The sequence below is a fragment of the Pituophis catenifer genome, unplaced genomic scaffold (genome assembly GCF_029215685.1).
Source record: "Pituophis catenifer annectens isolate HBS135680 unplaced genomic scaffold, rPitCat1.0.hap2 SCAF_1, whole genome shotgun sequence".
In the NCBI taxonomy this organism is placed as follows: Eukaryota; Metazoa; Chordata; class Lepidosauria; order Squamata; family Colubridae; genus Pituophis; species Pituophis catenifer.
The window spans coordinates 106181842-106253930 of record NW_027256881.1 but is presented as its reverse complement, the minus strand read 5'-3'; the positions used below and the strand labels follow the sequence as shown (position 1 = coordinate 106253930).

At 39.7% G+C, this 72089-nt stretch overlaps 1 protein-coding gene across 1 annotated transcript; it reads right to left on the bottom strand.

The window, feature by feature from the left end:
- Positions 1–25256: 25256 nt before the first annotated feature.
- On the bottom strand, positions 25257–49670 carry FBXL4 (F-box and leucine rich repeat protein 4). Its single transcript, XM_070953798.1, has 7 exons — positions 49155–49670; positions 47602–47950; positions 43159–43403; positions 38138–38351; positions 32550–32621; positions 30968–31280; positions 25257–25575 (listed from the first exon to the last, which is right to left on the bottom strand). Exons 1-7 carry the CDS (start codon positions 49661–49663, stop codon positions 25412–25414), a joined length of 1866 nt encoding a protein of 621 aa, XP_070809899.1. The 5' UTR covers positions 49664–49670; the 3' UTR covers positions 25257–25411.
- Between the last annotated feature and the right edge of the window lie 22419 nt (positions 49671–72089).

Below are 72089 nucleotides of genomic sequence, written 5' to 3'. Positions count from 1 at the left end.
GATTACAACTGGGAGCAGCAATTCCATTGCTAAGTGACACAGTCATTAACGAGGCATCATATGACCAAGACTTGCAATTTTGCTGCAGTTTCTCCATTTGACTCTGCTTGGTGGAAAAAGCCAGCTGTGAAGCGTGCAAACAGTGATCACATGACCATAGGATCTGGTGATGTTTGTAAATGCAAGGACTGGCTGTAAATGACTTTTTCATAACTTCAAACAGCCACTAAACAGGGCACTTGTTAAGTGAGGTCTACATATAATCAATTTAAAAATGCTGGGAAAAGACTGCTAGGGAAAGGATGATATGTACTGTATAAAGCCTCATTCTTCAGTTCCACCCCAAGGGAATAGTTTGCTCTTGAGCTAATAACAGCAAATACCTAATTCTAAGCTTCCTGCACAAAAGGTAAGATGGCTGTCAGCTTTTTAAAATTTCAGACCGAAAGTAATAAGAAGCCAGCTTCCCCCCCGCCCAATTTTTTTTACTACCATTTCTGTGGGCTTGGCTTGGTGGGCATGGTGTGGCTTGGTGGGCATGGCTTGGTGGGCATGGCAGGAGAAGGATACTGCAAAATCTCCATTCCCACCCCACTCCAGGGGAAGGATACTGCAAAATCTCCATTCCCTAGCCACTCCAGGGAAGCATACTGCAAAATCCCCATTCCCTCTCCACTCCTGCAGGAAGGATACTGCAAAATCTCCATTCCTACCCCACTCCAGGGGAAGGATTCTGCAAAATCCCCATTTCTTCCACACTCCTGCAGGAAGGATATTGCAAAATCTCCATTCCCACCCACTCTGGGGCCAGCCAGAGGTGGTATTTGCCGGTTCTCCGAACTACTCAAAATTTCCGCTACCGGTTCTCCAGAACCTGTCAGAACCTGCTGGATTTCACTCCTGCCCCCACCCCCCAGGTAAGGTAGAACACAACATTTCTGCTGCATGCCCATTGCTACACATGCATGTTTATCTCCCTAATTTAAGAAGACAAGATTACAGGGAACACAACAAACTTAGCAAGTGCATCTTTAAAAAGGTCAACACAAGCAAAACTCAGACAATGAAAACAACTCAGTCAAAGAAATTGTTGACAGAACTTGCTGTTGGTGGTGGCCGCTGTTCTAAATATCTTTTGGTTTATGAAGACTGGGCTTTTCTTGCACTGTCAATTCTTCAATCCAAGCTGCAGCCCCCTCACACCTTTCTGTGCTGCTTATGCTTTCAAGGAACTAGACAGAGTCCTGTTCCCCCTCCTGTCTATCAAACAGAAATGATGCTAGAATCACCTAGGTAAATCAGTTGCTGCTAGCTTTCCTAATCAAGGCACAGAGACAATGGATTCTGAACCGTGTGGGCTTTTCCAGCGTCAATGGAACTGCATCAGTGAAGTAGCTTTACTTTTACCTCAGCATTAAAGTGCCTATGGAGATTTTCAGTCATCCAGGTGATGGTTGTCCCAAAGGTGCTTTTTCAAGAGGGAACTGGACTTTCTGGTTTTTCTTTGAAGACGTTTCGCTTCTCATCCAAGAAGCTTCTTCAGCTCTGACTGGATGGTGGGGAATGGAAGGATCATAAATCTTTCCATTTCCCCACTATCCAGTCAGAGCACTTGTTCCAGTCCCACACCTTTGGGAAAACCCTTTAAAAAAAAACAAACAGATGGAAACATTTTAGATGATTCTTCTGAGTTCTATGTGAATCAACCACTTTGGACATCTTTGACAAGAAACAGATCGTACATGTATATTCCTTTTTTCTTCCATATACAGGTAAATGTAACTAAGGTATAATTTTTAATATACCTTTCCAATAAATATGTTTGCAAGATTTCAAAAACTTACACACCTAAGGAAGTAGATTTTAGATGCAGGTATATTTTAGGAACAAATGGTGTGCCTGTGGGTATGTGTGTGAAGGGGTATTGCTTGAAAATAATATTAATATTCCTATATCACCCTGATAAGATACAAGCAATACAGTCTAGCTTTGAAACAAGAACAGTTTTCTGTCATAAATACTTAGGTTTGTTTGTTGTATCAGACATTCAGACAAGTTCTAGATGATCGTTGGGAAAATATTGGACTGAGGACAAGTTACGAGAGAAAAAAAACACACACACATACAAATTACCTCAACACGATTACAGCATGTTAGCTTTTAAGATCCTGTTTTAAAATCTTTCCTTTGAAACCCAAGAAAACGGTGCAAAGCAATCAGTTGAATAATTAAAGGAATAATTAAAGGAAGTGATTCAGTAGTTTAGATCAGGGGTGTCAAACTCGCTGCCCACAGGCCGGATGTGTCACGCACTGGCCACGCCCACACCCAGTTTAACGAAGGGGGAACACATGATGACACTGTGACAACACGAGTTGGGCACCCCTAGTTTAGATCTTATTAGAGACTTGTAAAACATATTGGATTTCCTTAGTACAATATATACCATGAGAACTTGGGAGGGGACATTAAAAGTTATTTTTCAACTATGCAGTGGGAGCTGTGACTGTCAACAACTATTGATATTTTTTGGAAAACAACAGCATTTAACATGGGTCACAGCATCTATAGTGCTGATGATCCTATAGAGCAGGGTCCCTGAACTCCTTAGCTCATCAATGCTTGACTGTTTCATCTGAATGTTCATCTGAACATTTATTATAGTAAAATAATTTACTAATTACTACTGTAACCAATAGCGTTACAAATAATAATGACAGCATCAACCCCTTGGTAGAGTGAATTAGCTGGCTAGATCTAGTTATTTACTGTAATTTGACTAGCACAGTGCATGCTTATGGGACTCTATCTGAAGAACCTACAGAAAGGTGTCATTAACAAATTAGAAATAAATTATTATTTCATCCTTTGCTTTCATTCTAGTAAATAAAGTTACACAAGTAACTTTGGTTCTCCAATCCATGCACCACCATTAGCTAGGTATTGTTCAAAGGTTGCTGAATAACAACTCTTAAGCATTGCTCCCATTGCCTTATTTTCTGAGACTCTCAGATTTGTTCAAGAATTGGAGAAGCAGGGGTGAAATGTTCCCGGTTCGGACTGGATCGCCTGATCTGGTAGCGATGGCGGCAAGTGGTTCAGAGAACTGGTAGCAAAAATCTCTGCAACTCTCCCCCCATGCCCAGCTGAGCCGCACGATCTTCAGAGGCTTTTTTTTTTACTTTTCAAAGCATTTTTTCTACAACCTCTTCTGCTGAAAAAATACTTTTAAAAGTAAAAAAAAAGCCTCTGATGATCACGCAGGTCAGCTGGGATCATCAGAGGCTTTTCAAAGCATTTTTTTCTGCAACCTCTTCGGCCAAAGCAGCTGTAGGAAAAAAAATGCCTTTAAAAGCCTCTCTGACGATTCCAGCTGAGTTGCCTGATTGTCAGAGAAGTTTTTCAAAGCATTTTTTTCTGCAACCTCTTCGGGTGAAGAGATGGTTTAAAAAATGCTTTGAAAAGCCTCTGACAATCCCAGTTGTGTTGCCCGATCGGCAGAGGCTTTTCAAAGCATTTTTTTGCAACCTCTTCGGCCGAAGAGGTTGTAGAAAAAATCCTTTGAAAAGTTAAAAAAAAAAGTTGGCCACACCCACCCAGTCACATTACTCCCCCGAAGCCACGCCCACAGAACCGGTAGTAACAAATTTTACATTTCCCACTTGTGGAGAAGCATTGATGTTCAGAAAAAAAAATCAGGTTTCAAGATCTAATGTGGATATTTGGTATTTTTCTTACAAATAATAGTCCCCTTTTCTATCATCTGGGTGATATAATAGCTCAGTGTTAAAACACTTGGCTTGTCAACTGGACAGCCAGCAGCCCAGGTTCAACACCTAAGTGCTATGTAATGAGGTAAGCTCCCATCCTTGTCCCAGCTCCGCCCACCTAGCAGTTTGAAAGCATGCAAATGCAAGTAGATAAATAGGTATCACTTCTATGGGAAAGTACAGTAACAGTGCTCTGCGACATCATGCTGGCTACATGACTGCAGAAATGTCTTTGGACAGCACTGGCTCAATAATCTTGAAACAGAAATGAATACCACCCGCTATAATTGGCAACAACTAGTGGAGTAAAATCCGCAAGGATTCCTTTATCTTTTACTTTTTCTATCATCCTGTCCCTCTTGCATTGTTTATCTCATCTATGTAAGACTGGGATGGATGGATGGATGGATGGATGGATGGATGGATGGACGGAAAGATTGATGGACAGACTCTTTCCAACCAATGGAATATATAATACTGGAAATAAAATATATAAAAGTGATTGGGACTCTGTCAACAAGACAACTCTCTGAAAACATGTCAGAACAAGTTCAAATTTGATGTGGGAGAAGAAGCCAGCAACAGAAAAAGAAAGTTTGAAAATGGGTCTGGCGAAACAGTTACAGGGGAAAAAAATGATCCAGAAAATCAAACCATAACTCATTTATTCCTATCAATCTAGCCTCAATACAGATTCAGAATATAGACTGAATAAATCAGAAAAGAGTATACAATCTTGTTTCACTCATTTTACCTGGATGCTATCTTTTTTAGGCTGTGCTGCAGAGGTGGGTTTCAGCAGGTTCTGACCAGTTCTGGAGAACCGGTAGCGGAAATTTTGAGTAGTTCGGAGAACGAGTAGTAAAAATTCTGACTGGCCCTGTCCCCATCTATTCTCTGCCTCTCAAGTCCCAACTGATTGGGAGGAAATGAGGATTTTGCAGTAACCTTCCCCTGGAGTGGGGTGGGAATGGATTTTACAGTATCCTTCCCCTACCACGCCCACCAAGCCATGCCACACCCACCAAGCCACACCCACAGAACCAATAGTAAAAAATTGTTGAAAGCACCATTGCTGTGCTGTTATGTTATGTTATGTTATGTTATGTTATGTTATGTTATGTTATGTTATGTTATGTTATGTTATGTTATGTTTTATGTGTTGTGTTGTGTTGTGTTGTGTTGTGTTGTGTTGTGTTGTATTGTGTTGTGGTGTGGTGTGGTGTGGTGTGGTGTGATTTATTGTTTGTTTGTTTGTTTGTTTGTTTGTTTGTTTGTTTGTTTGTTTATATCCCTCCTTTATTGTTTTTACAAAAAGACTCAAGGGGCAAAGATATCCCTCACACCTTCCTCCTCCTATTTTCCTCACAACAACAGCCCTATGAGGTGAGTTGGGCTGAGAGAAAGTAACTGGCCCAAGGTCACCCAGTTGATTTTTACGCCTAAAGGGGGACAAGAGCTCACAGTCTTCTGGTTTCTAATCTAGTACCTTAACCATTAGATCAAACTGAATCTCTATTTGTGAATTACTCAGAGTCAGTTGGAGTTGAGTGGTGTCTAAGTTCAATTAATCATTTCCTATAGCCTTTTTTATTTGGTGATGATCAAAGTGCTAATCTCACTTCATTGTCTAATACTAGAAATTCTTGTAAATAGGAAATATCTTCTAAGCTATCTTGGATGTAACATTTCTTTATATAGAATCTCAATATTTGTCCACACTTGTTTAATATCTGTGAATCAGTTAATATATCTCCATTGGCATCTTTTAGCATACCAGTTCAAAATTGAAACCACCTCCTGAATTTACTAATCTCTTGGAAGGTTTTCCTTGTTTTTTCCTTGTTCATTTCCACCTCCAATATTTTCTTGTTCCTTCTAATAGATCTTTGAAATTCTTTGTTAACTTCCTTCTTTTCAAAATTTTTTATCTTTCTTGGCTTTAGCTTTTCTTCTTTCAGTTTGGTGCAATTTCTACCGTCTGTTACAACATCCAGTTTGCTTTCTTCTCTTTCTTGTTCTTTGGCAGTCTCTTTTCATATTTATCCACAACAATTTCTTTGATTTTATTCCATAGTTCCTCTGGTTCCCTTTTAATAAGATTCCAGATCTTAGAGTAATTCCCCAAGTTCTTGAAAATGATGGCTTTGTGTTCAGGATTATATCATGAAAACTGGTTAGACTTGTTCTTCCTCTTTGGAAATTGAATTTGGAACTTGCACATAAACAGTTTGTGATCTCTTCCACAGTTAGCCGTGGCATTCTTTGCTGTTATAGTGGATGTCTTACATCTCCTTCTACCAACATAGATAGTTTGATTTTTAGAACTTAGAATTTAGAATAACTTTATTGTCACTTTGAATGTACACTAATCGGCATACATTAAAATGAAATTTCATTGCATACAGCTCTCAAAGGGTCTCCACCTCTAATATACACTACATAAACATGATAAAATAAATAAATACAAAATTATGCATATACCCACATATATTATATGACACAGCGAAACAACACAGTTTAGTTTGGATGTATACATATACATGGCGAGAGAAACGAATCTTGCGAGTTTGCCAGATGGATGGCATAGAGAACAAAGCTGTTACAGAACCTGGAAGTCCTGCTAAACATACTTTGAAACCTCCTCCCAGAGGGGAGCCACAGGAACAGACCGTGAAGAGGGTGTGTGGACTAAAGGGTGCTCTAAACACATAGTGCTTATAAGCAGCATCCTCAATGACAGGAAGTGAGATTCCTATAATCACTATACCAGAGTGAATTAGGGATCTGAGTTTCTTTGTCATACGTTCACTGTAGCCTAGACTTAAATTATGTAAGTGTAATCATTGCTACCTCTGCTTAGCTTCTCCAAGGTCATCTCCATGGCTGTCTATAGTGGCTCAACAGCTGCCCTATCTCTAGGCCTGGGAGTAAAGCCAGAAATGATTCTGGAACACCATGAGGTTGGAATCTCTGGAGGAAAGCTATTCCAGAGGGCAGGCACTGCAACAGAGAAGGCATAGCATCAATCATTTCATATAATCTATCCAAACAGCTTTCATGGTAATAATGAAAAAGAGTACTTTACCATTGCTTTTTCTCATGCCATATGAAATTATGTTTCTGGACATTGTCACTAAAGTGACAATCTTCCTTTCCAATACCTTCTCTCTTGACTGATGTGGGTATCTACTTGCTTTATCTGAGCAGCTCAGATAACCTTAATGCTATGGAATATATACCCTTTGGCATAAAGTCCTATCATTTTTTGCTCAGCCCTCCCAGGAACACACCTCATCCCCACCACTGTGAAACATGTATAATAGGATTTGAGAAAGTACTATTAGTAGAGTGATAGGATTTCCTATGGAAGGAACAAATAACATCTGATCTGGGTCACTGTGGGTTTTCTCTCCAGTACTTATTTGTGCTAAGCTTAAAAAAATAGCCTGGAGTGAGAATTTTTGATCTTGATGTTCAGAGAAATAGATTTAATATTTACATCCTTTTGCCCTAAGTAATACTGACTAGGAAGTTCAATAATGTTCCCTATCCACAATGCTCGGCATGGTTAGGCATGTACTTTTGAAATGGCACATCTATCACCATTGCAGGACAAAATTTATACAACTGGTAATTACAAATTATTTGGACCAGTCTCAACAGGCAATTGTGTTCTTCCTATTAAAGAATCTGTGCCACAAAGTCTGTAAGATGGAGGCAGAATTCAGCCTCTATCCTTCACACTTTGTGGCATAGATTGCTTAATAGGACATAATACAGGCATGCTTAGTAACTGCTGTGGATAGGCTTTTAGTCTAGTTATCTTGTACTTTAACATAGTTTTCTTCCTCTTCTTTTTTCTACTTCTTTTCATTTATGACTATGAATTCTTTAATAAAACAAATAAACAGTGTATATGACTAAACTTGCTTTGAATTAATTTGGGGGATTAGTTTATTTATTTATTTATTTATTTTGTCACATTTCTATGCTGCCCAACTCCCAAGTGACTCTGGGCGGCTTACAACAGAGAATAAAACAATGCAACAATATCTCATACAAAAGTTAAAAGAAGACATTAAAACTTTAAAACATTAAAACGTTAAAACACATACACTCCAATTTGTGGCCGGGTATCGCAAGATCACTATAACGAGATCAACGGCCCCAGGCCTGCCGGAAGAGCCAGGTCTTCACCACTTTCCGGAAGGCCAATAGGATGGGGGCGGTCCGGACTTCAGGAGGTAATTGGTTTCAGAGAGCCGGGGCAGCCACAGAGAAGGCCCTCCCCTGTGGGCCCGCCAGCCGACATTGTTTAGCTGACGGGACCCGGAGGAGACCGACTCTGTGGGATCTTACCAGTTGCTGGGAGCTATGTGGTAGAAGGCGGTATCGAAGATAGCCTGGCCCTGAGCCATGTAGGGCTTTAAAGGTAATAACCAACACCTTGAATTGCGCCCGGAGACCGATAGGGAGACAGTGCAGCTCGCGGAGAATTGGTGTAATGTGGGTGTATCTAGGTGCACCCACTATAACTTGCGCGGCTGCATTCTGGACCAACTGTAGTCTCCGAACACTTTTCAAGGGTAGCCCCATGTAGAGTGCGTTGCAATAGTCCAACCGTGAGGTGACAAGGGCATGAGTGACTGTGAGGAGAGCCTCCTCATCCAAGTAGAGTCGCAATTGGTGCACCAGATGAACCTGTGCAAAGGTTCCCCTAGCTACAGCTGTCAGATGTTGTTCCAATCTCAGCTGTGAGTCTAGAAGGACACCCAAATTGCGAGCCCATTCTGAGGGGGGCTCTTTCTCTCCCCCCCAGAACCAAGGATGGACAATCGACATAGTCTTTAGGGGGCAATACCCAGAGCCATTCGGTCTTGTCTGGGTTAAGTCTGAACCTGTTGACTCCCATTCAGATCCTCACAGCTTCCAGGCACTGGCACATCACATCTACCACCTCACTGAACTGACGAGGGGTGGAGATATACAGCTGGGTATCATCAGCATATTGCTGATATCCCACCCCATGTCATCGGATGATTTCACCCAGTGGTTTCATGTAGATGTTAAATAGAAGGGGAGAGAGGACCGAGCCTGAGGTACCCCACAGACAAGGGGCCTAGGGGACGACTGTGATCAACCAGAGAGATAGGAGGTGAACCACCGCAACATGGTGCCTCCCACTCCCACCTCTCTTAGTTGCCCCAGAAGGATACCATGGTCAATGGTATTGAAAGCCACTGAGAGGTCAAGTAGCACCAAGATAGAGGAATGACCCCTGTCTCAGGCTCGCCAGAAATCATCCATCAGCGTGACCAAGGCAGTTTCCGTGCTGTAACCAGGTCTGAAGCCGGATTGAAAAGGGTCCAGACAATGCTAGTTGACTAGATCAATTAGCAATCGAGAATACGTAAATCTATAAATATATTTCTGTATTCTTCTTGGGGAATCTTATCTTGACTCCATTATTGGCATTTTTACAAGTTTAATTATTCAACTAATTAATTTAATTTTTTAACATAGCTGTTATTCTGATCTCAATAATCAAAACTTTTGGGAGAAAAAATTCTTGATCAACTAAGGTCTCAATGACATTAATTACACTAATATAGCATCATCAAAAGTTAATACAATTGATTCTTCCTGAATGTCTTCCTGTTGGCTCCATTAAGGAGAAAGAACAGTGCCTATATCTGGTAGGACTGCAGTGAGGAAAGGGAATTGTAAAGAACAGAAATTTTACACAAATAGATCTTATTTTGCCCTATTGGGGGAAATTTCTTTCTTTACTGTGACCTGATAAGATTCAATGCAGATTTGTTAGGTTCCCCCTGACTTCCAAAGGAGAATAGAGGAGACGGGAAAGAAGGAGAGACCTATCTAAAGCATGCAGAAAATTTGATTTCATACAACAGCTCTATCAAGACATTTTAGTAATATTTCTAAGATTTGATGAATGATAGAAAAGGCAAGGGAATTCCAAAACAATGTTTGTTTTTTGCTTTTTTGTTTACACTAATGCTTGCTGACAAATTGTGGATAGCCCATAAAACATGGGTGTACTGGGTCATCTCGTCTCTATATTGAAGAATGTGTGTGATTATCAGAAAGCAACAGTTAGAATGGACTATGGAGCAACCAAGTAGATCAAAACTGAAAAGGAATAGCCCAAGCACGTATATTGTTGTTTTATTTATTTAACTTAAGTGCAGTATATAGCATGAGAAATGATGAAGAAGAAGAAAAAGCGAGCTTTTAGGAAATCAAAGAGACACTTACTGAGTGACAATTGTCATTAAATAGTCACTAAGAGGTAGAAGCACCTGAACAGGTGCACAAGAGCACTAAAAAAAGAACCATATCCATCAAGAACAGCTAAAGGACAGCAAAGGGTATTGTATATTATGACTGGAAACTTGTGTGTTGACCTTCCATTTCTCAGAATTGGAAAAAAGGAGAAGGAAGGAGTAGATTTCCCAGGAAACAGTCTGAAGACCAGAGTCTAAAATTTGCCTTTGGAGAAAGCAGAGCAAAGACAAATATGATTTAAAAAAAAAAAGTCTCTTGCCTGTTATTCTTTCTCCTAATGTTCCTTGTGGCCATTAAGATAATGGTGAATCAATGCTTCTGGAGCTGTATTTGCAACATTTGCTTCTAAAATGAATTAATCTTAATAAAGCCAGATTAATATATTTTGTGCTTGAGCATAACAAAAGCATCAACTACATGATGTCAAGCATATCAGCACTAACTGCATATCAGTACAGACTCATTTGCCCTTCAATCTATTCTATGATGACAAAAGATTTGTAGTCAGTGGGATCATTTACATATTTCATATTTTACGCAATAAAATATGAAAACATTGCACTTTGGCTACAAAATAATCATGAGTGAAGTTGAGAGTAACACAGAAAAAGAAAGTATTTTAAATTTTTGGGCAAGAAAATTTTTTTCCAGAAGTATTAAGCAGGAAATAATCCTACTCGTTGGTGAGAAAAATGTTGAATCACTCGACTTTTTTTAAAAAAAATAAAAAATTGGCAAACCAAAGTTTTGACAGCTTCCATTACTACACACAGATATGAACTTGTCCAGATAAAAATTATTTAAACAGATGCTTGTTACTTTAAATAGAAACTCCTCAGTGAGATTTCAAATGTGTGTTTTTTTATTTGTGTCTTTTCACTGCATATATAAAATGAATAAATTTAGCACAATGTTTGTAATTTTGCCTTGAAGACTGAGGATACTGCAAGCTGTAGTCTAATATTTGAAAGTCACAGTTCATCAAGTCTGGTAGCCAGTAAATGATTTAATAGTGGGAAGTTCTAAGTTACTAAAAATAATCGAAGAACATCTAGAAAATAATGCAATGCTATAACCAACATGTCTTTGTAAATGCCAGATCTTATTCTATTTTAAAAAAACGCATGCATATATACCTGTAATAATTAGTAAACTAATAATAAATTATGGGAATACCACTGTAACACATCAGACAATTTCGGTAAAGATTGTTAAGCTTGCTTGTGACATTTTTGTTGAAAAAATGTTAAATTGTAAACTAAGATAGGTAGTTGAGCATTCACATTCACTTATCCATTCAATCATTCATTCAAGGCAGCATTCTTTTACAGACCTTCTTAAAATGGCTAAAGCTTAAAACCTGGGAGGAGAGGTGAGAGGTCAATATTTATCTGCATCCTTTCAATCTGTGTGGACTTCTCTTCACAAATCTTTAAAATGAAGGATTCTTTTAGTCATTCTCTATAACAGAAGATCCCAAGAGTTTTGAACTGGTGGGTACATTTGTTATATGGGTAATTGTGGAAGCATCTACACAATAATTCCTGGCAATACCAATTCACTCATTGATTCCAATAGAGAATGTAGCCAGTTATACAGCACCAATTTACACCACAGTTAATAGCGATATCTCAAGTCATTTTTTTATACTGGTAGTATGTTCCCTCCTACTTCTGCTTTACTTCATTCTTTTTCTGAGATAATACTTTCCAACTAAACATGATGCTACTTTCATTCAACATAGAGGCAATTTTGGAATTCAGGTTGTTCTTGAGGCTATCATTTGGCTTTGCAATATGGCAGCTTCCCATTATTTTTAATTAAATTCATTTGCGCATCATGATTAACTTTTTAAGTAACTTTAATTCTTTTAATTTTGCATTGATTTCTAGAAATATATCAACAGCCTTCTGGAATAGTGGTTCAAAAGCTGAATCTAGTACTTCAATACTCTGTTATTAGAAAAACTATTTCTATTACTGTGTTTCCCCAAAAATAAGACCTTGTCTTATATTTTTTTGAACATTGAAATAAGCGCTTGGCCTTATTGCCATGTGCTCAAAAGACCAATTGGGCTTATTATCAGGGGATGAATTATTTTGGGGGAAACAGGGTACTTTTTCTTTTTTTAATTTGATTTATATGCCGCCCTTCTCCGGAGACTCAGGGCGGCTTACAATGCGTAAGCACTTCAATTTCATATGACTGATTTCTTATTCAAGTACTATCTAAAATAGCATAAACTCTAAACACTTATGATTTAAATGAAAATTGTTCACCTTTGTTATTAATATCAGCAAACAGTTTATATTTCAATACTGGTAACATAAACTAAGCCTAGCCAGTCTTTGCTCTCTTTCTCAAGTTTCAAGTTCAAGTTCATTAGATTTCTATACCGCCCTTCTCCCGAAGAACTCATATTACTCTCAGTTAAGAGTAAGTCAACTTCTTAATTTAATCCTTTTATTTACTCAGTTCTTGATGAACAATAGAATGTAACTGAGGAATTGAGAAAGCATTGCTTTCTTTTTAACCTGACTTATGCTTGATTTGGTTGTTAATGTGCATTTTCTACAAATTTAGTAAGAGCAACATTTACTTCTTCATTCAAGTTTTTAATTAAGATATACAATAGAGAATACTTAAATCTATAAAAATATTTTTGGACTCTTTTTGAGAATCTTATCTTGACTCCATTATTGGCATTTTTACAAGTTTAATGATTCCACTAATTATTATTTTTTTAACATAGCTGCTATTCTGATCTCAAAACTTTTGGGAGAATGAGTTCTTGGCCAACTGAGTTTCTCAATTAAGTTAATTACACTAGTATAGCATAATCAAAACTTATTTATTTTTATTTATTATTTATTAAATTTTTATACCGCCCTTCAGCCGAAGGACTTAGGGCAGTGTACAGCCAAAATAAAAACCAACAATATAAAAGTTAAAAACAATTTAAAATTATTAAATAGTTTGGCCAATCATCTAAAATAAAATAACCCATTCCAATAAAATTTTAGGCCAGCCCTGCTTGATGGAATAATAGCGTTTTAAGGACGCGGCAAAAGGTACGGAGGTCAGAAATCCAACGAATCTCTGGGGGCAGCTCGTTCCAGAGGGCAGGTGCCTCCACAGAGAAGGCTCTCCCCCTGGGGGTCACCAGTCGACACTGTCTAACAAACGGCACCTTGAGGAGACCCTCTTTGTGGGAGCGTACTGGTCGGTGGGAGGCTATCGGAGGCAGAAGGCGGTCTCGTAAATATCCAGGTCCTATGCCATGGAGCACTTTAAAGGTGGCAACCAACACCTTGAATCGCACCTGGAAGACCACTGGGAGCCAATGCAGCTCGTGCAGGAACGGTGTTACATGGGAGCACCAAGTTGCCCCCATAATCACCCGCAGGGCCGCATTCTGGACCAGCTGGACCCTCCGGGTGCGATTCAAGGGGAGCCCCATGTAGAGAGTGTTACAGTAGTCCAGACTGGAAGTGATGAGGGCATGAGTGACCATGTGCAAGGCGTCCTGGTCCAGAAAGGAACGCAACTGGTGGATCAGGCAAGCCTGATAAAAAGCCCCCCTGGCCACAGCCGTCAGATGGTCTTCTAAAGACAGCTGTGAATCCAGGAGGACACCCAAGTTGCGAACCCTCTCTGAGGGGGTCAAGGTCTCACCCCCTATAGTCAGTGATGGAGCCAACTGACTATGACGGGACGCCGGAAACCACAGCCACTCGGTCTTGGAGGGGTTGAGCCTGAGCTTGTTTCTCCCCATCCAGATCTGGCCTCCAGGCACCAGGTCATCACTTCAAAGGCATCATTGGGGTGGCCCAGGGTGTAAATGTACAGCTGAGTGTCATCAACATACTGATGGAAATCCACCCCGAAGCCATGGATGATTTCACCCAGCGGCTTCACATAAATGTTGAACAGGAGGGGCAAGAGGACCGACCCCTGTGGCACCCCACAAACTAGGCGCCTCGGGGTCGACCTCTGCCCCCGTCAACACAGACTGCGTACGGTCAGAAAGGAAGGAGAACCACCATAACACGGTGCCCCCCACCCCTAACCCCTCCAACAGGCGCAACATGATACCATGGTCGATTTAATACTAAATTGAACTAACTTCATAATGGAACAATGATTTCATTATGCTATATGTGCTTATGAACAGTTTATCTAATCTAAACCCTTTGCATTTAAAAAAGTTTTTAAAAATCTGTAAGAATTAGGACTGTAGTTCCTTCTCTTTCGCTAAAAGTAAAATGTTCATTGTCTTTTAATCAAAGCAATTTTGAAACATGGCAGAAAGGTTCCCCAAGAAGCTCCTTCACCATCTTTTAAATGCTTCTTGGTTAACTTGGTTTTTGCTTTATTATTTATATATAACTGTCAAGCGTATTGTGTAAGTGTTCATTCATTGTAACTGCTGATGTGCTTTCCCAAGATATCGCTGAAAATATGTCTTTTCCCTTCAGTTCCTTCTATCATTTTTCATTCCAGAGGAAATCATGAAGGAGAAAAACAGGAACACCATAAGCCCTCCATCTGACAGCATCCAGCCTCAGCAACTGATCTATGACTGAGGAAGTTCCAAAGAGTTTAAGGGAAGGACTTTTGTGATGGAAATAAAATGCTGGGAAAACTCTCCCGTTCTAAATAACACTTTCTTTGAATGATAGGAATCATAGAATTATATAGGGCATTGAGCTGTCAACTACTCTATACTATACCTGAATAAGTTTATGTGCAGGGAGGAAATGCTCCCAGTTCGGACTGGATCAGCGATGGTGGTGGGTGGTTCGGAGAACCGGTAGCAAAAATCCCTGCGCCTCCCCCCCCCCCCACCATGCCCAGTTGAGCTGCACGATCATCAGAGGCTTTTTTTTTAACTTTTAAAAGCATTTTTTCTACAACCTCTTCCAACGAAAAAATGCTTTTAAAAGTAAAAAAAAAAAGCCTCTGATGATCGCACGGCTCAGCATTTTTTCAGAAAAAAGCCTCTTGGCTGAAGATGTGGTTAAAAAAAATGCTTTGAAAAGTCTCTGACGATCCCTGCTTAGTTGCCTGATCATCAGAGAGGCATTTTTTAAAAAGCCTCTCTGACGATCCCAGCTGTGTTGCCTGATCGGCAGAGGCTTTTCAAAGCATTAGAAAAAATGCTTTGAAAAGTTAAAAAAAAAAAAAGTTGGCCATGCCCACCCAGTCACATTACCCCCCCCTCACCAAGCCACGCCCACAGAACCGGTAGTAACAAATTTTACATTTCACCCGTTTGTGTGTATTCTAAACTTTTGCTATTTGATAAAAGAAATAATAAAGAACACTGGTGTTAAATTCCCTTGGAATGAGAAAAATGGTAACAAAACTCTTTGTGTGAAACTTTCCAGGAACGGTTCACTTCCTTTTATTTTTTTCACTGCATGAAGATCGCATGTAATTTCCCCTTTATGGGAAAACTTCCTCAATAGTGATGCGTTCAAGATGTTTTCATTAAAAAGTCTATTTTTAAAAGCTTCACTTTATGGTTTTTGATGGAAGAAAACTCTTGTAATTCAATAAGAATTAGTGTTGAAATTTAATGTTGTCAAGCATTAAATGGCAATAAGTTACTTAAGCATATTTTGTTTTTCATTGTCTTCCAAGTTAACCACATTCCAATGTAACCACATTCTCTAGCAGATCAGGTACAGTCACTTTTAAAATATCTGCCAAGCATCCTGCTTTCAATATTCTGAAGCATTATCCATAAGATACAACAAATATTTTACCCCTAGAATACCTTCAAAGTAGCCTTTTAAAGAATTTTACAGTGGTTTTATTGTGGTATTGCTGCCTAAACAAACAAAGATGTAAACATGTGTTATGCTTGTTTAACATTTCCTCAAGATAATGGAATAAGATAGCTATGGAAGCTATGTTACAAGATGACTACATCTATAGTATAGGTGAGAAAATAACTTAAATCATGTTTGATCTGATAAGCGAAATGGCTCAACATTATGGAAAAAATAAACTATATAAGAACGGGGTCCATCTTGGGTTTTTTAATTATACTATAACATGTTATCTGTGGTGTGGTCTTCTCATATCTAAGAGATTACTAAGAACAGCAAGAAATTTTTCTAAGGTCCACCAATGTTCTCTTCATCCTGACATTATTACCCTTCTCTTCTCTCACATCTCTTCCACACTATTTTCAGACATGACAAGGATCACATATCTTAAAGAGTTAGAAACTGTCAGTTCTAAATCTTATTTTCACATTACCAGTAAGGTTTTAAACTTATTTGAGGGGAGCAAAAATTGACTTAACATTGGCTTCCCTACAGATTTAAGCCAATAAAATCTCTTTTAAAAGTGACATATCAGAGTCTCTACCCTTTCTCTCCCTTGCAATATAGTGGGGAAAATAACCTGTATATTTTTCTTGTACATTCTCTTCCCCATCACTTCAAGGACAGGATACTAAACATCTTTTCATGAATATAGCAAATTTCCCCCTCCTCCAAAGCAACATATTCATAAACAATGTAAATGTTGAATACTTAAAATTCAAGTTCATTTTTTTCAATTGATTTGAGCAAAGCAACATTGTTTAAATTGTTCTTTTATACAAATTGTTTGTAAAGGTTTTCATTGTGAAGAAACAATGATATAAAATAACTACAAAAATGCAACTTTGATGAAGTAGCAATTACTATACATTTTTTTTCTATTACAGGTTTTGAATACAGGGAGAATTATGTGCAGAACGTATTCTTCAGGGTTTTTTGAGAAGTTGCCTTCCTTGAGCCCTTCATCAAAACACTTCCTCTCATAAAGTAATGTTTTCTAGACTTTGAACAAGAAATGAAAGTAGCAACAAATCATTTGGATGTTGTGACAAGCAACTTAATTTAGGCCAATCCTTTTTATTTCTAGTATGATAAGGCTAAGGAAATGGTGTCCAGAGTCGAGGGATGCCAAGAGTCAATAGTGGTGACCACGACTGCATTAATGTTAGGCCCCAAACCAAGAATAACACATGGTAATTTTTCCAATCTGGGTTCTTTTATTGTTTATTGATAAAATCTTGCCAAACTGGAGATGTGTGCAACCACAATATACTCTGTGAACTATTATTAACTCACTGGCTGAGTTGCCTCTTACTACTCTAGAATGCACGCCTGCCCTACTGGGAATCCACCTCAATACATTCAATCACAATTAGAGCACATAAAAACAAAAAGTTAGATCACATGATTTTCTTTTTGACCATGTGCCAGGCCTAAAACCTAAATCGCTGAATCAGAATAACTTGTCTTGCTTCTGACGAAAGTCTTTGAGAGCTCTTGTGGCGAAGAGGTTAGAACACGGGTATCAAACTCACAGCATCACGTTGCCGTCACATGACATTTTGTGACGTTTTCTGCTTTACGGAGCTGGGCGTGGCCTGCGCGTGATGCATCTGGCCCGTGGGCCGCCAGTTTGACACCCCTGGCTTAGAATGCAGTACTGTAGGCTAATTCTGCTGACTGCTGACTGGCAGCAGTTTGATAGTTCAATTCTCATTGGCTCAAGGTTGACTCAGACTTCCATTCTTCTGAGGTCGGTAAAATGAGGATTCAGATTATTGAGGGCAATATGCTGATTCTGTAAACCGCTGAGAGGGCTCTAAATCACTGTGAAGAGATATGTAAGTCTAAGTGCTATTGCTATTGTTTGGAATCAGCAGTTTTTTCTAGGGAAAGTAAATAATCAAATATGTAGAAAGTAAGAAATATGAACTTGGATATATGCAAGATCCACTGCCAGAGGACGACGAGTAAAGCCTAATGCGCATAATAGACAAATACTCAGAAGAAATTCAGACATTTACCTCTGTAACTCACTTCAGAAGAAGGGGAGAGGTATAAAACAATCAATTTGCAAGATAAATATATTTCTTTACTTTTTTCTTGCACTTTTTTCTTTTATTCCATGAAAAAAAAATATAAATTAAAAAATAAACTATGAGGCAAAATTTCCAGAATGCAGAGAAATCTAACCTGTCCATACTCCTGGGTGCAATATCTATAGAGGGCTGTTAAGAGTCCATGCAGTAAATGGACATCTTGTTTCCTTCACTTATTACTCTTTTAAAGCCTAATCTTTCATCATACCATCTGTAGATATATTTTTTGCTATTCTGGGTTCTTAATAGCCTCCAAATATTATATAAACAGATTGTTTTGGTGCCAATTTTTTATTGGGGAATATCTCTCAGAAGGCCTTGGTCTCTCCAGATTACCAGACGCTGATCCCTTAAGATATTCTTAGTAATTTTTTAAAAATTTTGACCTTATCAGGTGTGGGTTTTTTTTTTTTTTTTGGCATACATTGCCTGCACATAAAAATGGGCAGAGCTTTGCTTACCTGATTGTGCCTGCCATTTTGGAGCCAATGTTGATCATTTTGGACATCATTAGCCTTGCTCTTCTAAGTCTGGGTGAGAAGATGGCAGAAAACAATGTTATCTTGAAAGCGCTAATTTGTGCAACACTTGGTTATTCTGGTTAAGTGCAGTACAACTCTTTAGAAATTTGCAGACTTCCTTACTGCAGCCCAGAATCAGTAAGCACTATGTCTACAGATACAGGTAGTCCTCGACTTACAACCACAATTGAACCCAGAATTTAGGTTGTAAGCGAGTTTTGCCCTATTTTACAACATTTCTTGCTACATCTGTTAAGCGAAACACTGCAATTGATAAGTTAGCAACCCAGTTGTTAAGTGGATCTGGCTTCCCCTTTGACTTTACTTTTCAAGTCACAAAAGGGGATCACATGATCTTGGGACATAGCGACGGTCATAAATATGAACCAGTTGCCAAGCATCTGAATTTTGATCACATGATCATGGGGCTCTGTTATAACTGTGAAAAACAGCCACAAGTCACATTTGTCAGTGTCGTTGTAACTTTGAAAGGTCACTAAATGTACTGTTGTAAGTCCAGGATGACCTGTATTTGAAAGGCTACTTTCCACTTTCCAAGGCTTTTCTTCAAAGATTAGGTCCAGTCACTTCAAAATCCAATCACATTCTCACCTCCGTGTCTTCGCATTTCTTTCTAAGAGCTTTGAGTGATATCAGTGCAGAGTATATTAGGATAATGAAAAGAAAATATACAATCTCAACAGAGTTTAATTCATTTCTGGACAAACATTTTGGATCTACCGTGTTTCCCCAAAAATAAGATCCTTGTATTTTTTTGAAATAGCGTTTGGCCTTATTTTCGGGGAGGTCTTATTCTGGGATGCGTGGAGCAAGATGGGGTTCCTCTTGCCATCTTATCTGATTTCCAGCTCTGTTTCCCTAATTCTAACCAGAGAAAATGGCGGGGACCGGCTGTGCATGTGCATGTGGTTAAATATTTTTGGGGAGGGCTTATTTTCAGGGGGTGCCCTCAAGACCTTTTTATTCCAGCAAGCGGGGCTGGCCTAACCCTTTTTAATTGTTTAATTTTAATTCGAATCTGTTTTTAAAAATAGGGGTGTTTTAATTAGTGGGCCAAATCTATTCAATATGTTTTTTTAACTGTTTTTAAATTTTATATTATATTTGTTTTATTTATGGCTGTTCACCGCCCTGAGTCCTTCGGGAGTAGGGTGGTATATAAATCTAATAAAAGATAAAGAAAGATAAAGATTTAGCACATGTGCTCAGAAGCCCAATTAGGCTTATTATGAGGAGATGTCTTATTTTCGGGAAAACACAGTAGTCTAGTTTTTATGAAGCACAGTTAGTCTGGGATGTAAACAAAGGGGCTGTTGTATCCTAAACAAAACCATTTTTTCACGGATATCAGTGACATTTACTTTGCCCTTAAGAATCCTATGTTCTGTTGGTTATAAAAATGGAAGGCACAACTTTTAATCAGTATAGTCTTAATATTATTTTACAGTTACATATATCCATGTGCTTGTTTAAAAATAAAACATGCTCATCATGAGCTACATAGAATACTTCATTTTAAAATATTAATATTTGTAAATATGCATAACCCAAATAAGCAATCTCCTTGTTAATAGATATGTATAAATATAATACGTAATTGTCCTGAATTCATATTTCAAAATATGTTTCAAAATGCAAAACAAAAATAGCACATTTAGTTTTGTCAGCAAAATAGAAAGATTTAAACATTTTAACAATAGTTCAACACATACACACTTTATTTTATCTATGGCAGCACATAGGCTAATAAGCAGATATATGGAAGAATTTTAAATTGAACAGGACAGTGTGAGAATCATTGCCATCATGGAAAATATGTTCCAACAATCTCTTTATATGTTTTAGTGGTCAGTAATACTTGTCCAAACTCAAATAAACACAGTAATGTACCCTTATACCTAATCCTCCAAGGGAAAAAATCCCATTTCACTAACCCCTATTCAATTCACAGAAAAAATAACTAAATGAAACTGGAATGATGCTGTGTGGCAGCATCTCTCAAAATAGAATGAAGATCAACACATCTTTTCAGATCTTGAATCTTCTGCAGAATGAGAAAAAAATCTGAAAACATACACTCAAGTAAAACAGATGTTTTGTTTTCTGAATGTTTTCTGAGGTTTTTTTCAAGAAAAACAATCAGGATCAAGTGACAATTTACAGTTCTGTATAAAATATTTTCCCCGTTTTGCATTTTTAAGAAATCTTTACCCCTAAATGCTTTCAGAGTTTTATTTGTGTTCTTCTAATACAGTAAGGGAGCTGAGTGAACAAAAATTAGGAAATTTAAACACTTTATTTGATTAAAACAAAGTATCCAATTTAGGATGGAAAAAGCAATAGTGGGAAAAAGACTAAATTGCTTCACTTGATTTAATTCAAGGGATCAATAACTAAGGCCAGTTGCAAGTATTTTAAATAATCAGAGTTTGCATGAATCCTGGTTTTACTCTCTTTATAATAGAGTTTTTACCACAAAGATCCTCAATGCACATTATGCCCACATTTAAAAAAAAAAAAAAATGAAAACCACTGTAAAGAAATTATTTCTATCAGCCTGCAAAAGGCTATAAAACTATTCCTAAATTTCTCAGGCTACATCAAGCCAGACCCAATTAGAAGTAGGGATGAAGTATTACCATTTTCTAAGAATAGCCATCCTGTCAAAATCATTCCAATAGCAGAATGTAAAACAATGCAAAATGTTACAAAGAACCATAGAAAAATATGCAAAGATATGCAGTCCCTATCACTTTGACCAAAGCTAATAATTCAGCATCAGAAAAATATTGGATAAAAAATGAGATTCAAATGAGAATAGCAAAAGAGCCATGGCTGATTAACAAGGAAGTACTCTCAAATTTATTAAACAGATTATTTCAAATTTGCTAAAAAGCACCTAAGTAAATTCCAGACGTCTAGAAGAATGTTCCAAGGAAATATTAGTTTAAAATAGACCTATTATATAGAATATATAATAAAATATAACCTTTGGGGTTATATGGGTATTATTATGTGTAAACAATGAGATACCAACATGCCATTAAGCATGGAGATGATAGTGTCATTGTTGGGGAACTAGATATCTTGCTATCACTGAAGAAAGTATAAATTCTGCTTTGTAGCAGAGAATTCTACAATAGTATATCAGATCCTCTAACTATCAGCTGAAGCAAAAGTGAATTAAATAGCATTATAATTACTTCAAACTAAGACGCTAGCCTACAAGAGATAGTCTACAAGAGCATCAAGAATAAATTCAATTTTTTTGAATGCTCAGCTCAAAATCCAGGCTTAAACCCCACATAACAATGTGACAGGACCCAAATTTAGAAATTTATGTTAGAAGACCATCAAATCCTGAAGTAAGTTGTCATAAAAGAATGGATCAAAATTCTTACAAAGAGTCACTTGACAGTGAGATGGGTGGTATATAAATTTGATAAATAAACAAAATACAAGAGTAACTTGCCAATGACAGCAAGAGTTTAATTGTTGCAACTAAAGATGGTACATGTAGTTACTCAATCTAAAGTGGAAAAGATTGGATTACTAATCCAATAATTGAAACAAGCACTAAACCTTATTACTATTATTCACTTGGATTCCTTTTCTGTTTGCAGACTCCACCTTAAGCTTGGTAAAATTCATTTTAAAGATGTAAAAAAATTCACAAAACCTGAAAAGGGGCAAGTAAAGTAATACTTTGGATTCCCTTTTATTCAGGAAATCCTCCTTATTCAATTTAAAATTTAGTATATTTATAGTATAGAATACTATATTCAGCACAGAAACATCTTTCTTAAGAATTTAGAAGAGAACTCTTTATTTCTTTTTTACTATTGGCTATGAAATAGCATCAGTAGAGAGCAGACACAATGCAAAAAAAAAAAAATAGGTATGCTGGTTTAGGCACCAGAGAAATGAAAGGGTACAGCTATCTAGAAATTCTGACACAAAATTTAAAATCAATAGTATCATGATAGTTCATATGAAAACAAATATTTCAAAAATAAGATTGACAATGTAATAGTGATTTTACTTGGCTTGTTTCATGATTAGTTAGAAAAATAGCAGCTTTCTCACTCAAGTTTTTCTATCATCACTGGCCAAAACTTAACTTGAGATAGGAGAGAAAAGAGGTGACAGCAGTGAGGAAGGTTGGCAACACCTAGCAAATGCTTAATTTTCTAGGTCTGATCAGAAACAACCATTGCTGCCAAAAAGCCAGATTCTATTTTTCAAATGTTTCTGCCTGACCTCATTGAGCTGGGGGGAAATGAAAACTACAAGAATAATGTTTTTGAACTATAGTGGAATCTCCAAAGATGACTGAAATGTTTCTACAAAAGCTGATTTAATAATCTGTATTGGAACAAACAGAAATTACAATTTCCGGCATGTTTTTAAAATAAAAATATTGAATGCATTGTAAGAGGGCTCATTTATGCCTCAGTTGTGAAGTATAAAGTTCAGTATTAGCACTACTGATAAAAAGTTAAAACACAACATCTAGTGTTACACAAATGAATAACATTGATCAAGTTGGCTTCCCCTCTTTTCTCCCGAAATCCACAAATAGTCCATGTGAATCTTCCAAACATATGGAGAAATTTGGAGAGCAAGGAAATTCTAGCCCAGCCTGCTAGAAATGTAACTGTCGAGCCCGAATTTGACATATGTGTAGCCATTTTATTTAGCTCTCTATTTCTTTTTTAATGGGTTTCATCACTTGGAAACCTGACAGTAAGTTGTTCAGAAAATGGACACAATTACATATAATTCAAATATCTGTTATTTTAGACAAAGCTCAAATAATTATCATTATATGAATACTGTTAGTATTTGACCGACAGAAAATTTTTAAAAAGATGTGAAGTCTTTTATAATTTGGATATTTCACTGTATGTGTAGAAAGTAGCTCTAAGCAAATTGCTATATTAGTAAAGTTAATGATTTAAATTTGTTTTCAGACCCCCTAATCAACTGGATTATCATTTCCACTCCCATAATGATTCATTTGATTAAAGTTGGTAATTCTTATCACATGGATGCAGTTCTAAATTCTCAATTCTAAACTTATTTGCTAAGGTCCCAAAATAATGAGATCCCTTAATGCTACAACTTGTTTTGGAATTCTAACAAGTGAGCAAAGAGAGGCAAATGGAAAACACTCCAAAAGGTAACATACTCATCTCCCCCCCTTTTTTCATGACTGATAATATGACAGCAGAAAAGAAAGGATCGGAACTCCCCAAATGAAATTGGTGGAGAAATTCTCAGCTCCATCAGAGACTGTCAGGGAACTTTAGTGGGCTGTTCCTTCAGGCTAGCGAAATAGCCCCTTAAAAATAAATATATAAATAAAACATTAAATGGTAAATAAATTATAAGGTAAACAACTCAAAGGTGCTTTTTTTCAGGGGGCAAAAGTCTACAGAGATTCTCAGTCATCCAGGTCATTTTAGCTATACAATTTGGGATGAACACCCTTTGAATGGTGTGTGAGTAGGAATGGATTTCCAGAGGAAAAATTGCAGACTACAGGAACCAGGAGCACTACTCAAGTGACCCAGAGACACAGATAAACCTCCAAGTGCTTCAATGACCCTCTAAGACCGTGATGGCGAACCTATGGCACAAGTGCCACAGCTGGCACGCAGAGCCCTCTCTGTGGGCACGCGAGCCATTGGCCAGCTCATGTCCACTGTGCATGTGCATGTGCCTCCTGCCTGCCAGCTGATTTTCGGGATATGCAGGGGGGTGCATGTGTGGGGGGCAGGGGAAGCGGCAGGGGGAGTGGCATGCATGTTCCGGGAGAGCAGAAATGGGCCTGTTTCCGGCCTCTGAAAGGGCCTTCGGAGCTCGTGGAGGTTGTTTTTGCCCTCCCAGAGGCTCGAATTAAGCCTCCGGAGCCAGGGGAGGGCGAAAAATGGGCCTCCCGGAAGTTACAGAAGTCCGGAAATGGGCCCATGATGCAGGTTGCTAAAATTTTTGAATCCCACCTCTCACGTGCATGCGTGGGGGGAAGGGAGTCGCATACGCATGCGCGGGAGAAGTGGGGAGGTCTCTCACATGCATGAGATGTGTGCATTGCATTATGGGTGCCAGCACTCATGTGCACTGTCACGCATATACACGCACGCTTTTGGCACCCAAAGAGAAAAAGGTTAGCCATCACTGCTCTAAGAGATGCAAATGACCAGCTGTCTGCAAAGAATATAAATCCTTCCATTCCCCACTATCCTGTCAGAGCTGAAGAAGCTTCTTGGATGAGAAGTGAAACATCTTCAAAAGAAAAAACAAGAAAATGATCTCAGTGACCTCCTGAAAAAGCACCTTTGGGACAACTATGACCTGGATGACTGAGAATCTCTACAAACTCATTATATTGCATTTATTAGAAATTTCAAGGCTCTCAGTCTGAATCGATTGATGAAACTATTTGAATAAAATAGGTTTCATACTGCAAGACATTAAGGTTCTAAGTTCTTCCAATATTTATATCTTAAAAGTGAACATCAGAACTTAAAATGACTTCATTTTCCACTTCTCAAATGTATTATTTTAACAGTAATATCCTAGTAAGATTAAATGCTTAATGAACATTTAAGTGTATATCTTCTAACATTTACAAGATGCTTTCAACAATAATCATTTGACAAGTATTGTATCAGGAATAAATAGTTGGCCATTATTTAAATCTTTCATATTTTACTTTCATATTAAGAATTAACCTTTCCCCCATGCCTCACAAAAATATATATATTTTCTCTTTGAAAAAAAATCATTACAAATTCCCAGGAAGCAGAATCATCAGATCAGTTCTATATGGCAACATATGAATTGAGTCACTGAGTGAAGCTCTTCTTGATGAGCACATTAGGGAAGCTGGCATTCAGTTCTAGGACAATTCGGTGATCAATTTGTGAACAGAAGGACACATCAAGTAAGGACAATTCTTTACAAGACTCCAGCAATTTCCTTAAAGAAGCCGGGCTTACCATTCTTGTCCCTGGAAAAGAAGAGAACAAGAAGTTAAAGGGGGAAAAAAGGGAGTACTTAAAGAAATAAAAATCACAGAGCTCTTTAAGGAAAGCGAGTGTTCCTAATGAATACAAAGCTTTCATTTTAAAACTTTTCCTACTGCCACCCATAGTCAAAATTAGAGCATTTTTAATCCTTTCAAATATTATTTTTGTTTTATAGTCTGCATTTCTTATAAGTCACTTTGAATGCTTGTATAAATAGAAAGTTGGAATATAAATTAAATAATATTGAGCCGACATGGAATGGAGATGAAAGAATCGGATTTTCATTCAACTCTACAATTTACTGTGGTTTCCTCTACAATGGTTTGGTAAACCATGACATTTAATCCCATGAACTTTTTATTATAAATAAAAAGTACCCATTTTATCCTCTCTACTAACTAATCTTTCCCTTTTCCAGGTAAACTAGAGAGTTTGTTCAATGAACCTGTGTATTATTGGCTCCATTTTATCAAGTATGTGGACCAATTAAGATCACAGTCACCCCAGAAAGTACAACAAAAAAATATATATACTGTCATAAAATGTGCCTTACTTAGTTAATAATGTAGTATCTGTGCTTGAGGCCAAATGGTGAAAAGCAATGGCCAAGATAGCATAGCTAGATTGCAATCTGTGGCATATTTACAATGCAATTACAAGCCTATCTTACTTAAAATGAGCACAAACTGTAATCTTAGCTAATATACAGTTCAACATGATGTATTTGACACTGATTTCATTTAAGAATAAACTATATATCACAAATATACTACTGGAGTGCACAGTCCTTATTAATTTAAGAGTTTTTGAATAAAAACAAATTACATTTGTTGTATAACATGAACACTGATAGACTTTATTGTCTCCCCTGCCTACTGGGGATTATACCCTTGCTAAATAAATAATAAAATAGCAACAGCACTAATAAGATACCAGTTTGGTCTAGGGGTGAAGATACCAGGCTAAAAACCAGGAGACCCTGAGTTCTAGTTCTGCCTTAGGCATGAACGTTGTTTGGGTGACTTTGAGCCAATCCCCCTCTCTCAACCCAACCCATCTCACAGGGTTGTTGTTCCATGGAAAATAGGAGAAGGAAAGAATATTGGGCATGTTTGCCACCTTGACCTATTTATAGAAATAATAAAGGAAAGATAAAAATAAATAAATAATACTTCGGACTAATGGTGGAAAGAACCTAAACCAGCACAATGAGGAAGGCACAGTCAAAAATGCAAATAGGCTGCCTCCTTCCCAACAACCTGAAAATGATGGCTGCGTACAGAAGGCATTTGAAAACAGGCCAAGCTTCTCGTGTCCCAGTTTTTAACTTAGATGGGAAGGACGGTTGAAGAAATCCTCATAATGGAAGCTCTGGAAAACGCAGGTAAGTATGTTATTGCCTCTCTCTAGTGGGGGGTGATGTTTTTAATGTGCTTATTTCTGTACAGAAACTGAGTAACCGCATTCTGAAACTGTCAAGTAAACTGATGGTTTTGACAGGCACAAGGGGACAGTTGGAACTGTTGGCATTCTAGGAAAATGTGGGAGGCATTTTTTTTTTTTTAGTTTATAGCATCTAAGAAGCCGTCAAAAGAAGAATGCATTGTTATTCCTCCTTCCGTGCCTGAACGGTTTTACATATTAGGCCTTTTAAATATGTGTGAACTTTGCTAGAATTACTGTTTTTCATTCAATGAATCAAGATAGCAATTTAGGTAGGGTGCATACAGATGGTTAAACCCACCATATTCTCCTAAACTGTACTTTATGCTGCCTGGCTGCAGTCAAAATATCAAGTGGAAGTTTATTTTTCTGGAGCATGTTTTATGCCCTTATTTAAGCATAATCCAAACATATGTTGCAATTTATGTGATCACATAATGGCTCTGCATATGTTGCTCTGCAAGCAAAGAACAGAACTATACCCTTTTCACATATTGCCCATTTTCAAACTTCAGTATTAACAAGCATCTTAGTATTAGCAGCCACAAAGAAAGAGAAGGAGAAGAGCAGAGATGAAAGTAAACTATATCTGATATTTCCAAAATACGTCAAAATACTCATAAAAAAGGTAAAGGTTTCCCTTGCCGGTCGCGTCCAACTCTAGGGGGTATTAATCATCTCTGATTCACAGCCGAAGAGCCAGTGTTGTCCATGATCATGTGACCAGCATGATTATATGCCAAAGGTACATGGAACACTGTTACTTTCCCACCGAAGTGGTACCTATTTCTCTTTACATGCTTTCAACTGTTAGGTTGGCAGGAGTTGGCAAGTAAAGGAAGCTCACTCCATCACATGGTACTTAGGTCTCAAACTGCCAACCTCCAGTTGGCAAGCCCAGCATCTACTCCTTTATATGTACCTACTGGCTGAATGGCAGGTATAGCAATAGCACTTAGATTTATATACTGCTTCGGTGCTTTACAGCTCTAAGTGGTTTTACAGAATTAGCATATTGCCTCCAACAATCTGGGTCCTCATTTTACTGAACTCGGAAGGCTGGAAGGCGGAGTCAACGTTGAGCCACTCAGGATTGAATTCCTGGAGTGAGCAGTGAGTTAGCCTGCAGTATAGGTAGTCCTCAACTTACAATCACAATTGAGCCCAAAATTTGTGTTGTTAAGTGATAAATTTGTTAAGTGAGTTTTGCCCCATTTTACGACTTTTTTCACATTTGTTAAGTGAATCACTGCAAGCTCTTAGTCACATGGTTGTTAAGTGAATCTAGTTTCCCCATTGACTTTGCTTATGAGAAAATTGCAAAATGGGTGACATAACTCTGGGACAATGCAACTGTCATAAATGTGAACCCATTTGTCAAGCATTCGAATGTAAATCACATTCTGCAATTATGCTGCAATTATCATAAGTGTGATAAATGATCATAAGTCACTTTTTTCAGTGCCGTGATAATTTCGGATGGTCACTGAATGAACTGTTGTAAGTCGAGGACTACATGTACTGCATTCTAACCACTGTGCCACCATAAGTCATGGTATGAGAGCAGGATGAGGAAATCCAGGTTCAAGCCCACTCTCAGCCTCAGAAACTCATTTGGGTCACTTATTCACTCAGATCCAAACTACTGCATGGGAGTGGAGAAGGAAGTCCTACCTATTACTCTGCTTTGAACTCCTGAATGAAAGACATGGTATACATGTAACAAAGAAATAAATATCTCTAAGTTATTTTTAAACAGACATCTATTGTCATGAGAATTAAACACTTTACTTCAGAACCTTTAACTGGCTATTAAATCCTCACTATTATTGACAACAGGAAAGGGAGACCTAAAAAAGGATAAAAGTAGCTTGTTGTCTAAAGAGATGTTTAAAAGGTATTTATTTTTCTCTATGGAAGAGATTTCAATGTTTCACATGGCAGACATTTAATTTAGCAAGGTAGCATATTTTTGTGCTGGGTGGAGAGAGGATGTGTACTGATCCATTTAACAGCAGCAGATGTACATTTTTCTTGTCTTTGTGTTGTCTATTTATTGTTGTAATAAAACCTTGAGCATTGGAGAACTCTGATATAAATATTTAGAAAGAAACAATAACATATTTTATGTTTAGCTACGGTCATTCCACGAACACTCTGCAGCAGTAACTTGCAAGATATTTTGTACAATGAATTAACACAAAGCACACAAAGAAATCTATCACTCAAGAAAACTACAACAACAAGTCCAACTAACCACTTCCCCTCCAAAAATGAAGGCCTTGATAAGCATCCTGAAATAGGAAAAAAAAAAGCTGGCTAAAAACTGTCACCTGTACGTCACACTAAGCTTCGTACCCCACCTGTTTTTATTTTTATTTTATTTTTAAAATGAAGCTGAAGATTTCTCATGTTTCAAAGTAAAGTTCTGACTTCTAGCCCCATCCTGCCTGTCAGGACGTCCCAAGCATCCTTAAAAAATTAAATGGGTAGAGAACAGCATCCTAGCACTTTCTTTTGAAATATATGACTCTTTCAGGCAACACCAAGTATAAACTGGGAGATGTTGGAGAGGTTCTGGAAATTTCAGAGAAACACAACAAGGACAATGCTTTGCCTGTGAAGTGTCTTTTACATATTTTACCTCTTTTTGATAGTGTATGGTGGGTGCATGTGTTTTTACAAGGTATGTGTCTTTTGCCTGAAGGGTATGGCTCCATTATTTGTGAATACTTGCTTATGATAAAGATTGCATGCAAAATAATATGGAGATATATTGTCAGCAGATGGATCAAACATAATAAAAGAAAATAGCATTAAATTTCCATTTTTGGTAGATAATGCAGCTTGTATACAGTACAATTAAGCAATTAAATTAAATCTTATTGCATAGACTGATTTTTTTCTTATACAGGGGTACCTTGGTACTCATCCTTAATTGGTTCCGAGTGGCACAATGAGTACCAAAAACAATGAGTACCAATCAAATATTTCCCATAAGGAATAATGTAGTGAGTCACAAGGCAGCCAACATAGACAAGTTCTAGTTTGTGTGTGTTGCGTGCCAACAAGTGATGAGTACCAGGACAAAATTTTCACATCAAAGGGGTCAGAGGTTAAGTGAGATTAGTACTTGATTGGAAATACTATCAGGGAATTTCAGGATTGTTAAAATAGATTGGAAAAATCTAAACATATCCAGATTAGTGGCAAAATACATAAATAAATACAAAATACATTAAAATACATAAATACAGTTTGAAGTATGTTGAGAAAGTTTTGGGGTCTACTGCAACACAATTGAAAACTTAAATTTATTTATTAATTTTTAAATTAGCATTTAAATATATTTTTTAAAGAAGTAGGTTTGTTTTTACTCTTCAAAAAACTCTTTTATGATAAGGTCCCCACTTTATAAATATATCCTGTCATGCACTGTTACAATTCCAAGAACTTCTCAAAGCTGGCAATAGTACTTGAATGAATTTCAGGAATTCATTAAAAAAACTAGATTTTTTTAAAAAGAAAAAGTAGCAGCAAAGAATAAGTAATGAGGCAAATGTTCCCAATTTTGTTAATCAAAGAATTTGGAATTAGACTGATTTATCTCAGTACCAATGATTCGTTAAAGCCATGAATGTATCTAGTATTAATTGTTTTTACGCAGCAATCTGCCATCAGGAAATAGGAGATGTCTGAACATAGTATTTCCAACAGAAGAGAATATTTGTAGCTTAGGGTTGGACTCTGGGGAACCTGGTGCTATCTGAGCTTGGTTGTTGTCTTGCAAGAAAACAACCAAACTCAAGAGAACATCAATGGCCCTACATATAGTATTTCAAAATCACACCTTTATCTAACCTATAATTTTCTGATTCGGATAACAATTAATTAATTTACAGAAGAATTAAGTATTCTTGTGGTACTTACCTAAAATATCAAGCTGCCGAAGATTTGTACAATTTGCAGCAAGTTCTTCAATGTCAGAATCACACACAGATCGGTTAGCTGTCAGAAAAAGCTTTTGCAAATTTGGTAGTTTTCGGGCAAGTTTTGCAAAGCATCCCGTACTGCTCTGAAGAGTCGGGCACCAGCCAAGATCAAGCTCCTCCAACAGTGAACAGCCAGCAGCCAGCTCTGCTAATCCATTTTCAGAAATGTTTTTACATCGCCATAAATCCAATGTTCGAAGTTTTTTACATTTGGCTCCCATCATACTAGCTATTGTGTCATAGTCCTCAATCTGTCAAATTAAAAATATTTTTAAAACCAAATGATGTTATCTACTCTCACTGTAGATATCTAATGTTTATACTTTGTCTAGCCTAGACCCATAAGGAACCTAAGTATCAATTATTTAATTGGCCTTCAAGACCTTGTAGTCAAGAAACCATTTCTGATCAATGCACCAGCTAAATAACAATTTTTGGAACACAATTCCATCTAACATCTAACATACCATGGTATTTTTAAGCCTCTTTGCCTTCAGAAATGGAAAATAAAATAAAATAAACAATTGTTCTATAGTTCATCTGCTGAAAAAGTTCTGCTTCAAGTCTTGATCCTCATATTTTTAGTGATCACTGGACTTGAAGAACAATTCCAAAATAGGAACATTATCTGTAAAAAAGTTGTTTCTTATATCATCATCAAAAAGCATTTTAAATGAAGTCACAAGCTGGCTAGAGTTAAATTTGCACAGTATAAATGTAATATGATGCAGACTGACTTTACTCTTACTTTGAAACTAAGTAGTCTCATTTTGAACTATGGAAGTTTATAAACTGTCTGATAACAGAACCAGTCTGATTTAAAGTAAAAAAAAATAAACTAAAATGCAGGATGATTATAGAACAAATTATTGAACACAATCCTTTGCCCCCCAAGGGGGAAAAAAATAACAATTTATTAATTAAATTTATTTGCCACCCATCTCTCAACAAGGCAATTCAGGAAATAGCAGGAAGACATCAATAGAAGATATTAAAAAGTAATATTTGTAGAAACAAGTTCTATTTCATATCTATATCAAGTTTTGAGACATGCTAGTATTTATGCAAGGGAAAATGGAATACTGAAATGATATGTAGACTACCATATTTATATGCAGAATTCCTGCATGAGAATGGAGCCTTAAAACTGAAAACTCTTCATTTTTCTTACCGGAAGGTTTCACAGACAGTAACTGTACATGATTTAGGGGGATAATGGGGGATGGGGTTGAATTCCTAATTTCAATAATTCATGCGATACAAGTAAAATGATCAGCCCAAGATAACAGATGAAAATAAGAGTAATTTTCAATTGAAATTAATTTTCAATTAATTAAGGGTATTTACACCCTTAATCAGGTGTGTTTGTATTTGAGTTGAAGTAATTTTTAAAAAGTGGTTTATTTTTAATTTAATTTTTTTAAAATTTATTTGTTTAATATTTGGGGGGGGGGAGGGGGAGGAACCAAGCTAGTAAACTTGGGCAGCATCTCCACAAGTCAAAACTTTTAAGAACTTACCCTTACACAGCTTCCCAGGCTGAGGTGCTGAAGTTCTGAACAGAAGTTCAGAATGCTGAGCAGTGCCGTTTGCTGTCATTAGGGAACACATCAGAAGCAAATATAGAAAGCAAACATAAAGAGGAAGGGTCAATTAGACATTAAAGGCTGTCACCACTTTCCCTGAAATCCAGCTCAAAACCTAGGAAACAGACACCACAAATACCATTTAATGAGTCCCCAGATGCTCTAACCATTGATTGACTTATAGTCAAGGTAATCACTACAACCCTTTATATAATAAGTCACTGTGGATGTGGTTTTGCATGCCCTGAAGACACCTTTATTCCCATGACTTATCAGCTCTTTTCCCTCAGGAAAACTCTTAGAAGTCTGGTAAGTTCAAACAACAAGCAAGGCCAAACCAAAAACGCAGAGGGGCTGGTGACATCCTGAAAAAGGAAAGCACCTCTTGACATTCAGTGATCAGCTACAGCCTGATGGAACTGCCAATAGACTCACACAGCATCAGGATCGAGTTGGTGACTTTAATGTCACAGGATGGTCTTGCTGACAAGGATGCTGACAATCATTGAGCACCTGTCACAAGCAACATGCAGATGGAAACAAATATAACGTGCACTTTACACTCATGTTGTTGCCATTTTAAGCATGTTCACAGTGAAGTGCCACCTCATTAAAAAAAAATTGAAAAGGACTCTAACAGAATATCAGATGTACTTTGAAAAATGGTTATTCTTTCGAATTTATGGATAACTTTTACACACAGGCACGCATACTGCTCAAACTCAAATTAGTAATTTATTTTTTCCCAAACACTTTTCTTTGTTTCCAATTATTTTTCAGATTTTACAATTCTTAACTGACAAAAACTGACAGGAAAAGAGTAACAGAAAGACAATTATGAATTTCTTATAGTGCAGTAAAAAATTCAAACCTGTAATCTTTCAATGTAATTTCACAAGTTGTATGTATTCATTTAAGTCTTTTCAAAACTCAACCATGCCCTATCAGAATTTTTACTGAATAAAATATTACATGAAAGACTTCTGTTATAAAAACATATTTAAGTTTTATAGTGTTCCAGTTTTAAACACTTGAGTCAGTCTAACTGCTGCAATATAAATACAATATTTAACATGCACAAATATAAATAGGCATCTTTCTCATTAAGTAGACATCTTGTTAAAAGTTTTTAGCCATTTGCTATTTCTAAAGCACATACTATATTTTTACAGGCAAGTATAATTTTCATAATCTTTTTAATATTGAGGTCTTTATAAATTATTATTATGTAATTGGATTTACTGTAATACTAAATAGGATGAATAAATAGATTTAATCTCTAGCAAAGATTTCGACAAAATTATAATGGGAAAAGAAAAAAGAGTAGCAAAGGTAAAATCCAACGATTAAAAGAATGAACAATAATGCATCTTTAATAATGGAAAGTTATCCAGTCTTGCTCTATAGCAGGGATGTCAAACTCGTGTTGTCATGGCGTCATCACGTGACGTATCGTGACTTTTTTCCCTTCCGCTAAACTGGGTGTGGGTATGGCCAGTGCGTGACACAGGCTGGAAGTTTGATACCCCTGCTCTATAATGTTGGGTTATCAGACATTTGCTTTGTATTTATTAAAGGAAAAAAATACTAGATTCTGCTAAAGGGTAAATAACATTAGAAAACTATAAATGTTATACATGTTAATTCTATAATACTATAATCATAAATAAAATGGATGGTAATAGAAGTTTCAGATCCTAATATTAAAATATTTGTAATAAGTACAAAAATGATCAAATGGGAGTAAATGTATTTATATGCAGTGAATGAATTTCACTGTCAATGAATTTATATACAGTGAAAAGATGGGCCTCTAATCATTCATATTTCTGCTAGTATGATTTCAAGTCCAGGTAAGTTATAAAAAGAAAGGGCACATTTCATTCAATATCTACAATGTCACCATTCAACTAAACATATACATAAAATACAATTATGAAATTATTGGTTTGTACCTAGTTATAAAACAATCTAATGTTGGATATACGAAACTTTTTTTAAAAAAATACTACCATGGGGAAAAACAAAAGGATTTTGTACAGCCCCCAAATCCTTTGTGCTGTCCAAACTTCAACAATAGCACAAAGCAGAACTTTTCAGTAGCAGCACCTCCCCCCTGGAATAAGTATTAAGATTAGATTAACCACAACCCTGCTGGCCTTTTGAAGGCTTTTAAGACCTGAGTTTTTTTTTCCTTAAGTGTGAAGGCCAGGAAAGGGTTGAACCCACACATTGAATGAATCTATTGCTGACTGATTTGTCTTCAGAACTTTTTCTTTTACTGCCAAGTGTGTTCTATTTATTATTTTGTTATTACATTGATGTACAGGTAGTCCTCGACTTATGACCAGAATAGATCCCCAAATTTCTGTTGCTAAGTGAGATAGTTGTTAAGTGAATTTTGCCCTATTTTACGACCTTTCTTTCCATAGTTGTTAAGTGAATCCCTGCAGTGGTTACATTTGTAACATGGTTGTTAAGCAAAGTCAACGATAAGATTCACTTATCAGAAGGTTGCAAAATGTGATCATATGACCTTAGGACACTGCAACCGTCATAAATATGAGTCAGTTGTCAAGTGTCTGAATTTTGATCCGGGGTGAAATCCAGCAGGTTCTAACAGATTCTCGAGAACCGGTAGCGGAAATTTTGAGTAGTTTGGAGAACCGGCAAATACCACCTCTGGCTGGTCTCAGAGTGGGGTGGGAATGGAGATTTTGCAATATCCTTCCCCCCAGGAGTGAGGAGGGAGTGGGGATTTTGCAGTATCCTTCCCCTGGAGTGGGGTGGGAATGGAGATTTTGCAGTATCCTTCCCCTTGAGTGGGGTGGAAATGGAGATTTTGCCGTATCCTTCCCCTGCCATGCCCACCAAACCACATCATGCCCACCAAGCCCCGCCCACAGAACCGGTAGTAAAAAAAAATGAATTTCACCACTGTTTTGATCACATGACCATGGGGATGCTGCAATGGTCATAAGTGTGAAAAATGATTATAAGTCACTTTTTCTAGTTCCGTTGTAACTTCAAACGGTCACTAAATGAACTGTTGTAAGTCAAGGACTACCTATATTTATAGTCTCAGCTCTCCAAAGTGACTTGATGTGAGATGGCAGACTTTATACATATACCATACACATATAATAAATAAAGACTGATAACATCAGCTGTCATCATTCTGAGTCACAAAACATGTAACCCGATTCTAAGCCATGAAACACATGACAACACATTCTGAACCACAAATCATATGGCTTAATGTAGTTTAAAAGTTAAAATGTTCTCCAAAGACCCTCCCTCAAATCCATTTTCCACTCAACTGACATCTCTATCACCCATAGTGGTGCTTGAGCTCCCAAAAATAAGTTTAGCTCTCAAAAATCGAAAACTCCCCTCCCCCCCCGCCCCGACATGTCATTACTAAACAGATGGTTTCTTCTTAAGCCTTTTACTTATCAATGATGGAATGAAATCTTGTATATGTATCCAACATTGATTGGATATTTATCCTAGCAGTCCTGGGTAGAACTTGAAACCTTTACTACACTTAATAGGTCTTCTATTCAATATAAACAATCCCATTTCATTCTATCCACAATTCAATGCTTATCCCAAATGCTAGAAGTATATAATTGATATTTTTCAAAGAGAAACTCTGGCTTCAAAATAAATGTGCAAACAAAAATTAAGATATACATCCAATCAAGTATACACACCTACACAGAATTATTACATAGTTCATAAGAAATTGACAGTATGCTGTTATTGTCCATTGTGTACCTTAACTACATTCAAGACAATAAATTCTGAATGCATGTTATGAATGCATATTTAATGAATAAATTAAATGAATAAAGATTAAAGTCATGTATTAGCAAATGGTGAGACCATTAGCACAAAAATATTCTGTGTATAATAATTGCAAGCAAGATTGTAATTGAATAGACTTAAGCCAATAGGCTGATTGAAACAAAATTATAAATTATGTTAAGTACTCTCCAAAGTTAAGAAGCTTTTAACAATTATTTACAATTAGGAGATGAATTGCATATTGTGTTCTGGTTCTGGAAACAGTTCACTACATTTTATGAAAGGATTGTGTAAAAAGAGGACTTTCTATCTTTTAAAAAGTACTCCTAAAGTTGAAAATTGGAACATTTTGGCCATACACATTCAAAAGTGAGAGACAAAGGGCAAAATGAAATATGTGGCAATTAAGCTGCAGTCAGAGGAAGTAATTGAAAATTGAAAATCATGCATGCTATTACATATGTATTTTCTTCTTATATTTCCTTGTATTAAAAAGGAGCATTTTTCCACCGGCAGCAATTAAAAATTCATTCTTGCAGAATGCTGACTGCATATGTATGTATAAATAACTAGCTGTGAAAATTGGTCTACAAGCTTTTTGTTCAACAGGTGGTTTCTACCTGTATTACTAGCAGGTTCTATAAGCGATGAAAATGAAGAAATAAGAAAAAACATGTTTTCATGATCTTGGAAATAACAAATTTCTTACGGTACTGTAATAACTGGTAGAATACTGGCATTTTAGTATGGATATTGGCATACTAAATTACTATGAATTTCTGAAACAGGGCTGATTATTCCTTAAATGAATTTCAGGGCAACACTCAACCTAGCAATCAACATGACAAGCACCAGAAAGCACATCAAATCACACATGCAATAAAAATGTAGAAAATATATCTTACCAGTCATATACACTCACGTAAAGATGTTAAGTATACCCCACTGAAATTTATTTTTTCAATATACCGATATTTGATTTTCATTTCAACAATACTGATAAAGGGGATATAGTACAATGACTATCACACACTACTTACAATTTGCAAGCCATTCTGTAATAAATAAATAAATACCAATGCAAATTTCTCATGTGGAAAAATTAAGCATACCCCTATATTTATCACTACTACATAAAATTAGTGCCTGGTGCCCCGTTTATCTGCAGTTCTGCAGGTTGTCTAAGAACATCTAACCATCATACAAGTTTAGATAGGATGGGCATACTCTTAAGTCTCTTTCCTTAAACATTGCCACCATATTGGAGCATGCTTTTTCTGTGGCAGTCCCTGTCTTGTGGAACATTCTTCTCCCTAAAGTTCGGCAGGCCTCTAGCCTCCTAGCCTTCTGTAAAGCACTGAAGACCTTTTTCCCCCAAGCACTGTGACAAATGAGGTGACTATATATTGGAAGCTTGACTTGTGCCAGGTTTTTGTTTTTAATGTTTAATAGTTTTAATATGGTTTTTATGTTATTAAAATCTGATGACTGCTCAGAATTCAGTATAAAATGGGTGGCTGTACAAATGTTTTAAATAGTAAATAAACAAACAAAACCATTATTAATCATTACTGAGTCTTTCAAACACCACATTCTGAAGTTTCTCTTCCTCTGATATTTACTATATGTTTAAAATAGTTTACTATGTTTTCTCTATAACTTTACAAAGAGTGCTTTAACACGTAAGGGTGAAAGAAAAATGATTTTCATACCTCTATTTTTGTTCGATAAAGAATTAAACGTGTAAGGTTGCACAATTTGGCAATGTGGTTGAAAGCCTGAGGTGGAATTTTATCACAGGAGGAGAGATTTAATTCCTGCAAATTTAAACATGTGTCAGCAATAACTTCCAAACAAGCCTCATTGAGGAAATGGCCACAAGACAATTCCAGGCGTACTAGTTCTGAACCACAAACTTTCAGGAACCTGTAAGAAGCATAGATGAATCAATTCACCAAGAAAAGTAATGCATTTGCTTTTAATTCATTGTAAAAACTGGGTAAATTCCCAGAATTTCCAATGCCATGTCTTAATAGATCAGGAACAAAATGATGCACGCCTAACAAGGAACTATTTTAGCATAGAAACAACTTCCTCTGAGATAATTGGAAGGTAATAATAATCAATTCCAGTATCCAAGACAATCCAGTTAGCCAAGGATTCTTTGTGACATTGCAATAGGTCACATTCCAACATGTAAGCTTTTAAATATATTTAAATCCATTTACAAGTGTTACAATTTAGTATCCAAAAATAATGTGATGCACTGGAATGTATTGGGGATAAAAATGCAGTATCCCATTATATCTGCACAAACAAAAACAATATCCCCTCCAAACTCTCCTGTAATTATGAACTACAGCTGTCAGCTGGGTTTCATAATAATTAATATAAGCATTATTTGTATTCATTTACTGCATCTCTGTTCAGTGTTTCCCATGAGAGCTTGAATTCACATACATAAAGGCACCCTGCAATTTTATCCTTATAACATAAATCCTAAGAGACAGATTAGGCTGGGACATAATGATTTAGTTCAAAGTCACTCAGATATTTTGAAACGGAGACTTGAACATGGATCTCGATATATCTGGATCATGATGCTATCTGGCTTCCATACCTTCTCTGTTTTGGAACCTGTATCATATTTCTTGATGTTGCATAGAGGTACAGTTCAACTTCATATTAGAGTTTTTGTATGTCCTACACAACTCATCCCCTGAATTGGAATGCTCAGATATGCTTGTCAGTGTCAAGTGCAAATCAGATGGAAAAAGCCCAAGGAAACGAAAGGAGGTTGATCCTGAGACAAAATTATTTTTTGAGAACAAAAACTACGATCCATGCAAACTAACCTGTTTATATTCAACTGAAATAGTTCAAGCAAAACAAGAAAATAGCAGAGCAAAAAAATAAAATCACTTCACACAGCAGTCAAATTACATGGCTAAGTAGATTTTTAAAAAATCAGAATAAATTAATTTGTATTGATTCATTCATTGTTTAAAATGTCACCAGCCGTAAAGAAGTTTTTTTTTTATTTTTAAAGGAGGAATATTGCTTTAATGTAGACATTTCATGTTGCCAAAGCATTTAAACAGAATTAAATGTTCTTCTGTTACAGAAGAAACAACAGCCTCTCACTACTGATATTTCAAGCAGTATCAAAGACATTTACTAGTCTGCTGTTGTCAAAAAGAGAATTATCTCAATTTAATTTATTGTATAAAGAACTTGTACGTGATAATATATCTCATCTATTAAAGTGCCTAAAGATTACTGATAGAGCACTATAAAATTATTCAGCTATATCACATTAACATCATTTGATTATACATGATTTATAGTCCCATTTAATATTTCTCAAACTCTCTGTCTAGCTCAAGCAAAGAAGTTTAGTACGTTTAGCAATTTTTATAAGTGAAACATTACAATATTCTTACATAGCCCTACGGAGGTGGACACTATCAATAAGTTAAATTACCTTCAGCCTTGCCTCAGGATATTGAAATGCCTTAAGCATTCTGTCCTCTCATGGTAATATTTTGTTAGTTTGTCAGCTATCCTAGATTACTATTCTAATTTGTTCTGTTTCTTATTATTAATACATACTCTACTAATATTTACATTTTCAGAAACATAAACAACATGACTGCTGTATATATTAGCAGTACATATTAACGCTAAAAGTGTATATTAACACTAAATGATGCTCACAGAAGGATAATTTACTCATTGTCTATAAACTTCAACATATCTTCAACAAGATATATCATAGATTTATGTGCAGTGTAAAAATAGTATAACATATAGATTATTATTCTTTGAAAAAATTGTCAATTATTCAGCCTATGAATTATTAATTTTAAAAAAGAAAAAATATTTTAAAACTGTAGGTACAAATTGATTATAGCCATTCCATTTACAGAATTTCCATTATCAACAATAGATGAAGTAACTAAAATCTTGGATTGTTTTTGATTAGTATTTTCTTAAATGTTTGAATGTATAAAGTAGATTGTAATGAAACATGCCAACATGTCAACTGTCATTTATAGTCATGGCCCTTAAAAATTTATATATATTTTACTATATGAATTTTGTGACAGAGCCAACCATTAAAATGGACCCTGGTGGCATAGTGGTTAGAATGCAGTATTGCAGGCTAACTCTGCCCACTGCCAGGAGTTCGATCCTGACTGGTTCAAGGTTGACTCCGCCTTCCATCCTTTTTAGGTCAGTAAAATGAGGACCCAGATTGTTGGGCAATATGCTGACTCTGTAAACCTCTTAGAGAGGGCTGTAAAGAACTGTGAAGTCTAAGTATATAAGTCTAAGTGCTATTGCTATTAAATGTAAATCTAAAAGATTCTTTTGCGGGCAGAAAAATACAGACTAAAAGATATACACTCTCTAATATAGAGAAAGTTTGGAGTTTAAAAATCTGCCATTTCAGCAGATTTTTAGCAAGATGTCCTAGAAAACAATAATGTTGAGATACTGGTTTTCATAAAAGACAGCAATGTTGTTAAAGCAAATTTTCTTTGGCCAGTGTTTTGTATTATAGGTGAAACTTAAAAAATTAGAATATCATGCAAAAGTTAATTTATTTCAGTAATGCAACTTAAAAGGTGAAGCTAATATATGAGATAGATTCATTACATGCAAAGCGAGATAGTTCAAGCCTTGATTTGTCATAATTTTGATGATTATGGCTTACAGCTCATGAAAACCCCAAATTCACAATCTCAGAAAATTAGAATATTACATGAAATCAATAAAACAAGGATTGTACATAGAACAATATCAGACCTCTGAAAAGTATAAGCATGCATATGTATTCAGTACTTGGTTTGGGCCCCTTTTGCATCAATTACTGCCTCAATGCAGTGTGGCATGGATGCTATCAGCCTCAGGATGCTTCAATAGCAGCCTTCAGCTCTTCTGTATTGTTTGGTCTCATGTCTCTCATCTTTCTCTTAGCAATGCCCCATAGATTCTCTATGGGGTTCAGGTCAGGCGAGTTTCTGGCCAATCAAGCACAGTAATCCCATGGTCATTGAACCAGGTTTTGGTACTGTTGGCAGTGTGGGCAGGTGCCAAGTCCTGCTGGAAAATGAAGTCAGCATCCCCTTAAAGCTGGTCTGCGGAAGGAAGCATGAATTGCTCCAAAATCTCCTGGTAGATGGCTGCGTTGACCCTGGACTTAATGAAGCACAGTGGACCAACACCAGCAGATGACATGGCTCCCCAAATCAACACAGACTGTGGAAACTTCACACTGGACTTCAAGCATCTCGCAGTGTGTGCCTCTCCATTCTTCTTCCAGACTCTGGGTCTTTGGTTTCCAAATGAGATGCAAAAGTTGCTCTCATCAGAAAAGAGGACTTTGGACCACTGAGCAACAGACCAGTTCTTTTTGTCTTTAGCCCAGGTAAGACGCTTTTGACGTTGTTTGTTGTTCAGGAGTGGCTTGACAAGAGGAATACGACATTTGAAGCCCATGTCCAGGTTCCGTCTGTGTGTGGTGGCACTTGATACACTGACTCCAGCCTCAGTCCACTCCTTGTGAAAGTCCCCAACACTTTTGAATGGCCTTTTCCTGACAATCCTCTCCAAGCTGCGGTCATCCCTGCTGCTTGTGCACCTTTTTCTTCCACACTTTTCCCTTCCACATAACTTTCTATTAATGTACTTTGATACAGCACTTTGAGAACATCCAACTTCTTTTGCAATTTTCCTTTTGAGGCTTTCCCTCCTTGTGGAGGGTGTCAATGATGGTTTTCTGCACAACTATCAGGTCAGCAGTCTTTCCCATGATTGTGATTCCTACCGAACCAGACTGAGAGACCATTTAAAGATTCAGGAACCCTTTGCAGGTGTTATGGCTTAATTAGCTGATTAGAGTGGGACACTTTGAGCCTAGAATATTGAACCTTTTCACAATATTCTAATTTTCTGAGATTGTGAATTTGGGGTTTTCATGAGCTGTAAGCCAGAATCATCAAAATTATGACAAATCAAGGCTTGAACTATCTCACTTTGCATGTAACGAGTCTATCTCATATATTAGTTTCACCTTTTAAATTGCATTACTGAAATAAATGAACTTTTGCATGATATTCTAATTTTTTGAGTTTCACCTGTAGTTTGCACAAGACACACAATACACAAAGAATTTACAAAGGCTGCAATTTTCCACCCCTTAGCAAGTTTAGCTCTTTTAAAAATCCAAATAAATAGTTCTCTGACAGAAAAACCTATTTTTGCTGATAACCTCATCTGTATCCCTACTTTTCCCCTATAGGAGGAGGAATTCACAAATGCCGTTCCAGGAAGCATTTTCTTTCTTGCCATGTTTACATACAACTTTAAATTTCAAAACCAGCCAAATGTTTGGTAGGTGGGGGAAAAAAATGAGTAGGAATACAAAAGACAACAGAAAGAAAATTTGAACTTTTCAACTCCTACTCTTGAAAAAGTGTCAGAACAAAATCAAGTACATGAAAAGAAGTTGCTAAACTTGCCTGCCAGGTTATCTCTCTGCCACTGGATTTTATGTCTTTGATGCTGCCGATGCATGACTAAACATATGCCTCTGACCTTGAAGTATTATGGATTGACTACAGTCATGTTAGTAACTTTTATTCTAACTGCTAGGTGATTGGGATAAAGGGATGTGTCTATTATTCTATTTTATAGAATACGTTATATACCTCTTCAGAATACTGACCTGCTAAAGGCAGAAAATGAAATGGTTCCTCTGTTCCCAGTCCAAGATAAATTAAGCCACTGGACCAGGATACAACGAGACTGCAGATATTCTAAAGCTGTGTCATTAATCCTTGCCCAATATGGTTGCAAACTGAGATGAATATATTGTAGTGGATCACAACAATGTTGATATAGTAGCTTACATGTCTGTGAGAGTCTACATAGATCCGGAACTGTAAGGTGACTCAAAATCAACTGGATGAGCTGAATGAAAAAACAACAATAAAAGTAAATTACTCTATCAAAATCGTATTTTCATGCTAGGTAAATAAATTTTTATTCTAATTAAATTAATCTCCCCAATTTCATTTCCATTATTTTACTATTTTTTATATGGTGGTGTATATATTTCTATTTTGTGCTTGCTTTCAACCTCACCTTTCAGATGTAACCTGCATTTAACCTTAAATTGTATACGGATAGCTACACCCTAAAGAGTTGAACAAAAGTTGAAATCTGATATGATTTCAATCAAATGTACTTAAAATTATATATGTTTACACTCCAGTCATATACAGGTAGTTCCTGCTTAACAACTGCCCTATTTAGGGGCCGTTCAAAGTTACAACAGCACTGAAAAAATAATTTTATAACTGATCTTTGAACTTACAACCATCATAGCATCTCCATATCACATGATTGAAATGTTGGTGTTTCTCAACTGGTGGGGCATTTACAATTGTCACAGCCCCGCAATTTCCATTTGTATGCTTTACAGCTGGTTTCTGGCAAGCAGAGTCAATGGAGAAGCCAGAAGTAAAAACACAAGTCACCCACATGTCTTGCTTAACAACCTGCAGTGACCCACTTAAAAACTGAATGGGAAGTGCCATAAATCCATGCCAATCATATGTTGTTTTACTTAGCAATCATGTCATTTAATGATAGAGTTGCTGGTCCCAATTCTGGTCACTAAGAGTTATTAAAAATCAAAATCTGATAATGCAAATGGGCATAGAATAGATGAAGAGTTTTTTTGGGAAGTGCAGGCGCCTTTGACTTGTTCTTGATTCTTGGTGAGTCCCTGCAGTTTTCTTGGTAAAGTTTTTCAGAAGTGGCTCGCCAGCTGTCTTTATGCCTTTAGGCAGGAATAGAACTCACAATCTCTTGTTTTCTGGTTCGATTCCTTAACCATTGCACAATACTGGCTCTTTTTACATGAAGTATTTTTTTTAACATATTTTAATATTTAAAATTTCACTTCTAGTTCTGAGTAGAGTTCTTCTGCACATATACTAAAATCAAGATTTTTTTAATGTCATGTTTATTATGACCATTATTGTGTATGGCTCAGCTGAAATACCTTTAAGTCCTTTTACTTTCAATGGGACAGTAACCCTTAGGTTTTCTTCACTCTTTCTGAATTAAATGGGATTTTATTATATCTATTAAAAATAAAATGCATATCATTACCTCATGTATTATATAGGATTTGAATATATAAAATACAAAGATTCATGTTATCAATATGAAGTCCACCCCTACCTGCTATTTTTTTTTTTTTGTTGCCATATAGCCTAATCAGTAATCTAAGTTGGGTCTGTATTTTAGAGAAAAGCTCATGAGCGCTGTGCTTTTTGGATTCAAAGGTATAAATATGCTTCAGATTATACATTAGTGCAAACAATCACAATCGGGACTGGAATTTCTATTGCTAAGCAATGCAATTTTGAAGTGTGATACCGCAGGACACGTTGCTTAACAACAGTAATCCATACAGTCCCCATTGTTGCTGTTAAATAAGGATCACGAATCATTAAGCCAGGACCTCCTCTTCTCAACTTCCTGATGGCTTCCAACAGGCAAAGTCAATGGGGAAGCTGGCAGGAAGTCACTAGTCCTGGGCAGTTTGTAAGCAAGTCAGTAGGTGGTTAAGTAGATGATGCAGCACAACATGAGCACACCTAGGTAGGAGTGGTTGCTGCTGTGTATGGGAGGCTGTGCAAGTGATTGCTGTGACTCAAATGTGGTCAGGGAAGGGATGGCCACTGCAAGGTGTGGGAGGCTGTGCAGGCAGCTTACACAGCACCAAACAAGCACAATTGGATGGGTACTATGGAGTGGGGGGGGAGGGTACACTGAGGATAGGCACGTGCTACAGAATAGGAGATACCTAGAAGAAAAAGTAGTGTAAGTGGGATCAACTTAAAGAAGCCACTTGCAACTTTCCTGCTGGCTTCCTTATTGATTTTGCTTCTGGGAAACCATCAGGGAAAGTGGCAAATGGTGATTATATGACTAAGGAACACTGCAACCATTATAATCTGAATCTGAAGAACACAGAACTATGATGTCTATCATTTGATTAATCAAATTTGGCATTTAAGATATAGCAGAGAAAAAGTTCACAAAGTAACATTATAGCCAAGATAAACATCAAGAGTCTACAAACCAGGGTGGATAAAAATCAATGATTTTTTTTAAAAAAATAAAAAAAAATCAGATTTTTTTAATTTAAATTGGATTTTTTTTATTTAAATCGGATTTTTTTGATTTTTATCGAATTTATTTTAATAAAAAACTTTTGGGGTAAAAATCTATCGTAAGAAAGTTTTCTAAATAATTTTACATAAAGTTTACATAAATAATTTAGTTTATTCAGCATGAAATGGAGCTTAGTTATGTAGCATGAGGCTGTATATTCTGCAACACTGGGACTATCGGTGAGTCAACAGTGGGTCAAAGGAGTAGCAGAGATGACAGTTGCTCTTTAAAAATTATGATTTAAATCGAGTTGATTTAAATCAAACTTTTTTACTAGTGATTTAAATCATGATTTAAATTGTGATTTAAATCAACTCGATTTAAATCAAATCCACCCTGCTACAAACTGTCTTGGCAATGGGATAAACAAATATTAGCCCAAGAAATACAGGTTACAGAGTGGCTTATTTTATATATAATAGTGACAAGACTGCATCAAGTAAAAGTTGTGAGAAGGACAAGTTATCTTATTTTCATTGCACCAGGACGATCAGCCTAATTAATAGAACAATAAAATAACAGAGTTGGAAGGGACCTGGGAGGTCTTTTAGTCCAACCCCCTGCTTAAGCAGGAAACCCTATACCATTTCAGACAAATAGTTGTCCAATCTCTTCTTAAAAACCTTCAATATTGGAGCACCCACAATTTTTAGAGGCAAGTCATTCCACTGATTAATTGTTTAACTGTCAGGAAATGTCTCCTTATTTCTCGGTTGATGCTCTCCTTTATTAGTTTCGATCAATTACTCTAAGTTGACTGACTTTTAAGATCATATTTAGCATTTTTAATTTTAATTTTAAAGATGTGATAAAACAAACATATTTACACTTTAAACCATTAACCTCTAAACCATCAATGAGTCAAAGCACAAAGTGTGATTTCTGATTAATAATAATGACCAAATACAGCAAAAAGTGTAAAGGGGAAAACTATTTAAGATCCTTTTTAACTAATTTCATTATCTAATAATAATTATATGCTATATAGATAATAACACAACATTAGCATCAGAGATAAACAACTCCTAACATGTCAGTATCTATCAAAATCAGAAAAGGTAATCTCATTTTACACTAAAATTACATCTTAATACCTGAAATGAAAAGGATATAAACAAATGTCACCATGATGATGACATTAAAATGTAACTGCAGTATAAAATATATTTTGCTTCTGATCAAACAAAGAAAACAAATTTCAAGCCTATCTAGTAATCATTACTCTTAGTTAGTTTAAAATTTAGTATCTTGCTAAAAATGTCATTCCATATCTGGCCCAGCATAAAGCACAATTTGATATTATAATATGTGAGGACTTCAGAAAATTCCAAGAATGCAGCTTATGGCATAAAAATATGGCATCTGAAACTCAGCTGGCTTTATGAAATCTTAGAACTTACATTTAAAAAGGAGTAGGAATATAACATTTATGTAATGAATATATTTTACAGACTTAACAGTTAAGTTATTTATAATATATTTTCTGTTCAAAAGAAGAAAACAAAACATGCCTATTTTAAATAATTTGATTAACAGATGCTTAAAATAGCTGAATCAAAAAAAACTAAAGTATTATCCTCTTGTGATCAAGAAACTTCAATGAGGAAGACATTCATTTTTATAAGCACTTGACACAAAAATAAAAATGAATTTGCATGGGGAGATCAGCTAGGGCCGGTAACAGATTCTTCTAGTTTTAAGAATCTACTTGAATCAGTTTCAACCATTTTAAGAAAGAAAACAAAAAAGCTACACTAACTAAAATCCAGGAAGCTAACAGAACTTTAAAAACAGGCAAAGTTCATAAATATGTATATGACGCTATAACTACTTACGTACCTCAAGATATAATGAATCTCTACAGCCTAGTAATTATGACATTTTTTTTCTTAACCCTGTAAAATTTCCAGGCTTTTACCTCATAAGGCAATTTATCAAAGTATCCATTAGTTGTCCAGTCTTTGAAGGCAGCAGTGCTAAACTGCTTGTTGAGACTGTCCACGCTGCTGTAACTTTCTCTCTCCCCTTCTTCATCGTCATCTAGATCATTCATATCAATAATTGGAGTACTGAGTAAATGCAAAGGTCTTTCTCTTAAACCGTGTAGCACTACAGCATCCAACTCGGTATAATAATCCAGAAGGGAACTGTTTATTTCCAAACGGATTAAATTTGTAGGAAAATTTATTTGTTTGATACTAGGTGTAAATTGACGTGCCTGAGACAAAATCACCTTGGAAGGTAGCTCTGACCAAAGGATTTCCCACCTACCAAAAGAAAAGTAGATTAGTGTCACAGGGCAATTAATGCAAATATTACTGCCTTAATTTCGTTAATAAATTTCAATTTGGGGAGAAAATACCACAACTAATATAAAGAACATCAAACCATGGGCAGTATAAATACTATTTTAATTATGCTCTTAATACCTCTACAATGTATGATAAATATCTTAACTCCCAAACATTAAATAACGTTAACATTATTCAACAACATTTTAGTGTTAATTCTTTTTTAACCTGTCACTGCATTGGGAAGAAAACAAAGAGAGTAAGCTAAAGTGAAGATGCACTTCAGTAACAAATAGTTAAAGAGACCCTTTGGTTAAACCTGAAATTAAACCACAATTCATTCAGTAGAACAAGAACTTAGAAATTTGATCCCAAACCTATATTCAGGCTAATTAGCACTTGGAAACCAATGAAGTTTAATGTACAGGTAGTCCTCCGCTTGTTTCAATTCATTTAGTGACCATTCAAAGTTACAATGGCACTGAAAAAAGTGGCTATGACCATTTTTCATACTTACGACCTTTGTAGCAGCCCCATGATCATGTGATCAAAATTCAGATGCTTGGTAACTAGTTCATACTTATGATCATTGCTGTGCCTCAAGGACATGTGATCACTTTTTGCGGCCCTTTGACATACAAAATCAATGGGGAAGCCAGAGTCACTTCACAAACTTGTTACTAACTTATCAACTGCAGTGATTCACTTAAAAACTGTGCGTAAAATGGAGCAAAACTAACTTAACAAATGTCTCACTTAGCAAATTTCTCACTTAGCAACAGAAATTTTGGGCTCAATTGTGGTTGTAAGTAGAGGACTACCGGTACTATTAAGATGGATCTACAGGACAGTTTCTGAAGCATTTTCAAGAGCTCTGTTGCCCAAATATCTTACAGCAGGCTTTCTTAAACTGAAGCACTGCAAAACATTGAATACTGTGAATATAAAAAGCAAAACAAATGGGGGGCAGGCAGCTTTCACTTGCAAAGACTAGACCACGGAAAACAAGATTTCCTTTTCTTGCTACCTGTGAAGCCCAAACAGTTTGTAGATAGCAAAAAAAAATTTTGTGGGCACAAGGGAAGTACATATGTAGAATTTTCTAAGAAAAAAATGTTACTTTAAATATTTGAACATATCACATCAAAGAAAAACAGAGAAAATTAATGAAATGAATTACCTTACTTCACTGGGCTGATTTTGTGAATAAGGGCTTGCAGAACACGCCAAAATCCTAACCACAGCACCAGGATGATACGTTTCCAAAATATGTATGGCTGTCGGATACACTTGTTCCTCAAACGCAAGTTCTACATATTCCTGACTTTGGAAACTGGGTGGGATCCTCGTAAATGGTATTCGTGCGCTAGGGCACATATCCCACCATTTTCCATAAGTCCTAAACACAGCGGTTTGTGTAAAGTCACCTGAGCTAGGATAGACATTAGGAGTTCCAGCCAAATTCCACATGGTGTACGACATGCTGTTTTCACTGCCATAATGGGAGCTGAAGTCCAACACTTCTTTGGCATACTGGACCAATTCAACATTGATAGGTAGGGATCTATTTGACTCAATGGCTCTCCGATTGTTCATCAATTCTCCCCTTGTAGCTGTCCTGGCTCGGCGCCGAAGGCAAATATAGTAAAACATACTCAGAACTGTTAACATAGGAAATGCTGGTGACATCCGGACAGATAGTAAAATCCTCCTGAGTCAGTATCTTCAAGACTTCTTTGTGAGAAGTTTAAAATAAAAGAGATCCTGAATGAAAGCCCAAACAATTAATTGTCAATTTAAAACAGGCTCAAGAATTCAAGGAACCTTTAATTTATTTGAAGCAGATAAAAATGTAATATAGGTTGTCCTCGATTTACAACAGTTCATTCAATGACCAAGTTTTATTTATTTGTTTAATTTATTTATTTATTTGTCAAGTACGTATTAGATAATATATATAAGTATAATCATGGATTGAATACATAAAGTGAATACAAATAAAGGGAACATTAAGACAGGGATGGTAGGCACGCTGGTGCTGTTATGCACGCCCCTTACAGACCTCTTGGGAATGGGGTGAGGTCAACAGTAGACAGTCTAAGGTTAAAATTTGGGGGGGTTTGGGATGAAACCACAGAGTCAGGTAGTGCATTCCAGGCATTGACGATTCTGTTGCTGAAGTCGTATTTTCATAGTATTCATATATTTTATATGAAATAAAAATATCATATATTTTTATGAAAACATATTTTCATAAATTACGACAGCACTGAAAAAAGTGACTTATTGCTGTTTTTAACACTTATGACTGTTGCAGAATCCCCATGGTCACATGATTTAAATTCAGATGCTTGGCAATTAGTTCATATTTATGACTGTTGCGGTGTCCTGGGCAGGGGTGAAATCTAAAATTTTTCCCTACCGGTTCTGTGGGCGTGGCTTGGTGGGGGGGTGTTCTGTGACTGAGTGGGCATGGCCAACTCGATGTCACTCACAGCCACGCTCACACAGTCACAAGACCCCCTTCCACCAAGCCACGCCCACAGAACCCAGTAGGAAAACTTTTTAAATTTCTTTCTCCCGCGGCTCCGCCCACCCGCCCCATTCCCTGGACTCCTATTGCTCACCTTTCTCCCGCAACTGGCTGTCAGGGAAGGCAAGCACCCGAAAGGTACCGGAGTCGCTCACTCTCCTTCTTAAATGAGCCGCTCTGCTCCACGCGCCCGCTGCGCAAGCGCAGTTTATTTAATTCAGCGGCAGGTTGGATGTGCGCTTGCGCAGCCTGCGCATGGACCAGAGCGGCTCATTCAAGAAGGAGAGTGAGCGACTCTGGTACCTTTCGGGCGCTTGCCTTCCCTGACAGCCAGCCGCAGAAGAAAGGTGAGCAGTAGGAGTCGGAGAATGCACCATTTCTCAACTCCGGCCTTGCCGCAGAGCCACTGCCTGCTCGCTCTTCGCCACGCGGCTCTGCCCACCTGCCCCATTCCCCGGACTCCTATTGCTCACCTTTCTCCCGCAACTGGCTGTCAGGGAAGGCAAGCGCCCGAAAGGTACCGGAGTCGCTCACTCTCCTTCTTAAATGAGCCGCTCTGGTCCAAGCGCTGGCTGCGCAAGCGCACATCCAACCTGCCGCTGAATTAAATAAATGATGTGCGCTTGCGCAGCCGGCGCTTGGACCAGAGCGGCTCATTCAAGAAGGAGAGTGAGTGACTCCGGTACCTTTCGGGCGCTTGCCTTCCCTGACAGCCAGCCGCGGGAGAAAGGTGAGCAGTAGGAGACTGGGAATGGTGCATTTCCCGAGTCCGGGGAATAGGGCGGGTGGGCGGAGCCTCCAGCTGCCATTGCTACCGGTTCTCCGAATCACCGGCCATCATTGCTACCTACTCGCCCGAGCCGGTCCGAACCGGGAGCATTTCACCCCTGATCCTGGGGTCATGTGATCACCTTTTGCAACATTCTGATGGACAAAGTTAATGGGGAAGCCGGGTTCACTTAATTATTTTACTAATTTAACAATTGCAGTGATTCATTGTGGCAGGAAAGGTCATAAAATGGAGCAAAACTCAACAGCTTTCTCATTTAGCAGCAGACATTTTGGGCTCAATTGTCGCTTTAAGTTGAGGGCTACCTGTATAACATAAAAACAGTTACTAAAATATCCAATCCAGGATGTCAGCATCTAATAAAAATGTTATATTAAAAATAAACATTGCTAATAAGTTTTGATAATCAATTAGTTAATTATTAATTATATTTGATTCTGAGCCACTTTGGCTCAGTGGTTAAGGCACTGGGCTAGAAAACTGCGAGATCATGAGTTTTAGTCCTGCACAGTTCTAATTAGGCACAACGGCAGCTGGGTGACCTTGGGCCAGTTACCGTATTCTCTCTCATCCTTAAGAAGGAGGTAATGGCAAACAACTTCCAACATATTTCCAAAAAACAAAACAAAACAAGAAAACCCACAGGAACTAGTTCAGGCAATTAGCAAAGTCAAATGCACTCCTCCCACCAAAAAGTAATAATTGATTACAATATTTATGGTATCTTGTAACAACAACAAAACAAAACTTAATCTCAAAAGAACTGAAGAATTGAAATGGAAATTAGGAAACAGGTCCTACAAGTGGGCATAGCACAAAATGACTGCTGCTGAGCTACAACATACATCCCACACTTTGTATGAACTAACAATTACTTTGGTCAAAAGACTTGACAACAAATAGTACAAGAGCATGTGTGCTGAAATCACAAACACTTTTAGTTAAGTAGGGTTGTGCAAAGAGTATTAAAGAAGCAACATCCTTTAGAAGATCATACGGCTGCTTCAAAGACAGTCCTTGTTTGACTACTTGTACTGAGAATAGCCTTTGTTAAGAACAGCTAAGCCTTTTAGAGCAGATAGTTTCTTTAATGCTTCAAACACGGTTGCTTCACTTCCACTTGCTTTTTAAGAAATATAATTGTAGTGCTTTGCACAGCTCTAATAATAAAAATCTGTTTGAGCCTTTTGGGTTCAAATCCAGTAATACCTATTTCAAAGAAATTCTTGATGGAAACAAACAAGTTCATTGCTCACAAATATGAAGGATACAATAAGTGAACCAAAATCTGAATACAGAAAATATGAAAATATCCAGAAATAAACTGAGAAAATTTACCTACCTAGAGGAAAAAACTATATTTTCCCCAAATCCCTACTATTAACTACAAGAAGACTTGTAAACAATCAATTACTCATATGGCAAATTTGGCCTAGTCCCTAAAAGACAAGTCGTGTTCCATATATCCATATATATATTATCTCCCTTATTATAACATATAATGTTGGCAATAATTGTATGAAATGGAATGTAGTAACATAGAACAGCTGTCAAACTATAAATCTGGGAATAAACCAAAATGACCCATTGTTACCACCTGGCACTTTCTGACTTCAGATCTGCTCAATCAAAATGTAAGTCATGGAATGGAATCAATCTTATTATTTATCAAAAAATGCATTGAGCTACTTTTTTTTCTTTTCCTAAGAGGTAGTCATTATGCATTTTTTTCCTTGCAGTTTTACTATATATATATATTGTATTTCCCCAAAAACAAGACCTCTCCCCAAAAATAAACACTACCCTGAAAATAAGCTCTCCCCAAAAATATTTAAGGATATGTGCATTTCCCGCCATTTCCTCTGGTTAGGGTTAGGAAGACAGAACTGGAAATCAAGTAAGATGGCAAGAGGACTCCCATCTTGCTCCATGCGCCCCAAAATAATAAGACTTACCCAAAAATAAGGCTAAGCGCTTATTTGAGGGTTCAAAAAAATATAAGACAGGGTCTTATTTTTGGGAAAACATGGTGTGTGTGTGTGTGTGTATGTGTATGTGTATGTGTAATTTTTTTTGTAAAACTGCAAGAAAAAAATGCATTGAATTGAATTAAAAATGTTTTCATATAAGTATAGAAATAATGCATGGAGCAATGAAATATGTTTACCAACTAATAACATGTAGGCACCATTTTTTTATATTATGCATTATTTTATGGCCTATAACAATTGATTAGAGTAAAAACTTATTACACTATAGCAGTGATGGCAAATCTATAGCACGCGTGCCACAGGTGGCATGCAGCATTCTCTCTGTGGGCATGTGAGCCATTGCCCCAGTTCCACTCCATCGCACATGCACACACGCCTCCCACCAGATAGCTGGTTGTCGGGTCTCTGCTGTGCATGCCTGGAACGCACGCATGCCCGGAGGTTGCATAGCATTTTGGGGGTTCGGGCACACATTCACACGCATGCACTTTGGACACTCAGTCCGGAAAAGGCTAGCCTTCACTGCACTATAGTTTCATATATGACACATCTAAAGCTACACAGTTATAGAGTGAGTATACATATATTCCATATATTTCTTATTTGCCTTGTTCTTTTTTATATGTATGATTAATATATTATATTCATTACACGAGGGGTCCCCAACCCACTACTGGGCCGTGAGCCATTCAGAACCAGGCCACAAAAGTGGTGGGCGAAAGCACACATGTATCTCCTTGCGGGCATGTGCTCCATTCGCACGAGCAGTGGGCACCCATGCCTGCCACTTACGAAAATCAAGTTGCACACACACACTTTGCCAGCCATTCACACAGAACGGACATTGACTTACCTCTGAACATCCCTTTTCGGTACGCTGCGACTCCAATCCATGGACTGGGAAGCTCTCCTCACGTTACAGGGGAACTGAGTGCAGAAATTCTTCCTTCCCTTGGCTGACCACGCCCACTCTGTGTCACTCCTGTCAGTCTTTCTTCACGAAGGTACAGGAGCTTGAAGTCCAAAACAAGAAACCTCAACCAGTACAAGAACATGTAAGGTAACTCAGGAACAGGAAGCCCAAACAACGGGCGGGTATGGATTGGAGTCGCAGCGTACTGAAAAGGGACGTTCAGAGGTAAGTCAACGTCCATTTTCCAGTACGCTGCTGCTCCAATCCATGGATTGGGATGTACCCAAGCTTATAGATCCCGGGCGGGAGGCTGACTGCTCCCCGAGTCCCGGATATCGGCCACTTGTTGCAAAACTCTACGGCCAAAGGATGCCTCCGCCGCAGCAAACGAGTCTATCTTGTAGTGTCGGATAAATGTGGAAACCGACGTCCAAGATGCAGCTCGACAGATATCTAGAACTGAAGCCTGAGTCGCCCAGGCTGCCGTGGCCGCCGCACTGCGTGTGGAGTGTGCATAAATAACACCCGGAACGGTCCTGCCCTTGCTGGTATATTCCGTCGAGATGCAGGCCTTGATCCAGCACCCAACCGTAGCGGAAGACACTTTCTTCCCCATAGTGGAGGGGTGGAACGAAACCAGCAGAGCTTCAGAATGATGAAACAACGCTGTTCTCCTGACGTACCTACGGAGGGCCCTTCGCACATCTAGCGTATGCCAGTTTTTCTCCCTAGGGTTCCGAGGATCCGGGCAGAAATTTGGAAGGATTATTTCCTGGGCCTGGTGAAACCAGGAATTTACCTTTGGTGAGAAGGAAGGGTCCAACCTTAACACAACTCGATCCAAATAAAACTTGCAAAGATCGCTCCGAATCGACAAGGCCGTCAGTTCGGAAATCCGCCTTGCAGAAGTTATCGCAATCAGAAAGGTAAGTTTGAATGTTAAGTACTTCAGCGGAATCGAAGCCAGCGGCTCGAAGGGTGGCGAGGTGAGTGCTTGGAATACTAGAACAAGTCCCAATTCGGGAAATGGTGGACCACCGGAGGTGAAACATTAGAGGCACCATGCAGAAAGCTCCTGATATGAGGGTTCTGCGTCAATGAACAATGAGATTCACACGTAAGTACAGTCGCAAGTGCCGCCACCTGGCGCCTCAATGTGGCAGGTTTCAGACCTTTAGATAATCCATCCACGAGGAAGTCTAACACATCTGGGATGTCAGCCGACGTCAGATCCACGTGGTGTCCCGAGCACCAGATCGAGAACACCTTCCAAGAAGCTTGGTATATACGAGTCGTCGAAGGGCGTCTGGCCAATTGGATAATTTCAATGGCCGAGTCCGATAGGTGGTCCTTCTTCAGCAGCCGCCTCTCAAGTGCCAGACGGTCAATCAGAGCCACTGGGGCTCCGGATGGACGATGACCCGCTGGCTGAGACGACATGCTGAGGTATTGTCCATGGAGGTGACACGGAGAGGCTCAACAGGTCCGCGTACCACGGTTTGCGCGGCCAACAAGGGGCTACCAACAGGATTTCCGCCTGGTCTAACAACACTTTCCGAATGACTTGAGAAATCAAAGGAAGCGGGGGAAATGCGTACAGAAGCCCGTCCGGCCACGGGCACCGCAAGGCGTTGCAGCCTTCCGCCTCCTGGCACTGGTAGCGGGTGAAAAACCTTGGCAGTTGCGTATTGCTGGGAGTAGCGAACAAATCTATGAGCGGCTTTCCAAAACGTCGAACTATGTCCTGAAATATGTCCGGATGGAATCGCCACTCGGCCGAGTCGATGCGTTCCCGGCTGAGCCAGTCCGCTTGCACGTTGGAAAGTCCGGAAATATGATCTGCTCTTAGGGATGCTGTGTGATGTTCCGCCCAGATCAAAAGCAATTCCGACTCGATCATTAGGCTCCGGGACCGAGTGCCCCCTTCTCGATTTACGTGAGCCTTGGTTGTCATGTTGTCCATGACGGCCCTCCAAGATGGGACGGAAATGTCGTAGGGCAAGGCGAACAGCTCTCAACTCCAGCCAATTGATGCTGTTCGCCTTCTCCGAAGGGGATCAATGGCCCTGGACTACCTGATCTAGAAGGTGAGCCCCCCAGCCCACCAGGCTGGCATCTGATGTCAGGACCAGTCGATCGACTTCGAGGAACACACACCCCCGGAGAAGAGCAGGGGACGTCCACCACGTCAGTGACGACCGAAGTTGAGGCTGAATACGAACCGACGATGGAGAAGTGCTGCGTTTGGCCTTCTGAAACGGGAGCAGGAACCACTGCAACGGTCTCGTATGCCCAGGGAACGATATTGATGCAGGACACCATTTCCCCTAAGATCTGGGACAGGCGGAGAAGCAGAACCGTCCGGCTGGCCGTAATCTGAGAAACCGATGTCCTGATGTCCTGGACGCGATCCGGTGACAAGAAGACCTGACCTTTGGTTGAATCGATTACCACCCCCAGATGAAGGATCCGTGTCGTCGGAACCAGATGACTTTTCTTGTGGTTTATGGTGAAGCCGTGACTCTGAAATACTCTTAGAACTGCCTCCATGTCGCTCGACGCTTGACATGGAGAAGATGACAGGACAAGGATGTCGTCTAGGTAGCAGAGAAGACGAACTGGCAGAAACCTCAGGGACGCGGCCACCACAGCGACAAGTTTCGTAAAGGTTCTGGGAGCGGAAGAGAGTCCAAAGGGCATCGCACAGTATTGGTAATGGTGAGAGTTGTATTCGAATCTCAGGTACTTGCGATGCGCCGGGTGGATCGGGATGTGCAAATAGGCTTCCCGTAAATCCACCGACTGCAGGAGATCGTTTGGCCAGATGCACGCCAGAATCGACGAGAGGACTGCATCTTGAACCTGCGATACAGGATGTACTTGTTCAAGTGCTTTAGGTTCAAGATGCCTCTGTGCCCTCCCGAGGTTTTGGAGACCAGGAACAGGATGGAATAGAACCTTTTCATCTTTTGGGCCTCGGGCACCGGTTCTATAGCTTTGATGTTTAATAGATGGGCAATTTCCGCCTCCATCAAGTGTCTCTGGTGAATGACATGAGAGACCAGACAGCGACGGAAGCGACTGGGAGGAACCCCAACGAATTCGAGGCATAAACCATGACGAACGGTGCGTCGGATCCACTCCTCGGTCGTCGAAAGTTGCCATTGATGATGAAACAGCTGGAGACGACCACCAATGGCATCTGGAGTTTGTGAGTCATTTGCCACATTTGGTGGAGCGGAAGCCGCCACCTCTGAAAGGACGCTTGGAAGAAGGTTGTGAGCATTGTTGGTCCCGAAAGGGCTGTCGATCCTGGGAACGGTCGCCACCGTGACCAAAGGATTGCTGAGCATAGGAGCCACTGGATCCCGAATAGGTCCGAAATGGCTGCCGATTGCTGTAAGGCACATACCTGCGCTCTGGTCTGCGAAAGGAAGATGGAAGAACTTTACGTTTTTCTTTATCCTCCACCAAGAGGGGATCCAAGGCAGCGCCAAACAAGGCCGGAGCTTTGAAGGTTGATGAAGCAAGCTTCCACTTCGACTTTGAATCGGCTTTCCAATTGCGGAGCCAAAACATACGCCTGTTGGTAACTGTCAAAGCTAGAGCGCGGGCTGCAAATTTAGCGGCGTTTAAGGACGCATCCGCCGAGTATTCCGTGGCTGCAACTATCTTGTTAATATCCTGGTGTATACGCATCTCGTTGGAGGGGAAACGCTCCTGTAGTTGTTTGAGCCAAATCAACGTTGCTCTATTGAAAAACGATGTAGCTGTTGCCGCTTTGATTGCCCAAGCGGCTGCCTGATGGGCCTTCCTGAAACCCATCTCAGTTTTTCTTTCGTCGGACTTCAACCCATCTATCGCATCTGCCGACACTACTGAAGGCGAAGACAGGTTGGCCACGGGCGGGTCAACAGTTGGCAAGGCTAAGATATCATCCAACTCCGTAGCCGCGCAATAAAGTCGCTTGTCTAAGTTACTGGGAGCCGTTAAGGAACCTGGTTGACCAAAGGCACTCTGAACGACATCCGCAAAAAGCGGTGGACAAGGAATAGCGTCCTTCTCCTGCTTAGCCACCTGAAACAAGGCGTCGTGTGTGGATGAAGGTTGGGCAGCTCTGTCAGAATGAGATGCAGTTAATAGTCCAAATTGAGTGGTAACTTTAGCTTTGTGCAAAAGCGATTTGAAGACAGAAGGATGAAACAACCCAGTAAATGATGGTTTCTCCGGTGGTAGCCCCTCGTCCTCGGAGAATTCTATGTCTTCTGGACAGTCCTCCTCCTGGTCAGACTTCTCCGAAGATACACATTCGACCTGAGACAATTCCTTTGCTTTAGGCGGAGGAGGGATCTGGGTCGGTGGCTTTGGCTTGATGGAAGCCGTCTGAAGACCGCCCACGCCTTGCTGAAGTCCAGCCGCCAAGATTTTTGCCAAGGCGTCTGACAACATCAACTGCAAGTCTATTTGGCCCATGGGCTCCTCTGGCCTGAGTCCAGCAGCTGTCGGGGTAAAGGTAGCCGACGGTGCTGGTCTGGGACGATCCGCTTGGACCCCTTGATGGGCCAAGGACACATTAGGTAAAGACATAGAAACCCCACGTACTGCTTCTAAATTCGAAGATGTAGAAGGGCGATGATCAGTGGCTGCAAATGCGTCTGAGCAAACTGAAGAAGCACTGGAATGGTCATGGTAAACACCAGACCCCGTTGAGGCTGTAGTAGAGATGTCCTGGCCTCTGGCTTTCTTTGCTTTCTCGAACTGTTTCTCAAGCGCCTTGTGACGCTGTAGCTCAGACCTGTGTCGATCTCCAAGTTGTGTGGCATGAGGCGCTTTAGATGATCTAGTATTTTTGGTTTTGGAGCGTTTCTTCCCCCCTTTGCGCTGGTTTGCCTCTGCAGGCGGAGCAACATCCTGCTCCATGTCGGATGACAATTCTAAATCCGCCATTATGATGACCAACTGTAGAAATCCCACCTAACAGCAAGGATTATGCCAGAGGTAATAAACAGCAGCCGTATAAGGGACACACCGGCCTGCAATCCGATATTCCCACTTGATGGGGAATAGACCTCAAGGCCCGTGTCCTGCCAATTTCCAGGTCTTACAAGCTTGGCCCTACACAAGAGCCAGAGCAGTCTTTCCCAGTCTGCCGTTGCCAACTCATGGTTTGGGGCGCTCAAAATGGCGGCCGCGAGAACGCCGTCCTCCAAAATGGCGACCGCAGCAAAGGGGAGCGATTTGCAGCCTCCCTAGGCATCAGCAGCTAAGGCGCCTTTGATGAATAGGCTGCCCAGGGCTTCGGCAACAAGGGCTTGCTTCTGAGAGTGCATGGGGTCGTTTAACTCAAGCGGCGCTGAAAGCGGCTCGGCATGATGATTGACGGCGATCCAAAATGGTGGCCGGCAGCCCCGATAACTGGCAAAAACTCGAACAATGACTGGGAGAAGCCTGGACCTCAGAGCCTGTCAAAGGCATAGACAGAAGCTCTGGAGCCGCCCAAAAGTATCGGAGCTGGGGCGCTCGTGGTTATCCCAGCTCGCTAGGAGTCCAACGAGGCGCCGGCGGCTAAGGTGATCGCGGATCCGCACAGCCGGGTCGGAATCCGGATAGCTGCTTCGACAGAAGTTTTAAATTGGAAGGAACGAAACGGCCTGGAGCCCCAGGCACGTTATCGCTCCCCCAGCAGCCTCACCAATCCCACGATGCAGCTCCACTCACACAGAGAAGGCAGACAAAAATAAAAAACTAAAATAAAAACCAATTAGGAAGTCAGCCAATTAATTCTCAATAAAACAGCTATGTGAAACACAAGTTCCTTCAGTAACTGAGTGAGAAAGACTGACGGGAGTGACACAGAGTGGGCGTGGTCAGCCAAGGGAAGGAATTTCTGCACTCAGTTCCCCTGTAACGTGAAGAGAGCTTCCCAATCCATGGATTGGAGGAGCAGCGTACTGGAAAACCATCCCCTCTCCCCCCCACCCCCCGCTAGTCCACAAAGCCAGAAAGATTGGGGAAATCTGGATTACAATTACACACAGTAAGGTAAAAGAAAAACTTCCAGATATGATCAGTAAAGACTAATGATGAAGATGATAGATGAAAGATGAGGGGGGAGATTTTTTTATCCCACCTTTATTATTTTAGAAGTAATTCAAGGTGGCAAACATATATAATATTCCTTTCATCTCCTTTTTCCCCACAACAATAATCCCATGGAGAAGGTTGGGCTGAGACAATGACTGACCCACAATCTACTTGATTTTCATGCCTAAAATGGGATTTAGTCATTCTCTGCGAGTCTAACTCGCCTTCACAGTTGTTATTATGGGAAAATAGAAGGAGGAAGGAATATTGGATGTATTTGCTACCTTGTATTATTTATAAAAATAATAATGGCAAGGTATAAACAAACAACAATTTAAAAACATTGTGATAATATACTGCCCAATCTATTAACACATTATGTAATTTTTACATAATGTCAGTTTTAAAAAATTATTAACCATATAACAAAATTCTCATGAATATCTTTACATGTATGTACATGCATAGGCATGGTTTAAAAAGTCATTTTCACAAAATGAGAAAAATGCAAGGTGCGTGTTCAAAAAGGTTTACAAATGTGAGAATTAAATTAACCTTGGAAAAGATATTTTTGTATAGATTCATGAACTCCCTCAGTTAACCTTTTTGGCTTTGCTCATAGCTTTTTATGTTCAATGGCAAAGAGAAGTAATGCTCATAACCTATTGGGAATTTGCAAAGAGGATGACAGAATACATCTTAAAATAGATGCAGGATTTTTGTAAGAGGCATTTACCAGAACATGAGCTATATTTTACTAAACATTGTCTGCATCTCAAAGTCATTCTATTTTTTCTAAAAATAAAGTCAAGAAATGTTAATAATTCTCCTCATCATTTTCATATTAAAACATCTAAAGAACAGACAGAGCAATTCCATGCATGTCTGTGCAAAGAAATGTACAGGCAGAATTTTAGCCCTGTTCAAAGCAGTAAAAGCAGAATTATTTTGTTTTGGCAGGCCCAATTTTCTCTTTCTCCATTTTTTTTAAACTAGGAGTTATTTGAAAAGACAAATAGCCTCACATTGTTCTGATGTATCATTTCTTACCAACATCCACTCAAAACCAGGATTGAGATTCATCTTTGCTTCAACAGTATAATTTTCAGAATAATTGTAGAACTATTTTAAAATAAACTGCATGATGATTTGATATCATCAAATCAATTAAGTGCATATCGTACTTAATAATGTTCGAAAGATATTTCTTCAAGGAAATTTCAAAGAATCTTCCCAAATAACTGTTTCCATTGTAATGTATGCTGTTGATTCATTCGCATACATTTTCCCCTTAAAATATATTATGGAGAAAACGGACGTTGCTTACCTGAACGTCCCTTCTCGACGCGCAGCTGGAGAATCCAAAGCTTCGGGTTGTTCAGTAGTTGGATAGCCTACACTGAGTGTGTTCCTTTAAGAGATTTCTCTTCAGACACGCCCACTTGCTCAACAGAGTCCAGTTTTGTTCACGAAGTCAGAGGCAGTAGAGCGTAAGGAAGAAGGGTACAGCAGCCAAGCTGGGTGGGTTGGATTCTCCAGCTGCGCGTCGAGAAGGGACGTTCAGGTAAGCAACGTCCGTTCTCCAACGCGCAGCTTGGAGAATCCAAAGCTTCGGGATTTACCCAAGCAAGTTCAGACAGGGGGGGAAACTGGCTGCTGCACGTCGTCTGAAGAGTTGCATACAGCTTGGAGCACCCGGCGGCCAAAGGATGCCTCCGCTGAGGCAAAGGAGTCCACCTTGTAGTGCCTGATGAAGGGGTTCAAGGATGACCAGGTAGCCGCTCTGCAGATGTCGGAGACGGAGACATTAGTGGCCCAGGTGGCGGCGCTCCTGGTGGAGTGCGGAAGGATTCTCTGAGGAACCGCCCTGTTCCGAGCTGAATAAGCCTTGGAGATGCAGGATTTAATCCATCTCCCAATTGTCGTGGAAGAAACCTACTGGCCCATGGATGCGGGAAGAAAAGAAATGAAGAGCGATTCTGATTTCCGGAAATGCTCAGTCCGTTTAATATACCTGCGCAGAGCCCGTCGGACATCTAGCAGGTGCCAGTCTGCTTCCCGAGGATGTCGAGGATCGGGGCAGCAGTTCGGTAGGATTAATTCCTGGGTTCGATGGAATGAGGAATTTACTTTAGGCAGAAACGAGGGGTCTAATCTCAGTACCACACGATTTGTGTGAAAAACACATAGGTCGCTTCTCACTGATAGGGCCGCGAGTTCCGATATACGGCGGGCCGAAGTAACTGCGACCAGGAACGCTACCTTAAGTGTCAGAAAACGAAGGCTGATGGAAGCGAGAGGCTCAAATGGAGGATGCATGAGGGCCTGAAGGACCAGAGTCAAATCCCAGGTCGGGTAGCGATGTATAACAGGTGGGCGCAGGTTGGTTGCCCCTCGAAGAAAGGCGCGGATCGTAGGGTCTTGAGAGAGAGGAAGCGTTGCAGAAGCAGAAAGGACAGTACTAAGAGCAGCAACCTGGCGACGAAGCGTGTTAGGCGCAAGGTGCTTGTCCATGCCTTCCTGAAGGAATCCCAACACTTCAGGAACGGAAGCAGATGTTGGGTCCAGGTGGGATTTAGCACACCAGGAACAAAAGGAGGTCCAAGTCGCGTTGTAAATTCGGCACGTTGACGGCCGCCTTGATGCCTGAATCGTGGGAATCGCATTGCTAGGTACGTTGACTCTCCTTAGCAAGATCCTCTCAAGCGCCAGGCGGTCAACTGCAACCACTGTGGATCTGGGTGCAGAATGACCCCCTGGCTGAGGACCCTGTCCTCTGGAATCCGCCACGGTCGTGCCACCGACAGGCCTATCAGATCCGCAAACCAGGACCTCCGAGGCCAGTGGGGTGCGACCAGAACGACGTCGGCCCTGTCTGCTATTATCCTGCGGATCAGACGAGGAAGGAGTGGTAGAGGGGGGAAGGCATAGAGGAGACCCCTGGGCCAGGGAGAGGCGAGGCGTCGACTCCCTCCGCCAGAGGACACTGGTACCGGGTGAAGAACCTGGGAAGGTGCGTGTTGTCGCGGCTGGCAAATAGATCGACTAGAGGCATGCCGAATCTGCGAACTATCTCGGCAAACAGATTCGGGTGAAGGCGCCACTCGGCGTGGTCCAGGTGTTGCCTGCTGAGCCAGTCCGCTGTGATGTTCGTGGTCCCGGCGATGTGCTCTGCTACGAGGGACAAGACGTGCGTCTCCGCCCAGATCAGAAGCAGGGTCGCTTCCTCCATCAGTGGGCCCGAATGAGTCCCCCCCGGTGATTCACGTGCGCCTTTGCTGTTACATTGTCCGTGCGTATTAGGACATGGTGCCCCGACACAATCTGCTGGAATCGTTGGAGGGAAAAGCGGATCGCCCGGAGCTCCAACCAGTTGATCCCGTTGAGACGCTCCTCTGTTGACCACGTACCTTGGGCAACGTGAGAGAGAAGATGACCTCCCCATCCCGTCAGGCTGGCGTCCGTTGTCACTACCAGGCGCTGCAGGTTTTGGAAGTGGCAGCCCTGCTGAATACTCTGGGAGGACCACCAGAGGAGAGACCTTGAGACCTCCGGTGGGAGGGATACCCGTGTGGAAGAGTTGCTTTTCCTGGCCCTCTGGAAGGGGAGGAGGAACCACTGGAGCTGGCGGGAGTGAAACCTCGACCAAGGGACGACGGACAGGCAGGATATCATTTTGCCGAGTAGGCGGGACAGGAGCAGCAAGGTCACCCTCCGAGAGGAAAGGACCTGAAAGGCTAATGACTGGAGACTGGAACACCTGTCCGGTGACAGGAACACCTGGCCCTTTACTGAGTCTATTACTGTCCCGAGGTGAAGAATACGAGTAGTGGGCTGCAACTGGCTCTTCGGGATGTTGAGGGAGAAGCCATGATGACGAAGGCAGCGACACACCACTTCTAGGTCTCGAGAGGCCCGGACCGGGGAAGGGGAGAGAACTAGGATATCGTCCAAGTAGCAGTGGAGCCGTACCGGATGTTGACGTAGATGGGCCGCCACTGCTGCCAGGAGCTTCGTAAAGGTTCTGGGGGCGGAGGAGAGGCCGAAGGGCATTGGTCTGTATTGGTAATGCCTGTTGTTGTAGGCAAAGCGTAGAAAACGACGATGGGACAGTCGTATGGGTACGTGGAGATACGCCTCTTTCAATCGATAGAGGTCATCCAGTCCATTGGTCGAATGGAAGCCAGAATCGATCGGAGGGACTCCATTTTGAACTGATGGTATACGATAAATTCGTTCAGCCTCTTGAGGTCTAGGATGCCCCTGTGACCCCCAGACGATTTGGGGACCAGGAAGAAAATTGAATAGAAGCCGGTCCCGCGATTATGGTGGGGAACCGGTTCGATAGCTTGGATTTGAAGCAGGTGATGGATTTCTGCCTCCATTAGCTGGCGCTTGACCAGGTTGGGAGAAATAGGGCATTGGACAAAGTGTGAGGGAGGTTTGGAGCAGAACCCCAGGGTAAGGCCCAGACGAATAGTCTGGAGCACCCAGGCGTCCGTTGTCGAGATTTCCCACTGGGGAAGGAAATGAGTCAGACGGCCGCCAATGGGAAGATGGATGTAGTCACTTCCCTCTTCTGAAGGTACGGGATCCCGTACCTCGAAAGGGTCGTTTGGGTGCTGGGGCCTTTCGACCACGGTCTCTAAAGGAGGGTCTATCGAAGGAACGGTCAAATCCTTGAGAATAGGGCCTCAAGGAGAAGGATCCCGAAGGTCCGGCGTCGTTCCGAAAGGGCTGCCTGGTGGAGTAGGACAATGGTTTACGGTCTGCCCTTTTATAAGAGGATGGCATGACCTTCCGTTTATCCTTGTCCTCGACAAGGATGGGGTCTAAGGCTTCTCCAAAAAGACGGGAACCTTTATACGGAGTTGAGGCAAGGCGCCAACTAGACTTGGCATCCGCTCTCCAATTCTTAAGCCATAATAAACGGCGAGATGTGACGGACGACACCAGGGCGCGCGAAGCGAACTTCGCGGCATTGAGCAAAGCGTCAGCCGTATATTCAGTGGCCGCCACCAGTTTGTTGACATCTTGGCGGAGGCGTGAATCAGCTGGAGGAAGGCGCTCCTGAAGTTGGCGGAGCCAGATTAAGCAGGCACGGCTGAAGAAGGACGCCGAGGTGGCTGCCTTAACCGCCCAGGCGGCTGCATTGTGTGTACGCCGGAAGGTAAACTCGGCTTTCCGATCTTCAGAGCGCAAACCGTCAGTGACATCATTGGAAATTACGGAGGAAGCCGTTAAGATTGGCCACAGGTGCGTCTACTGTTGGCAACTGAAGAAGGTCCTGGAGACTAGGTGCCGAACAATAAAGTTTCTTGTCTAGCCCCGAAGGGGCGGGTAAGGAGGAAGGCGCGGACCAGGATCGCTGGACCACCTCAGAAAGGAGCTGTGGGCACGGAATAAAGTCCGCTTCCGGTTTAGGCGCCGTAAATAGGGTCTCATGTTGTTGAGAGGGACCAGGCTGATCCACCTGAGGGGCTGGGTCTGCCATATTCGTGGCCAATTTGGCCTTGTGCAGGAGCGACTTGAATAATGAGGGTCTAAAGAGCCCAGCGAAGGCTGGCTTTTCGGGTGGCATATCGGCATCATCAGATAATTCCATGTCCGACAGATCGGCCTCTCCCTCCTCCAAAGACAACTCCCCGCCATGTGAATGGTCCGGATGGGAATCGGACGCGCGAGCCATGGTGGGATATTGGATAGGTCCCAGCTGTGAGGCCCGGGCCAGAGGCAGAGGAGGAGGCAATTGTGGCTGAGGCCAAGCCGCATATGGCGCTGCTTGTTGAGAGCTTGCTGCCAGGGTGCGGGTAACGGTGTCAGATATAATGCGGTTAATATCGTAAGGAAAAGGCGGAGGGCCCGGCTCCGTAGCGCGCAAACCCGCAGCCGTGGGTGTAAAAGTCGCCTCCGGCTGAGGGCGCCGGGAATGAGAGGAATTGCACGAGAGGTCCACCGGCCCCATGCAGTAGGTCGGAATCGTCTCAGGGAGAGTTTCCGTATCAGGCTGATGATACAGCGGCCGCAAAGGTGGTTGAGCAGCCTGATGGAAGGCTTGGACACTAGCTTCAGCCACAGGCGAAGGCGGGGCTGGAACGTGCGAGAGCGAAGCCTGATTGGACTGGTTGCGCGCCTTCTCAAACTGTCGCTCCAGGGCTTTGTGCCTCCTGGAAACGTCTTTGGCCGCAGCAGACGAAGACTTGGTCTTTTTGGACCGTGAGGCGCCAGACGATGGATGAGAAGGACGTTTCCGGGACTTCTTGCGCTGTCTGGTCTGTTCAAGATGGCGTTCAGGGGAACTGTGGTTGTCCTCCATTTCCGATGAGAGGTCACGGTCCGCCATATTATGTCTTGTCTCTTTTTTCTTCTTATTGTATTTTATTTTATTGTATTATATTGTATTATTATTATATTATTATTATTATTATTATTATTATTATTATTATTATTATTATTATTATTTTATATAACAAAAATGAATATTAATTGCGAGTAAGTATATATTTATATAGTTAATGATTTTCCTTCTTCTCTATTTTTTTTTTTTTTTTTTTAAACAGGAACTAACAGAGGATCAACTATAATGAATGGCAGAGCCTAACAAAACCAGCAGGTAAGTCCAAGAGAGGAGGGGAGGGGCAGGGAGGAGTAGGCTGCCTGAGGCTGGCAATTGAAGGAATGCAGTTTCCACCAGAGAAGAAGATCGGCCTCTAAGAGTCCTTTGCGCATGCGTGAAGGCAGTTGCTAGGCAGAAGGCGATAACCGTTGAATCCACTTTTCCTCAGGGCTGAGGAAAAAGGCGCCAGGCGAGGCCGGAGACCAAGGGTAGTAGAAAACACCAGGGAGGTCTTGAAGTATTCAAGAAAGGGGAAAGACCAGGAAATGAGGGCTTAACCGCAGGGCTTGCACAGAAAGCGCGAGCTGCCGCTAAGCGCAGCTCCCAGCGCTGAGGCGGTGAAAGGAGGCGCGCAGCTGTCAATGAGCCCAAGCGCCGCCGCCGAAGGCTCAGAGGAATGCGGAAGACCCAGCGAGGCGCGGTGAAGGCAGCAGGAGCCTCAGAAGCGCTCCCCGGGCTGCGCGGCAAACAGGGAGCGTCCCGGCGATCGAGGGGCGCTCCGGCGACTTAGGGCGCTCCGGCAATCAGGGACAGTAAGAGGAGGCTGCAGCAAAGTTCGTGTGGTGATTTAGCGTGCGATCACTCAGAAGTGATCCTGACGCGAGTCCAGTCCCAAAGAGAGGGGAAAGACGCCGCTGAGAGCAGGGCGTCAATCCCAAGCCGCTAGTTTTAAATTTAAGTCCAGATGGCGGGGGCGGCGTTGCCGGCAGGCCGGGGAGCCTACCCACACGCCTGCAGCTAGTAAACCAGGAGATTAACTAGGCCCCAGGGAAGGAACAGTCACTGACGGCCTGCCTGAGACAGCAGGCAGACTCACCCCCGATAAAAACCAGGCCAAGGAAAGGATTTGAAGAAATAATGATGAAACTTCTTGAAGAATCCAAAGCTTCAGTTTAGAAGGATAGCAGAGAAAATTTTTGACAGTGTCACAGGCTCAACTGAGTGAACTAAACTGGACTCTGTTGAGCAAGTGGGCGTGTCTGAAGAGAAATCTCTTAAAGGAACACACTCAGTGTAGGCTATCCAACTACTGAACAACCCGAAGCTTTGGATTCTCCAAGCTGCGCGTTGGAGAAATTACAGTTACTAGTTTTGTCTTAATGCTACTTACATAAATTCAGTCCATTAATGTAAGCTGAAATAACAATATACTTCCGATCATGCATTTCTTTATGTAATTATAATATGTATTTATTCATTATTATTTCTTTAACTAATATCTCACATTTCAGGAGCTCCAGGCAGCATATAAATTAAATAAATAAATAGACAAACAAACCTCCTTCCATTTCTTCCATTACAAACTTGTGCACGAAGTATGTATACATTTGTAGTACAAGTTTGAGGGGGCTTTGCTGAGCTTTTATATTAATTACTAGCTGAATACACATGCTCTGCTGCGAAACTATGTGATTGGGCTTGATAAATCGAAACGTACAGCTTGAAAATTAATGAGTAGTTACGATCGGCCTAACCTCTCCCCTTCTCTCTCTCAGGCTTGCCCCACAGACGCCTCGCCTATCCTATCCCCTTCTCTCTCTCAGCATTGCCCCACAGAAGCCTCCCCTATCCTCTTCAACTCCTGCTCTCACCTATCTCCCCCCACTCATTTCTAAGCTTTTGGCCACTCTGCACAGTAGTACTCTTTGGTTGTGGCAGCGCTGAGACTGAAGTAGAGTTTAAGAGCCTTTAGCAGTTTCAGCTGATCACACCCCCACCAGATTCTACTTCAGCCACAGTCCTGCTGTCACCAAGAACTGCTAGCCCCAAGCCATTGCCAGCCACCCCAGCACCACGAAACTCCTACTTTTGGAAAGCTTCTGAGGCCTTCTGAAACCTCACAAGAAGGCTACACTCACCATTCTCAAAGTCATACACGCTATTCTTGTGATGCTTTAGAACGGTGTTTCTCAATCTTGGCAAATTTAAGATGTATGGACTTCCATTCCCAGAATTTCCCAGCCAGTCAGTCATGCTGGGGTGAAATGTAAAATTTGTTACTACCGGTTCTGTGGGCGTGGCTTAGTGGGGGGGGGTAATGTGACTGGGTTGGCGTGGCCAACTTTTTTTTAAAAAAAAACTTTTCAAAGCATTTTTCCCTACAACCTCTTCAGCTGAAGAGGTTGCAAAAAAATGCTTTGAAAAGCCTCTGCCGATCAGGCAACACAGTTGGGATCGTCAGAGGCTTTTCAAAGCATTTTTTTTACCACTCTTCAGCCGAAGAGGTTGCAGAAAAAATGCTTTGAAAAGCCTCTCTGACGATCAGGCAACTCAGCTGAGACCGCCAGAGAGGCTTTTAAAGGCTTTTCTTTTTCTACAACTGCTTTCGCCGAAGAGGTTGCAGAAAAAATGCTTTGAAAAGCCTCTGACGATCTCTGACGAGCCACGCGATCATCAGAGGCTTTTTTTTTTCCTTTTAAAATCATTTTTTTTGGCGGAAGAGGTTGTAGAAAAAATGCTTTTAAAAGTAAAAAAAAAGCCCCTGATGATCGTGCAGCTCAGATGGGCATGGTGGGGGGGGGGCGTAGGGATTTTTGCTACCGGTTCTCCAAACCACCCGCTGCCATCGCTACCGGATCAGGTGATCCAGTCCGAACCAGGAACATTTTACCCCCGATGCTGGCTAAGGAAATCTGGAAGTTGAAGTCCAAACACCTTAAAGTTGCTAAGGTTGAAAAACACTGCTTTAGAAAGTCTTCACAAGCTTCTGAAGCATCACAAGAACAACTTGCATAATTTGGAGAATGATAGGCATGGTTTCTTTCAAGGTTATAGAAAGCCCCAGAAGTTTTCAGAAGGCTTTCTGTGCTGATTAGAGAACACTGCACACTCCTTGGAGAACGATGCAAGCGGATGTGGGAAGAAGGCCTGGTGTGGCCAGCAGCTACCTCCCATGGGCCAGGCTAGGTTGTAAGAGGAAGACAGTAAAAGTCCAGTGGGCACACAGGGCCTGAAAAATGCAGGACAAGGGAGGCAGCTGGAGATTTGCACTGTTGTTGCTGGCTGCAGCACAGGGCTTGAAGCAGCCCTGCTGGGACAGCATGGGAGGAATTGAAGTGCACTTGTGGCCATAAGTGCAGAAGGGCTGCCAAGCACCTGAATGTTGATCATGTGATTGCAGGGACACTGCAACAGCCATAACTTCAGAGATTGGGTGTAATTATCATTCATTCAACACCACCATAACTATAAAAGGTCACTAAATGAATGGTTGTTAAGTGAAGACTATTCAAATTAGTACAATGCAGAAATAAAACTTCAACAGGGAACAAAACTATTTTTAAAAAAAACTATTTTGAAATTATGAATCTCCAAGTTTAGGCTGTATTTACATATAATGGCAAGGTAATTAGAAGGAAGTGTTAGCAGCATTTGTCCCTGTGGAAATAAATAGCTACTCTTTAATACTTGACACAATGGAATATGGACCCTATAATTAATTTTAGACTGCTATGGATAAGTACTAAATAATTTAGAGAAAAGCTACTACCCACAAATTTTCCTAGTTATACCTATTGTGCTAGTAATGTTTGACACTTTCAAAAAATAAAACATTAAGCTTGTTTTTAACCCGTCTCTAGAATGAATATACTAATAGATTTTCATAACAAACACTTTTTCTCCAAACTAAATATTTATGAACTACAAAATGGCAAATTTAAAAGCTGTTCTATTTCTCGTTTGAAGTTAAAAATCCTAAAATTTAAGTCATTTCCCATTTCATTTCTTTCTCATCTACTCAAATCTGCCTATATAGCTGAAAAGTGGAAACGTTCTTTAAAGAAAGCTATTTTGGCTAATTTTTGTTGCTTAAGAATCTAAATTTAAATTCTAGGACTTCTTAAATAAATTTCCTCTGCCACTGGTATTCACAACTGTTGAGTTTAGTACAGGGTTATTTATTAGACTTTTGATAACATATGGTATTATAGTATTCATATTGGGCACAAGCTCCTTTTATAACTATATAATTTTTATATAGTTTTATCTTGTAATATTATTAGCTACCCAGAGTTACCATATAGTAAGATGGGCAGATAATAACTTTTACAAACAGACACCACCTAGTAGAACCCTGTGTATCAGAAGCTCCCTGGAAATGTGTATTCAGCACAAGATAATGGTTTTTATTTCCCAAGGAAAGGGAGACAACACAGATCTGTTTCCACAGTACCTTACAGGAATGAGATAAGTGCAGAAAACATTTCTTTCCCCTACAGTTTTCCAATTATAATTTAAAAGCAATATCTAAGGAAAAGTAGGAAAGGTAGGAAAATTAAAATATACACAGGAGTTTTTTTGTTCCGTTTTAAGTTTTTAATGGTTTAAATTTAATTGTTTTTTTTTATTTTGGACTATATTTTGTAAACATGTCCACAGGAGTAAGCAGCTGTATTAAATCTAACAAATGTTGTTAATATACTATTATTAACATGTTATATAATTATAATTAAATACTATTTCTTCTTTTTCAAACATTTCTATAATTTTAAGAAAATTACCGTAAGCTAATTATATGTAAAATAATATGGTTTATTATTTAAATTAATGTTGTTAATATTAATATGCTATCTTTCTTTGAATATTCAACTGAAAAATAAAAACAACCACTTTCAGTTGGAATTTAAGCACCATGTCAGCCTAGTATTAAAAGGCCAAACACAGTAGAAGACAACAGTATGCTAAAGCAGCATATTAAAAAAGCAAACAAACCAGGGATATATGAAACTAATTCAGTAAAGCCAATCTAAAAAGAAATGTATAATGCTCTAAAAAGCATTAAGGAGGTATAACTAGTTCCAAAACATTTGCTATATTTATGTATGATGCCAAGTAATTTACGAAGATTCCTAACCAATGTACTAATCTATAGGGGTGTTACTCACAAAATGAGTATGGAAAAATTAAATAATAATAAATTGCAAAAGGCAGCTCTACTTGGAGGAGTTTACAACCTGCGATGATACCTTTAACTCCATCAAAAAACAAAATCTGCCTACACCAAGTCATTGGGAAGGATTCAACAAGCGGATAAAAATGCCAAATCCAGTCTGAACATCTGGTTGACTATACAAACAACCATAAACAATAAACCATCTTGTCTTGCTAGATCAGGCCCGCTTCACTCATGCTAGAAGAAAGGGCCTGTGGTGGATGCCATCAGTCAAAGAACTCCAGCTGTCAGGAT

Coding starts and splice junctions, on each gene's coding strand:
- FBXL4 (XM_070953798.1), bottom strand. CDS start 49,663: ATGTCACCAGCATTTCCTATGTTAACAGTTCTGAGTATGTTTTACTAT. Junction 47,951..49,154: donor AATCAGCCCAGTGAAGTAAG/GTAATTCATTTC, acceptor TTCTTTTGGTAG/GTGGGAAATCCTTTGGTCAG. Junction 25,576..30,967: donor TCGGCAGCTTGATATTTTAG/GTAAGTACCACA, acceptor CTTCTTTTCCAG/GGACAAGAATGGTAAGCCCG.